This window comes from Papaver somniferum, chromosome 2 (genome assembly GCF_003573695.1).
Source record: "Papaver somniferum cultivar HN1 chromosome 2, ASM357369v1, whole genome shotgun sequence".
NCBI lineage: Eukaryota > Viridiplantae > Streptophyta > Magnoliopsida > Ranunculales > Papaveraceae > Papaver > Papaver somniferum.
Genome location: NC_039359.1, coordinates 26437801 through 26509889, shown reverse-complemented (window position 1 = coordinate 26509889; position 72089 = coordinate 26437801). Strand labels below are relative to the sequence as shown.

Genomic DNA, 72089 nt, shown 5'->3' with positions numbered 1-72089 from the left:
TGCAATGAATAACAATACCAATAAGCCTAGCGATTTCCCTTTCGATTCACAAAACAAGTTTATGAACTTACTTCCTTTAAACGAATGTAAAAAATTGTTTCCTAGGATGAAATCTTCACTCATACCCATACATAATCACAATAGCATTCATATGATCATGTCGATGTCTTATATACAAAGTTTAATGGTTAAGCAATGAACCTCGTATTATATTCCTTAATACTATGTCTAACTAGAGTTTCATACACAGCTTCGCGGTTATGTTTTCAATATGCACGACTTGAATGATATGTTAGCGAAAGAAACAATTCAAGTCAAATATTACTAAACTCAAGAGGAAGGATGATGTTGTCGTTGTAGCTCTATACTTCTTCACATTCTTCAAGTCTTCATGTAATACTTGTAAGTCTCATATCCTAACACTTTCAAGTTAACCTATACGAAGTTGACTCTAGTATATAATCAAGCGACTCTTTAAATGAGTTTTGATTCACTAAAATATGACAACCAAACTTGACATACCAACGCTTGGTTGGTTCAACCAAGCTATGCTCTAACAATTTCAATTGGTTCTTATATACTTCTATGTGATATATACAATTGAACAACTCTATGAGTAACACAATTAGATTCATTTGATTATCTTACATGATTGATTGATCATCATATTTGGTCTAGAAGTGTTAGATGAATGTGGTTAATACAAAAGTGTTCATATGGATAACTTCGGTTAACTATTGTTGTGCCAACTCAATATACACGTTTAGGTACAGTTACTCATATCTAAATGAAGGTATATTTCATTCGTGGGTAACAAGCTAAGACCATCTAACGGTAGATATATATTGCTTTTGTTTTAAGCAAACTTAGCTTGAATCTTAAATCATATTTTCATCTAACACTGAATATTGAATGCTTTGTTACTAAGATATCTTAGCTTTGATTGAAAGCAAACCTTGATTTCAAGACTATATAAGGGGGAAATCTAGCAATTGGAAAACCTAGTCCCCACACTTATGTGTGATACTAGTTGCGACTAGAGTCGATTCTCCTTTAACCTAGGTATTTTCTAAAACCATTATAGGTTAACGAATTGAAGGCTTCATTGGGATTCTGAAGCCAGACCCAACTATTTTCTCTGTAGTTGCATGTTCTGATCTTACTTGTTCTATCGTATTATGTACTATCTTCTCTAACAATTTGCTCGAGATTTATCTTCGATGGGTAAGATATAAAAAGTAATCACAAAGCTCTTCGTCTCATTCTTTGTGATTCCACAATAACTTCTTCTACTACCATATAATTAAGTTATTGTGAGGTGATTGATATTTCTAAGCTTTTCTTCGGGAACATAAGATTGGATTATCAATTGGTTCATGTTCAACTTGATTTATCAAAAGACGAAACAAAAACTTCATAGGTACTTCTGCGGGAGACAGATTTATCTATAAGAATAGACTTATCTGTGGGAGACAGATTTGTTTATAAGTCTTCGACTTTGGGTCGTAGCAACTCTTAGTTGTGGGTGAGATCAGCTAAAGGAATCAAGTGAGTAGATTCCTACTGGGATTCAGAGACGTAAGGCATGCGACTGTACCTTAATCGGTGTGAGACTTGGATAGGGCTCAACTAAATTCCAGTACTAAGTTATCTTGTAGTAGGGTAGTGTCTGTAGCGGCTTAATACAGTATGGTGTTCAAAACTGGACTAGGTCCCGGGATTTTTCTGCATTTGCGGTTTCCTCGTTAACAAAACTTCTGGTGTCTGTGTTATTTCTTTTCCGCATTATATTTGTTTAAATAATTGAAATATCACAGGTTGTGCGTAGTTCAATCAATTGGAAAATCCAACCTTTTGTTGTTCATATAGATTGATTGACACTTGGGCATTGGTCTTTGGTACCGTCCAAGTTATTTCTCATATCAATCAGGTTCACATATTTCTATCTGCTCGATTGTAGATTGTATTGAGAAATTGAGATATAACTCTTGGATATTTTCCCTTGATTGAGTCTGACTGTCGAATTGATTCTCTTGGAATTATATTAGAGTTAGTTCATACAGATTGCCGAATGAAATATTGGGTTTGGTTGTTAGACCCCCGCTTTTTCAATATATGCCTACTACATGTTCAGCCATGTAAATACATATTGGTAGTTAAGTATTTTAACAACATACATTTAGCTAACTATACATATCGGTTAGTTGTTATATACATTAGCCACGCTGTTTACTAATAACATATATGGGTCAATAGCTAAGCCCTTTAGCAATACTAATGACAAATACAACTCAGCAGTTAAGTATTGTAGTTCATATCAGTTTACCCATCATAATACACGTTAAAGGTTTTGTACTTTGAGTCACTAGGCCTTGTCAACTACAATAAAACACCACTAGTTATTTGTTTCTAACCACCTGAGTGTAACAAGTAGAAACCTATTTAAAAATGGAATGAGAATCTATTAATTACATGGCACAAACAAAATTAAGTAACCAGTTTTCACTTACGATGTTAAATTTGGTTTAGATTCTAAATTAGGGTCAAGATTGACTGCAGAGAAGCGAATTATCCACGTATCAATTAAAACCACTATCATATCAAATCAAATTGAAGGTATGTTACTCCAAAGGAAGTAAGATAACTTTTTAAAAAGGGACAGTTGAGAAGGGATGAATGAATATTTTAGAAACTCTTGTACATATCAAGTTGTCATCTGCAATTCTACTTCATACTCCGACTAATATACTGGTCAAGATGCAAACTTAACTTATATACACTACATAATTGTGGATACCATTATTTACATAGGTATCCAAATTCCCATTGGTAAAGGTCGGAGGCGACAAACCCAAGTTCATGTAAAAGAATACTTTGGATTGTATGTAACTTAGCCATTGTGTCCCTTTGTTTACACAAGATCATGTGAGGTATTTCACCATGGCCAAGGCCACAACACGTAGTCGTGCGACATTCACGGCCTTGGCAGCCAAGGCCAAGGTCAAAGCGCGTAGTCGCGCGACATTCACGGCCTTGGCAGCTTAGGCCAATGCCATAGTACGTAACCGTGCGATATTCACGGCCTTGGTATCTTAGGCCAAGGCCATGGCACGTAGCCGTGCATCACTATCGTCCTTGGAAGCTTAGGCCAAGGCCATAACACCTAGCCGTGCGTCATTATCGGCCTCGACAACTTCGGCCAAGCCCATGGAGTCATGCTATGCGCCATTCTCAGTTATCACGGCTTAGAACAAGGCTATGGCACTATGTCGCACGCCATTTTCGGCCATCATAGCTGAGGCCACAGCCATGTCAATACTTTGTGCACTATTTTCGGCCATAATAGTTTATGCCACAACAAGGCATGATTGCACCCTAAACATATGGCGTATCAATGGCTACGATTTAGCCTAATCAAGATGAGATATACGATTCATCAAAAAATCTAAGAAATATCAAAAATACATCACTTGGGGGATTCTTTATGGGGTATTGGTTTGGTGGTCTACATCAACATGCAGCGTGGCAACACCCCATGTGAGAAGTTAAACTAGTCTGGCAGTTATACCGATAGGAGAGATAGTGGGCGTAACATAAAAGGGTTTCCAGAAACTTCCCTAAAATTATCTCACACTAACCCATCATCTCCATCTCTCCATAACTCACGACTTCCACTACTTACGAGATTGGCATTGTGTATCTTAAACTTCTATAAATAGGCTACTTAGCCTATTCAGAAAACAGAACAAGCTTTCATACCTAAAAGCTCCGTATTCTTCATAGTTTTCAATACCCAATACATATAATTCAATACCATTTCCAATTTCTCAAACGTTTCTGCTTCCCTCCCCTAAGATCAACCAATTTTGCTCTCCATCGTGATCGAAGCAGGACGGAACGACTGCTATCGTGGTTTAGGCCTGTCCTGTTCGATTTTGATTTTCGAACCTAAACAGAAAGTACCACAGCGGTGCATTTGTTTTACCCGGAAGTAATTTTTAGGTACTAACAATTGGCGACCACATTGGGAGATCAACCTCTCGGTCACGAAATCAGATTCTTCAACCATCTGAAAATAAGTTCTTCAACATTTTGAAAACATGGTAAAGCTTAGATCCGGTGCAAGGTTTGATCCCAGTTCCAGCAACATCAATGGTCCAGATCCTAAAAAATGTCTCTCGGAATATCTTCCCGGAAAATTACACTACTTCTCCTACCGGTGGCGCGGAAAGTGCTACCAACAATGAAGGAAGAAATTGAGAAACGCCCCCGAGCATAGGCGACTTGATGCAGAAACAAGAAAACCTGGCAAAGACGCAGGAACACATGGCGACTACTCAAACAGAAATACTTACCTGCCTCAGAACTTTAGCAACGCAGTTAACTCTGGAGCAGCGTCAAATTCAGATAGAAAAGGCCCAGAATGCCCCTGGATCTTCCATAGGAATCGACAATTTAAGGGAAGAGCTGCGAGAAGATGGTATTCGCACTATTGCACCGAAAAACAATCAACAACTAAATTTCATCACTAGACAAGATTTTGAGAAACTCATGCAGAACCGTGGAAGGGAGGAGTCTTCATTATTTTACCACCACCAACCACCTTATATAATGAGGATGTTCAGAAGGCACCTACACCAAGAAGATATGTATCCCCTACCTTTTCTCTTTATGATGGCATAGGTAACACCCGTGAACACATCTTCCGATTTCTAGAAGCTATAGGAATGCATGAATACCACCAGGTATTGCGACTCAAAGAATTTTCCAAAGTCACTCACTGGAAGGGCGTATACTTGGTACACAATCTCGCCCCAAATAGTATATCGAGCTGGTCCGAGTTGGTGAGTGTTTTCTATCGAAAGTATTTCTTTGTTTCCGAGAAAATTACGTTCTCGGATCTGGGAAGGATGTTTCAGCACAACAACGAGCATACCAACGATTATGTAAAGAGGTACAGAATCCAATCCCTCGACTGCCATGACCTAAACATAATAGAGCAGCAACTAGTGGAATCGTGCATCAACAGTATGATCCATGTGTATCGCTCCTTACTCGAAAACTTACGTTTCCAAACTTTCTCGGAATTGCATGAAGCGGACAAGCGATCAGCCACCACCGCGCGACAATGCTTGAAAAAACAAGGCCAGTTAAGGACGAAAGCCGTGACACCAGAGGGAATAGGTGTTTAATCAACAAACAATACACAGTTCAATCCTCTATCGTCGCTGTCACCAACAAGGAACCGAAGAGAAAAGCCGCACCCGAGAAAGCTCCTCGATAAAAACATGCCATGTATGCCCTAGCACCTGCCCAGAATCCGACGCCACCAGCACAGGATCCTCAAATTAAAGGTTGCACGACAACAACCACCAACAAAATAGAATTCAGTGTTTCCTGACTTCCCCTGCTCAATAGAAGAGGTTATTGAATTACTAGAAGTCTGAATACAAGATGGATCTATCAAACTACCTCCCGTGGGTCTCCCATCCACTAATAAAGACATGGTAGATCCAAATTATTGCCGCTTCCACAGGTTTTTCAATCACCTTACTCGCGAATGTAATGGCTGAAGCGTATCTTTAAGGAATAGATATAATTAGGAGAATTGCACTTGGGGACTGAAGGCATTCATATAGATCCACTCCCTGTCATAAATTTGACTCTTTCTGAGGAATCCGTTGACCAAACGGTTCAGAGTCTAATAGAACGTATGTGCGAAGTCCTTTATCTTTCAAAGGGCCAGAGTAGGGATATCTTCACATCTCTCAATAGAGTTATCTCTGGTAAGCGCCTGCTTTTTGCCGAAATGGTCACTATTCCATACAAGCATGCTCCCAAGGTCGAGATTCAGAGTGACAAGAAACCAAATTGGGGACTCCTTACAAAAGCTCACATCAGGCAAATCGAATTCAAAGAAGCACTTATCGATGCCATATCGGATGTCAACATCATAACTGTCAAAGCTTTTCGGGCTGTTGGAATTTCCAGACACGAAGCTGTACGTGCGCCTACCATGATTCAAGATCCAAAAGGGAGATCTATAAATGCTTATGGTCGTGTCACCCTTAAGGTGAATATAGGGAATGTCGAGACAAATGCTACGTTTCAAATCATCAAGGAAAGTATGGGTTACGATATGGTCCTTGGACGTCCATGGATCCATACCAGTAAAACCAAGTTCGACATACCCCTGCCACAGAAGCCACAACTGAAAGACTCGTTTGGAAATGATGGCCGACCAAAGGACCCTATTGACTACTCATCTCTAGAGAATGGTGAACCCTATTCGGTAATAATGCTTGAGAAAAAGATGAAGTTATGCACCCTTGGCTCGCTGCTATAGGTAACCCCTACTCCAAAAATATCGTCGGAAGCATCCACCTCGCAACTTGTCAAGACTTGGGGACTTGACCCGGCTATCATTCCCATGTTGAAAAGACGAGGGTACCCAAATACACCACAATCTTTAAATTATCCACCTATAAATCCTCTTACTGAAAGTGATTGTCTATGGACAAAGTCGAGACAATACTACAAATCGGTATTCACACTTTGTGTGATCGTCTATGGATACGAGATCGAGACAATACAACAATCAAAGTGTGATTTCTTGAATAATAGGTTTGGACTTAACCAAACTTTATAGGATCACTATCAATTAATACGGAGTTAACGTTTGTGTATTTTACTTTTAATTATAATTGCGGAAATAGAAAAGTAAAAGACACAGCAAGATTTTGTTAACGAGGAAACCGCAAATGTAGAAAAACCCCGGGACCAAGTCCAGAATTGAATACTCTCAGAATTAAGCCGCTATACAAAATATAAACCAACTTCGTATAGTTAAGACAAAGCAACTAACCCTAGTTCACTTAGTTTCTTCAGTATCCCTGCGCTTCCGACATTCAATAAGTGCACGCACTGGAACAATTCCTTTGGATCATATTTCTCGGGATAGACGGCTCCACCAGAACAACAAAAAGATAAAGTTAAATTTCCTGGCTCTTAGGATAGTTTGCTAGAAATGCAAATTGAGGTATTTATAGACCAAGGATGTTTGGACACCAAGGAATTCCCAAAACTGAATATTCTCAAGATATGCAATAAATGCCCAAATCAGTTTTCATAATTCCTGGAAATGCTTTGTCCAATATTTTCCAAAATCTCTCAATAGAAAATCTCCAATTAATAAATGCACATTACTAATTTTTATTCTCTAGAGATATGCATTTAATTGCTGGTAATTAAACCATATAAAACTAACGACCTTATTTAAAAAATTCTTAATTAATTTCGGACCGGGATCTCCTTGAGTAATTAAGTTATATCTTTGAAAAATGAAAGATAAGAGTTACTTTTCGTGTTCAAAGTATGTTGACATCTTTTATAAATCCTATTTCATATTTACAATCTTGGAATCGATTATACCACACTTCCAAACAAGTTTAGAATTGGTTCATCTATGTTCCAAGACTACTTGATGAAATATCAAATCACAATTATGGGTTCAATCGGTTCTACCAATCACTAGGATCGGTTCTACCTTAGTATGGATTACTTGTGATCGAACACACAAGTTACCATATACTCATGGTATTACTTGTGATCGGTCACGAGTTACCAGGATCGATTACACCAATTACCATGACCGCTTACACCAATTACAAGGATCGATTACACAACTCTTTTGTGAACGGTCACACCAATTACTAGGATTGGTCACACCAATTACAAATATCGATCATACCATCTCAGATGATTACTTAGGATCGGTTACACTAATTAATAAAAACCAGTCACACCAAATCACAAGTCAGGCACCGTGATTAGTTATACCAAGATACACAACAAGTTATGATCGGTTCCACTAACTCACACATACTGGTAATCCAAAGATATACAATGAATAACAATACCAATAAGTCTAGCGATTTCCCTTTCGATTCATAAAACAAGTTCGTGAATGTACTTCCTTTAAACAAATGTAAACATTGTTTCCTAGGATGAAATCTTCACCTTTACCCATACACATAATCACAATAGCATTCATACGATTATGTCGATGTCATATATACGAAGTTCAAAAGATAAGCGTTATATTTCGTATCTTAATTCCTTAACACTATGATCATGTGATCATGTCTCACTACTAGAGTATAATCATTCACAGCTTCGCAGTTATTTTTGTCAATATAGAACAACTTGAAAGATACGTTAGGAATGAAACAGTTCAAGTAAATATTACTAACCTCAAGAGGAAGGATGATGTCGTCGTTGTAGCTCGTTACTTCTTCACATTCTTCAGGTCTTCGAGTAATACTTTTTTTTTTTTTTTGCTAAATCACATTTTTATTGAAAAATAACAAGGCTAAAATTAATCCCAAAGTTATACAAACTAAAAAGTAGAAACTAAATCAATACAAACTTAAGAATTTAAGTAGAATTCAACATAAGTAATAATAAGCCACTCTTGGCAGCTCAATCCTCTTAAGAGAAGGGGGTCTTCCAATGTGAATATTTCTTTCTCCTGCTTTCAAGCCTACCCCATTGGTTTCTAATGTGATTGCTGAAAAGTTAACTTCCTTTATGCAGTGTAATAATTCCATTTTCTCAAACTTATCAATCACTTTTAACCATCTTACTTTGATGTACCAAGGTATATCACCACTTTTAAACATTTCAATAGCAGTATTTGAACTTGATTGGATAATTACCTTGGTACTTCCATTAAAAGTAGACCAATAGCACATAATATAGCAAATTCATCTGCAATGGAAGAAGGAGTTATACCAAGACCCCCTGTAAGAGTACCAATTACCTGACTTCTGCAATCTCTAGCACTAATCCCAACACCAGCTTTACCTGGATCTCCAAATGATACACCAGCACAACAATACAGAGTAAAATCTGTTTCAGGAGCTTGCCATTAGATTTCTTTGATGCAGTTGTATTTAATCTTTCTATCACCAATTTTGAAGAATGACCAAACTTGAAAACTCAAATTCTTGGTTCCATTGATTTCCTTTCATTCTGTAGCTTCCTTCTTGTACTACTTTATATATCCTACATTTGAACGCATTGTAATTTGGCTGAACTTCCTCAAACATCTCTTTGTTTCTTTGAAACCACAGATCTTTCATTGTAGCACAGGCAGGAGTCATCCAAATCTCTTTGATGATTGGGCTCTTATTTTTTGCAGCTACACTGATGTCTTCAAAAGATTTTGGATTTTTAAAACCAAAGATATATCCAAGCCAAGACCAAATCTCCATACTGAATTTGCACTGCCAAAGTGTATGAAACATATTATCACATTTCTCATGACAAATACAACATCTAGATACCATGTCATAGCCTATTTTCATCATTTCCTCATCATCCATATAGACACCTTGCTGTAGCTTCCAAATATTACTAGCTATACTAGGGTGTAAGAAAGATTTCCATATGTAGTCAGGCCATACCAGTTTTGGTTCTTTGTCTCTAACTCTCTCTACTGCAGCTGAAGTAACAAAATTACCACTTTTGTGCCCAGTCCATATTATCTGACCATCACCATTTCCAATTTCAGGAAAGCAAGATATGGGTAGTAATTCTTGTAACTCAGTATGAATGCACCAATGTCTCCCATTTAACAGACTTGCTACCCTCATATTCATATTATTTTGAACCAAATCAGAGAAATCAATCTGATTTACCAATGGTGAATCTCCAACCCATGTATCAAACCAAACTGATATATTGGCTCAATTACCTACAGTCCACCTTACATCTTCTTTTAAATAATTCCAAGCCCATTTAATCCCTTTCCAAATAGATGATCGTTTCCATAAAGTAATCCAAAGTCCATATTTATCCTTAAATTTTGCATTAAAGAACTGAGCCCACTCCTCTTTAGAATTAAGAATTTTTCACAACATTTTCATCAACAACACTTTGTTTATCACTTCAAGTCTGTGTATTCCTAAACCTCCTTCTTTAAAAGGAGTGTACACTCTCTTCCATGAGATACTTTTGAACTTCCTTTTTTCACCATCACCAGACCATAGAAAGTTCTTAATGATCTTTTCACAAAAAGAAGGTCATTTATACACAGCCATTGAATAAATATGAATGCTACACAACACTGACTTGACAAGAATAACTCTATCTTGAAATGAAAGCAATTTAATTTTCCAAGATGCAAGCTTTCTTTGAAGTTGTTCCACTATAGGCCACACCATTGCAGAAGTTACTCTTCCTGGAGCTAAGAAAACACCCAAATATTTATCTGGAAAATGAGATAACTCCATATTTACCACTTCACTTATTTGTTGTTTTCTTGCAATTGTAACTCCATCCACAAAACACTTTCTCTTGCTTTTGTTTATGACTTTCCCTGAACTGAGCTGGTAATCATCTAGCAAAGATAATAAATTTTTTAAGCTCTTCTTAGCACCATTGCAAAAGATAAATACATCATCTGCAAAGAAAAGGTGAGTTGGATGAACACCTTTTCTTATTACCATAGGAAGTATTCTACCCATTCCAACTAATTTTGATATATTTCTACTCAGCACATCCTCCATCAGCACAAAAAAAAATGGGAGATAATGGATCTCCTTGCCTCAAACCTCTCCCAACTGAGAAAAAACCACATGATCCTCCATTCACCATGACTGAAATTCTTGCAGACTGAAATAATGCCATTAACCATTCACACCATGAGGAAGAAAAACCATATTTCCTTAAAACTTTTATAAGAAATTCCCAACTGACAGAGTCATATGCCTGAGAAATATCCAACTTAAGCCCAACATTCCCACCTCTTCTTTTTATCTTCATTTCATTCACCAATTCAGATGCAAGCATAACTTGCTCTTGGATACTTCTTCCTTTTATGTATGCAGATTGTTGTGGAGATATCAGTTTCACCATAAGACTACTCATCCTTGTAGTAATAATTTTCGTAAAGATTTTGAATAATGCATTACTCAAACCTATTGGCCTGAACTGATTTTCATTCCTTGCACCTTGTACTTTTGGCAATAACACCAAGAAGCTAGAGTTCATACCTTTAGGAATGAATCTCCTTCTCCAACAAAATTGAATTTCAGCTACCAAATCATCTTGAATTATTTCCCAACAACTTCTATAAAATACTCCTGAGAAACCATCTGGACCTGGAGAATTTTCAGGATCCTTATCAAAAACTGTTTTTTTAATTTCCTCTATACTAGGAATTTCATCTAAGAACTTTTGGTCTTCTGCATCAATCAACTGAGGTACAACATCTAAAAGCTTTTCTTTAATATTAGCACCTTTCTCTTCAAACTTTTTTTGAAAGTGATTGACAAGATTGTCTGCAATCTGCTCTTGATCAGATATTACATTATCATTAGAATCCTCTAATTCACTTATCATATTTCTTGAAGATATTATTTTTAAATTAGTATGAAAGAAACTAGTATTTGTTGCTCCCTCTTTTATCCATTTAACTCTAGCTTTTTGTCTCATTAGAGTATTGAGCTGAACTTCTCTATTTGCATGGTCATTTTGAGGCAACTAACTCCTCCAATGCTACTGAATTAGATGGATTTGAGTCTGAAACTTGCATTGCTTCCTTGACTTTATTATCAGAGAGAGTGATCTGCTCTGAGACGAAGAAGTATTTTCTGTAGAAAGCATTAACCATGTTCACCCAGTGATTCCTGGTGCAATGTTGTTGTACCATGTGTATGCTCTTCCTGGTGCAATGTTGTTGTACCATGTGTATGCTCTTCCTGTCAGACACTTTGAGAATTCCTTCAAATGGACGACATGGTTGTGCTCATGTTCACCCAGTGATTCCAGAAACTGAGAAACATGTTCTCGAGCATTGCCCATTCCATCATAAAGAGTGAACGTTGGAGAGGTATAACCTTTTGGCAGAGGAATCCTTTGTGTAGCAGCAGAGTACGTAGGTTGGTGACGGTGGACAGATGATGTCCTGTATTTTCCTCGATATTCTAAAAAGTGCTTCAGGTCCTCTCGAGTGATGAAACTTGCAGGAACCTTTGCTGGTGGATCGTTTGCAGCTTTGCGGACTTCTTCATCATCTACAACATTGATTTGAGAGATTTCAGGATCAGCGGTTGAAGATGTTTTTTTAGCTTTTCATTTCTCGTGTTGAGGCTGAGTTTGTTCAGACGCAACCTTGTCCGTGAGAGTTTTGAGATAAGCACACAACTCTTTCTGCGTTGCAACCATCTCAGTCTGAACCTTCATGAGATCAACTATGGTAGGCTGATTTCCTATGGTTTCTTCAGGAGATTCGCTAGGAGGTGGATTGTTGATAGTGCCAATAGCTGATAAGAGCTTAAACTACATCATTTGAATACCAATTTCGTATACTTTTCTTTATTATTTCTCTCGTATTTTCGGGTATTACGCTTTGTTTTGTATTTTTTACGTATATTGGAGTCATGTGACGGAAAACAAGGAAATTACGAGCTCAATCCAGTGCTTTAGCAACCTTAGTTGCTGATTACTCTAAGCGCAACAAGGAACCAAGGCTTTGAAGGAGCTACACAACTTGGGCAACCAATTGTGTTCTAAAGAGGAGCACCAGGGATATACTGCTCAGGGAAGATCAATAAACAGCCAACTTATTCCAGTTGAAGACTGCTAAATACATCCAGACGTTAGCTAAGGGCCACCGATTTTTCTAACTGCCTACTCTACAAAAATAGGTCGAGATTTATTCTCGATTCAATTCAGTCCCAACTCATTTCAGCTCCACCAGCTCTGCACCAAGTCCCTGTCGTCGTTCGAGCCATGAGTCCGGCGGATGATTACAAGGGGTTAGTTAGAAACTAAGAAGAATACAGGTCTCACAGTACAAGTTTGTCATGCATTGGGTTTGTTCCAGTAACGAGAAAAGTGAGGAAGAATGAGAAGCTACTGCCATTGAAATTGATAATGAACAGGGGAGATCAGGACAGCGATTTCAAAGCTGATACGCAGAAGAAGACTTGGCTTAGTTGTAGTTTCGAGTTTGTAGAAGATTTGTGAAGCTTTTGGTGGGAAATCAGTAAAGAAGATGAAGTTTCACTGTCAGTAATTGATGTTGCTGCCATGGATTTTATTGAAGATTGAAGTGCAGTTCTTAGATTATGGATGTGTGTGATTGAATGTGTGATAGTCCATCTCGAATTGCAGGGAAGGAGATGCAATGGGTTAGATATCAACAGCAAAGGCATTTCCCTGGTTCACCCGTTTTTGGCACATAAAATGTTTGTTGAAAGGCCTGAACTATACAAATTCAAGTTCAGTGCAACTAGTTGACTGACGCAGCCTCCCTGTCGGCTAGACCATGGTTCTGGTGAGTGTTTGAGAAGGCTTAGAATATTGGGTTTACAGGGAACTCAAGTACATCGAGTTTTGAGCAAAGTTTGGCTGAGAAGTCAGGGTAGAAGTGAGTCTTGATCTTTGATTTTGAGAAAATGGCCAGGAAAAGAAGTTGTTAGCCATGATTCAGTGGCTGAGTACACGGGTTTGTTGGGCAGCGATTAGGACTCGATTATAAGACTACAGGTAGCTAGATTATAGGACTCGATTATAAGACAGGAAACTCAGGGATGTTGTTGTTGCCGTTTGATTGAAGCGAGAAAGGGTGAGGATTAAAGACAGAACTTGGAAGTTGCGAAGAAATAGAAGTTGGGTTCAATACGATTCATAATTGCAGGACTTAGAAGATATAAAAAGAAGACCTAAACCTACAGCACCGCATACCCCGTCCTTCACCACTGCCGCAACCCTAGTTTCAACGAGATTTGCTCGCTGAACAACTACCACCACCAACCATCATTCATATCCACCTGCATCCATCATTCATATCCACCTACATCCACCACCTGCGTATCCATCATTACCATCTGCGTACCACCACCAGCTCATACATATACAGCAGCTACAGTTCACCTTCCATCCACCTTTGCAGCCATCTACAGACTATCACCACTACCACCACTACATCACCTGCAGTCTACTAATACCATACCAGCAAGTTCATCCAGTACCAAGCTTTGAGCAGCAATACAGCCACCATCGGAGCACTGCATAGGCCTAAGTTCGAGACCAACACCAGCAGCAATAACAACTCCATAGTCACCACCAGGCTATCATTCACTCCACCTGCTGCTGCGTTGGTTTGCTAGATTGGTTTGCTTGTTTAGTATTATAGTTTGTTGTTTCTATGCCATGAAGTCCAGTAGCTAATTGCATTTGATTAGAGATGATTTCAACGTCCGAACATGAATCCAAATTGATATTTAAACTGCCTATTTCTTGCAATTTGTTTTTTTTATTGCTTATTCTCTACCGAGCCAATAACGTTTATGAATTTATTTCCCAATCGTTTAAGTTGCAAATTTAATGGTTGCTTGATAATTCTATTGCTAGTTAAGACTTCTTTGACCCGTAATTGTCTAGAGACTCTTAATACAAGTAGTAATATGTGGTTATTGACGATGAGATTTTGTTAAGTAATCATATGTATTGAATGACACTAGTAGATGAATCGAGCTTATGTATTTGTCACTAGGAATAACCTATCTCACAGAACTTAATGCATTTGTTTAAGTCACACCTAGAGAGCGTATTTCTACGAAACTTTGCAAGTAGAATCCGGTAGTCGAGCGCTTCCGTGTCCGGTGAATTCATGAGATCGCATAGTATTTGAGCATACTAAATATTCCAGGGTTATTAGTAATAAGGTACCTTGCAGAAACATAGTTATATTGATAAGATTCACGTTTAGTGACTGAGAAAGAATCCTTGATCATTCTCATCCTCATTGTTTGCATTTATTTATTTTGCATTATTTTCATTCAGAAATTTGAATCGAAAACTTTAGAATCAACTCTCCCTTAGGAACGAACCTGCTTTTCCGTATACTACTAGTTAGTTTAAAGAGAAGTAAAGAATTTATTTTTGCAAGTTCGACACCTCGTCAAAATTGGCGCCGCTGCCGGGGAGCAGTCGGTAGTTTGAGTTGTTATTTAATTTTCTGTTTTTGTATATGGTTTTTATTTTTTAGCTTTTACTAATTTATCATTTTAGAATCTTATTTTTCAGGTACAACAATTCTTCTTGCGTGTGCACAATTGGGAACAAGAGGTAAGTCTCTAAACGAGTTGTGCGCATAATTTTTCAAGATGAATCTTTTTGGGAACAACATATATGGTTCACAAGACCATGCATATTATGGTAATAATTCTGATTTTCAGTCTGACTCTTACAATAGCTTCTAACCATATGTGGGATATAATCAAAATCAATCTTTTGGCTATCGTGACTATTCTACAAGACCTTGTGATTATTCTCATACATCGCAGCAAACTTTTGGTGGTTATGTAAGTGAAAAATTACAAGGATGGGGGGATAGTTATACTTCTCATACGTTCCAATCTAGTTTCTTGCAGATGCCTAATAAATTCATGGATTTGCAACATATATGGAACCAGATTAACTCAACTCCCAACGTGCCGAGTTTCGTACCAAGTGAAATCTATGATAGTGTATTTAGACCTGTTCCGGATCGTACTTATGATCCTTCACCCATTCAAAGGGAAGATACATGGTCTAGAGAACCTATTGTGAATAGTAGCGGAAAACGTGTTAACATAAAGAAACTCTTTAGACAATATGAGAAGTTGGAAGAAGAGGGAGTAACGGAAGAGACTCTTCAGGCAATTTCTAGGGCCATACATATGGAGGTTAACCGCCGTGTTGATAATGGAGAAGAGCCCCAAGAAGAAGATTCTGGGGATGATGAACCTTTGGAAAATGTTGATAATGATGGTGATACTAGCTCAACTCATGATCATAATGATCATTCTCCTATTTAAAAGGAAGAAGTTGAGTCTAGAAACACTACAATTATTGATGGTAAGACTAATGTTGTGTATGAGAGCGATGATGGTTATGACTTCTTTGTGCATCCTACCCCAAATTCAGAGATAGTGGATACTTTGAATGAGAAGTCAACTTGTGATGAAGAACGTAAGGATTACGATAATTTTCTTATGGAAGATTCTGATTTCTTTTCCAATGAGGAGGACTTGGTTATAGAAGAAACCAACGAATGTCTTAACAAGAGTTCGAGTGAGAATGATGATACTTGTAATGTGAGAAGGGAAGTTTCCAGCAGTGCCGAGGACCCCGAAATACAAGAGGTTTTACAAGGTTTGGCTAACCCTTTACATGAATCTTTATCTAATGATGATCCTCCCAAACTTGAAGTAGTTTCTCATAGAGTTGTTAACCCGACTTTTAGGAAGATACCTCATTTGGGGCTGGAATTGTGTGCTTCAAAAATTTTATCGGAATTTCTTGCATCCAAGTATCCACCATATGTTTTTGAGTCTAACACCATGCAGATTTTCCGAGAGGAACAAATAGAAGTGCCTTCCACTTATGTTTTGTATACACTTTCGAGTGTAGAAAGAACTAAGTGTGGGGTGACTCTCATGGGATAATAGTTTTATTTTACGCACAATATGCTAATATTCTTGTGAAGCTATTTCTATATATGCAGATTGTTTTGTGGGTGGATCCTCAAATTTTCAGATTGTTGATATATGAGGAGTCTATTTTGATTGTTTCTCTTATGCGTCAATCAAGTGCACAATTCCAATTCTTACTTCCTTGTCTTTTTCAAGTATTCCTCTTATTCTTTTTGTAATGGTTTGAAACACTGAGGACAATGTTTGATTTAAGTGTGGGGGTAGGGTATAATATGAACAAAAAAATTGGCGTATACAAAACTCTAACTTTTAGAGATTTTTGAACAATTTAGAATAAACACTAGCCTTTCTAAGTAGATGGCATTTTTTTTCTTGACGATGAGGTATATATTGGCTGAATTGGGATTAGATGCCAACTAAATAGCTAGTTTAGTGTTCATCCTCTATTGTTTAGAAGTAGCTACGAGTTGGAGTATCATTTTCGTAGTTATGTAATTTGTATATAATTTTTAGAGTTTGATGCCTTTAGTTAAAAAAAAATATAGAAAAATAGAAAAAGAAAAAATTGTGAACTCCGTAATCTAGAAATTTGTGCCTTTAGGATGACAATACCAATTTTAGTGGATGGAACATCTTGGTTTTAGGAGTTGAGGAACCCATTAACTAAAAGGACATAGCTCGGGTGTTAGAAATAACATGATAGTTGTCACCATATCTCAGAATCATCACCATATCACCTTCTGTTTTTATTTTTGCGAACTTTTTGTTTCTCTAAGTGATTTGGAGAGACACTAACATCGAATTGTTATTACTGCTAGGATGAAATAGAGGATTGAGTTACTAAAAAAAAAAAAGATTAGACCAATTCGACCAATCGGTGTATGGATGAAAAAAAATAAAACAAAAAAGAAAAGAAAAAAATATAGATGGACACTTGAATAACAATATGTGTGTGTTCTCCCTGTCTCTGTCGCCTAAACAAGCGTGGAACGCAGGATCCACGGGAATTACCATGTAATCTGCTGACAAGACGCATGCGCTTGGATCCAAAAGATCTAATCATGTTATCAATTCGGAAAAAGAAAAAAAAAGGAAAAAAAAAGTTATCATTATTATTGTTCAATTAATAAATCGATCGCTGGTTCCCTTGTATTTGCCAGTCGAGTTGATCTAGAATTAGGATTATCGACCACTGGTTCCCTTGTATATGCCAGCTGAGTTGATATTACATTTCAGTCCAGTATCTCAATCCATTAGGATTCATAGGTTCATCTTGGCAGTGACCTTCAGACAGATATGGGAAACACCATTCACTTTAGTCAACATCGCAACCATCTATCTCTATATCCATCTTCTTAATCTATTCATATGTGATTGTGGTTAGTTAGATTTCGAGTATTGTGGTTTGTTCGACTTTCTAAGTAGAGCTTTATTTACTTATATATGAATTGGATTTGCATCAGGGTACCTCCTCCTGTAGTTATTTTGGATTCGTTCATAGATTCTACACAGGTAGTTAGAATTTGGAGTAAAAGGTTTTGTAGGTACACCTCTTGTAAACCTTCACGAGACTAAAACTCGTCCACTAGGGACACCTAGGGGTTTAAAGGCTTGTTATTTATGCTAAAAGTAACCGTAACCTCGACGACATGGAGTTGTTGTATTTTATTTTGTTTGCTCGAGGACTAGCAAAGATTAAGTGTGGGGGAATTTGATAGGAGCTTAAAATACATCATTTGAATACCAATTTCGTATACTTTTCTTTATTATTTTCTCTTGTATTTTCGGGTATTATGCTTTGTTTTGTTTTTTACGTATATTGGAGTCATGTGACGGAAAAAAAGGAAATTACGAGCTCAATCTAGTGCTTCAGCAACCTTAGTTGATGATTACTCGAAGTGCAGCAAGGAACCGAGGCTTTGAAGCAGCTACACACAACTTGGGCAACCAATTGTGTTCTAAAGAGGAGCACCAGGGATTTACTGCTCAGGGAAGATCAATAAACAACCAACTTATTCCAGTTGAAGACTGCTAAATACATCCAGCCGTTTGCTAAGGGCCACCTGTTTCTGTAACTGCCTACTCTACAGAAATAGGTCGAGATTTATTCTCGATTCAATTCAGTCCCAGCTCATTTAAGCTCCACCAGCTCTGCACCAAGTCCCTGTCGTCGTTCGAGCCATGAGTCCGGCGGATGATTACAAGGGGTTAGTTAGAAACTAAGAAGAACACAGGTCTCACAGTACAAGTTTGTCATGAATTGGGTTTGTTCCAGTAACGAGAAAAGTGAGAAAGAATGAGAAGCTACTGCCATTGAAATTGATAATGAACAGGGGAGATCAGGACAGCAATTTCGAAGCTGATACGCAGAAGAAGACTTGGCTTAGTTGTAGTTTCGAGTTTGTAGAAGATTTGTGAAGCTTTTGGTGGGAAATCAGTAAAGAAGATGAAGTTTCACTATCAGTAATTGATGTTGCTGCCATGGATTTTATTGAAGATTGAAGTGCAGTTCTTAGATTATGAATGTGTGTGATTGAATGTGTGATAGTCCATCTCGAATTGCAGGGAAGGAGATGCAATGGGTTAGATATCAACATCAAAGGCATTTCCCTGCTTCAACCGTTTTTGGCACATAAAATGTTTGTTGAAAGGCCTCAACTATACAAATTCAAGTTCAGTGCAACTAGTTGACTGACGCAGCCTTCCTGTCAGCTAGACCATGGTTCTGGTGAGTGTTTGAGAAGGCTTAGAATATTGGGTTTGTAGGGAACTCAAGTACACCGAGTTTTGAGCAAAGTTTGGCCGAGAAGTCTGGGTACAAGTGAGTCTTGATCTTTGATTTTGAGAAAGTGGCCAGGAAAAGCAGTTGTTAGCCGTGATTCAGTGGCTGAGTACATGGGTTTGTTGGGCAGCGATTAGGACTCGATTATAAGACTACATGTAGCTTGACTGGACGGCAAGACAAGAAACTCAAGGATGTTGTTGTTTCCGTTTGATTGAAGCGAGAAAGGGTGAGGATTAAAGACAGAACTTGGAAGTTGCGAAGAAATAGAAGTTGGGTTCAATCCGATTCGTAATTGCATCACTTAGAAGATATAAAAAGAATACCTAAACCTACAACATCGCATACCCCGTCCTTCACCACCGCCGCAACCCTAGTTTCAGCGAGATTTGCTCGCTGAACAACTACCACCACCAACCATCATTCATATCCACCTGCATCCATCATTCATATCCACCTGCATCCACCACCTGCATATCCATCATTACGATCTGCATACCACCACTAGCTCATACATATACAACAACTGTAGTTCACCTTCCATCCACCTTCGCAACCATCTACAGACTATCACCACTACCACCACTACATCACCTGCAGTCCACTAATACCATACCAGCAAGTTCATCCAGTACCAGGCTTTGAGCAGCAATAAAGCCGCCATCGGAGCGCTGCACAGGCCTGAGTTCGAGACCAACACCAGCAGCAATAACAACTCCACAGTCACCACCAGGCTGTCATTCACTCCACCTGCTGCTGTGTTGGTTTGCTAGATTGGTTTGCTTGTTTAGTATTATAGTTTGCTGTTTCTGTTCCATGAACTCCAGTAGCTAATTGCATTTGATTAGGGAGGATTTCAACGTCCGAACATGAATCCAAATTGATATTTAAACTATCTGTTTCTTGCAATCTGTTTTTTTATTGCTTATTCTCTACCGTGCCAATAATGTTTATGAAGTTATTTCCCAATCGTTTAAGTTGCAAATTGAATGGTTGGTTGATAATTCTATTGCTAGTTAAGACCACTTCGACCCGTAATTGTCTAGAGACTCTTAATACAAGTGTTGATGGTGGTTTTTAGCTTAGGGTTAATATTATAAAACCTTACATCTGATGTGACGTCACTCTGTAAGGAAACGGAGCCATGAGTGTTAACCTCTCCGCTGACATATTTATTGAGCCATTCAATATATTTACATGAAATTTATCTAGACTGGCGCATGTAGCAACCATCCAATGTTCTGTAAATAAGTTTCTTTGAATGCTTTTTATGCTATGTTCCCCAACTGAACCCTTAATGTTGATATGGCATGACAATTTGTGTTCACTCGCAGCAGAGTAGCACGTATCTCCAAATATCAAGGATAAGGTCTTTGCATAAAGTATTCAATCAGAAAGCATGCTGCTCCCTGGATATGAACTTAAAGAACTCTGTGTCAGCACATATAATTCAATCAATTACTTTTGCGCCTTGCGCAGTATACCAGACCTTGGTTGTCGAAAGTAAGCCTAGGCAAACTAGGTAATTAATCCGCCATGAATTAGTAAGTGCAAAACCTTGCCCGAAATCAGAAAACAGGGAGACGCAGCAGAAAAGGGAGGCGTGGCCATGCCTTAGGCCAGTTGGCGCCACTTTCCATTGGCCACGCCCCATCCTAAACCGGCCCTACTTCCCTCGACCAATCAGGTCGCCTTAAAACCGCCACGCTCACACCAGTTGCGACTGGGCCCATACCTGCCGGCCCCAGTTTTCATCGACCAATCAGGTCGCTCTAAAACCGCCACACTCACACCATAAGTGTAGCCACGCCCATGCTTGCCCGGCCCCTCTCCTTCCTACAGACCAATCAGGTCACTTTAAAATGCGCCACGAGCACTGGAGGTGTGGCCACGCCTTATGTTTGGTCGATCCCTTTTCTTGACCAATCAAGTCGCTCTAAACTCGTCACTATACATTAAAGGCCAAACGCACCCTGTCGTGCCACCATACTAATTGGCAAGCCAAACGCGCCCTGCCACAACAACATATTAATTGGCTTTCGAAAGGCCGCACCAACATGCCGAACGTGCCATGTTGCGCCAATAAGTTGAGCGGCACTCCAACATGCCACTCCGCCGCACCAACATGCCAAATATGCCACTTCGTGACAACATGCCATAACTAGCGCCCTACGTGCTAACCTACCTCCTGTTCGGGGCCAACGCCATGATAAGCTCAAATTAGGGTTTTCTAGTCAGAAGCACGACCCTACATTAACCAAAACCCTAATTTTCGCAACACAAATTATGCCAGTTCGCCCCACAACATGCCACGAGCCGTATGGGGCCCATCAAGCCCTTGGAATGGCTCCATGTCATAGCCACCCACGACAATCCTTACTCATGTGGTCGTTTCCACACTACGGCCTTGGCATAGTTATGGCACCATTTGCACAAAAAAGTGTCGCCATGCCGCGGCCGCATGCCACACGCACCAATTAGGGTTTCGACATGCCAAACCATAATTTGGGCAAAGTTGCTACGCCAACCAAGCCAAGTAATGTTTCTAAGAGCGTTGGGATTGATGTGGCAACAAGGCCAATGTTGCCACGCCACATGTGGGTCCAACACCGAGGTGCCAAAGTCTAGCGGCCATGGCTATGCCAGACGCTACTTCATGCCACTGACATGTGCTAACTATGCCAGCCACGCCGCCATACCGCAGTCATGCCGCACGTGCTAAATAGAGTTGCGATGCGCCAAACCCTAATTTGGCTAAAAGTTATCATGCTAACTGAGTCTAGTGACTCTCCTAAGGCCTCAAGATTAACTTAGAAACAAGGCCAATGTTGCCAGAAGCCATATTTGGGTCTAACACCAATATACCAAAACAGCTGCCACGGCTGCACCACTGGCATGCCGCTATGCCATGGCTCCGCCAGGCACCACTTTGCTATACATCGAGATGATCAATGGCCATCCTTCTTCATGAGATGCAATCTCAGCCATCCAAGTTCGCCACCGAACTGACAGACTTGTGGAAAGTTTCAGACGACCAGCTGCCTAAATCTAGTGGCCATGGCTACGCCAAACGCCACTTGCATCACCGTGCCACTGGCATGCACGAGTCATGCCAGCCATGCCACATTGCCACTGGCGTACACCATCGCGCCATTATCAGGCGCCAACGCAAGGTATCCATAATCAACGGCTACCCTCCTTCATGAGATGCGATCTCAGCCATCGAAGTTCACCACCAAACTAACAAACCTGTGGCAAGTTCTAGGCGACCAGCCAAAACAAGCCCAATAGCATTACATGCTATTTTCCTGCGGTAAGTCCCTTGACTTTGACATTCCACGCGTAGCAAAGTGCTACATATTTTCCACGAAAACACTCGAGACATCAAACATGTCACAAACTGGGGGATGCTCATCAGGGTATTGGTCTGGCGGTTTACAGCGTGCGGCGTGCAATATGCCCGTTACAAGAAAGTGTCATGAAGCAGGATAATTAGTGGTGGTAAAAAAATAACGGTGTAAACGAATTCACTTCCTTAATCATGGAAGCATAATGATTGACGGTTACACGTTACTCTTTTCTTCCACCACTCAATCGTTTCCACTTCCTACGAGATCAAGGTACGTTTCAATATGAAGTGTATAAATAGGCTTCACCTATTTTCACCAAACAACAAGTTTTTGGTCGGCAACAACACAGTATCTAGAAATCACCTGGTAGCTTTCCATTCTTCTAGCCAGTTCTACTTTCAGATACAAGTCATAAACAACCACACCTTCAGAATCAACTATTCTGGTCTCAACACTCTCTTCGCTTCCCTCCCTAAGACCAACCCTTCTCCTTCACTTTGTGACCGAAGCAAGCCTGGAACATCCATTTCTTGGTTTAGGCCAGGATTGTACAGATTGATCTCTCGAATCAAAAGTACTCTCGTGCAGAGCATTGTTTAGGGTTTAGATTCGTTTCTCATCCACACACCCAAAATTACCAAAATCAGCAGAAACGGTTTTCACCCACAAAGAATTGGAGACCACAGTGGGAGATTAATCTCTCGGTTGCAATACTAATTCCAAATTTCATTTTTCAATCCCGATCTCAAGATGGTAGAACTCAGGTCCGGATCAGCAACAAAACCCTGAAAACACTAGCGCTGAAATAACTCTCGGTATTAACATTCCTTCCAGTGGAATTAACATGCCACCTGTCAACACCAGCAACGCGGAAAATGTTCCTTCATGTGTTACACCTACAGTCACCAGAGCCAGAGCCGCTGCCGCCACCCTCAACGTTCCTTCAAGTGTGACACCTCCAACCGTCACCAGAGCCGCTGCTACTCAACCATCAGGATGAGAAACTGGGGGTGCCAGCAGAAGCCGATCCCATATTACTATTGCTGATTTGATGGAAAGACAGAAGATTCTCGCTAGAGGTCAGACGGACATGGCTTCGACTCAGAAAGAAGTGCGTATTTTCCTCAAGACACTGACGGAGCGGCTACCACAGGCATCACACCAACCAGAGCCAACAAGGAACACCTTCAATACTCCTGGCGCTGATAACTCAGCAGAGCGCACCTTTGTAGATGAAGAGAATCGTTAAGGAGCTCCAGCGGAGAGGAATCAAACATCCAATTTTGTCACACGAGAAGATTTGGAACGACTTCTTCGAAACCGAGACAAAAGTGATTCTGCGGACATACATCAACATCAACCCCCATATCCTCCTGAAGCATAAAGAATTCCTCTTCCGAGAGGATACTCTTCTCCTCAATTCTCCTTGTATGACGACATAGGTAATGCACGTGAACATGTCTCTCGATTTTTGGAATCCTTGGGCGAGCATGAATACAATCATGTTCTCCGTTTGAAGGAGTTTTCGAAGTCTCTTACCGGAAAATCACACATGGTTCAACAACATTGCACCAAAAAGCATATCCAACTGGGGTGACATGGTTAAGGCTTTCTACAAGAAGTACTTTTTTGTGTCTGAGAAAAATACTTTCTCGGATTTAGGAAGGATGTTTCAACGAAACAATGAGCATCCAAATGATTATGTCAAAAGATTCAGAATTCAAGCGCTGGATTGTCACGACCCAAATGTGACCGAACAACAATTAGTATATTCTTGCATCAATGGCATGGTTCCCATCTACCGTGCCTTACTGGAGAATCTGCGATTTCAAACATTCTTTGAACTTCATGAGGCTGCTAAACGGTCGGCCACAACAACACCAGCATTGTTGGAAAGAACCAGGCCAGCCAAGGTTGAAGACGCACGCGAAACTCAAGGAAATAGACGCCTCATTAACAAGCAATATAAGACTGGCCCCTCTGTGAGCGTGGTAAGTGAAAGAGGAAAAAGGAAAGCTCTAGCGACGGAACAGCAATCCAAGCGCACAATTCCAGCACATCAGGCGGCTCCACCACGAAATACCGCAGCTAAGGCTCTTGCGCAACATCCAGAAGCCGGAGAAAAGTCCTTAGATTTCCCGTTCCCAATCGAAGAAGTAATTGAACTCTTAGTAGCATGGATCCAGGATGATGCCATCAAGCTGCCTCCTATCAGGCGCCCACCAACTGGAGAGGAAACGACAAATCCTAAGTATTTCCGATACCATAGATTTGTCCATCACCCGACCAGACACTGCAATAGATTAAAGCGTATCTTCAAAGAAAAGGTGAAGGCAGTAGAACTTCAACTGGGCAATGAGGGAGTTCACAGAGATCATCTTCCATTCAGGAGTTGCATGCTCTCTGGGGACTCTGTTCACAAAACTGTGCAATCCATGATGCAACATGTATGCGAAATTCTCTATTTCTCCTAGGCGCAGCGTCAAGATATATTTGCAGCCCTTAATTGCGCTGTGTCGGGCAAGCGACTTTTTCCTATTGAAGAAACCGCGCTAGAATCCGAAGCTCTCTCAGGAAGCAGTATTGGAAGATGCGACTGGGGACTGCTGACCACGGTTTATATGAGGGGCGCCGAGCTTAATAGCACATTGATCGACGCGGCCTCTGACTTAAACATCGTTACCATCAAGACTCTGAGAGCTGTGAGAATTTCGAAGGAGGAAGCTACTCTTTCCCCAATTGTGGTCAAAAACTTGGAAGGAGAAGCAATAGACGCATATGGCTACATCAACCTTGAAATTAAGGTGGGAGATGCTCTAACACATGGCATATTCCACATTGTCAAAGAACTCTCAAATTACGACATGATTCTGGGGCGCTCATGGGTACATGGCAATAAAGCGAAATTAGGAGTATCCCCTCTGCCGGTGTCGATACCCGAAAGAATTTCCAACAAGCCATCCAACCCTGAAGATCACATGTTGCCGTGTCAACAACTTACCAAGGTAACTCAGTTACCTGGAGAAAGCCTGTCGACGTTCATCTGAAGATTCCGAGCACAAGTAAGTCGTATTGAATAACCCTTTCTGCACCCAGTCACTTCTCCTCTCGGTCAGGCATGGGGACTCGGTCCAGTTATCAACCCAGGCGTCATTAAGAGATGTGAATGGGATGATGGGCCTTTCAAATGCTTTGTCAAAAATTTAGAATCCGCCTCAGTCAAAGATAACGAGCTCAAAAATAAAGTGGTTACACAACGCCCAAACCCGTTTCAAATTGGAGATATGGTAATCAAGGAGACCGCGTTTAAAGTTGGAGATGTAAAAGTGAAGCTAACCGCTCAACCTGATACGCCTAAAGAAAGGGAAGACGAGCCATACCTGGTGGCAGATGTTATCTTGGGTGGTTACTGCAAACTCATCAATGCCTACAAATTGGAAGGCGTGACAATTCATTCACGATGGCCCAAGCCCTTCAATACCTAAAACGTTGTGCTACCTTTTCCTCCAGCGTTTTCCTTTTAAGTATTTCCTTCAGTAATTTCCCTTTTCCCTGCAATATTTGTAATCCCTCCAAAATGATTCCACTGCTTGCATTCATAATCAGGGTTTCGATTTTAATTAACAAAATAAGTTTTCCTAAATCATCTCAAGGGAAAAGTATCCAGCAAACCCACAAAGTCATTACCCATCAATTAAAAACCAGAAAAAATCAAACCTTACAAGAAATATCTTATTCGAAAAAAAATATTGAAGAAGTGAATGTACAAGGAAGAAGATCATCGAGTGGCGACACAAACACCTTCCTTCAAGAACATCTGGCTTTAACTTTTGCCCGACGAGGATTCTCTACTTCTCACGATGTGCTTCCTAGCTTGTGACGGCTCACACTTCTACATACCCAGGCGGCATGTCATAGGCGTCCTGTGTAATTTGCGAGGGAAAATCCAATAAAAGGTTGGTCAAAATCCTTAATCATTGCTACTGTTTTTCCCTATTTTGAGTTACTGTTGCCCACGACATGCGAGGCGTTCCCATGGAAGTAGCTAAACGGAGAGAATGTTACACGCCTACTAGCATTGTTGCTGCGTCATTTATGTAATTTGGCTTCCCATACGCTGAATCGCCTTGGAAGGGTGGAAGAACTTATTTTTCGCGAAAGGGGTTTTAGGTCTCTTCCGGGAGATTTTATTCATTCAATCAAAGATGTGAAATTATTAAAGCAGCATAAATGAAAGAATATTACTTGGTGAAATATGGCTTCAGTCGCACGAACAAAAAGAAAAACTGAAGTATCAAAAACATCTACAAGCTACGAAAAGATTGTTTTCTCTACGGAAGGAAACCGCAAAATTTGGAAACCAGTTGTCAATGACGAACACCTTGGTCAATGACGCCTCCATCAGAGATTTTTCAAGCACTTGCCCCAGCACGTTCTCCGACAACAAACATTCCATCCAGAAGCTATCTCAGCAGCAACTTCAACATCCCATCCAGAAGTTGTTTCATCTTCAACATTCCATCCAGAAGCCGTTTCAGCAGCAGCTTCAACATTCCATCCAGAAGCCGTTTCAGCAACAACTTTAATATCCCATTCGAAATCCGTTTAGACAACATTTCTAGTATATGTCCCCACATCTTCTCCAACGGCTCCAACATATGCTTCCACCGTCTTCCCATCTACCTTGACAATATCCTCAGCGGTCGCTCCAACTTCCCCAACAGCAGTTACGGCGCCCACTCCGGAAGTTGCCTCAGTCTCGCAAGCCGTGTCAACATCTTCCTCCAGAACTTTTCCAACAACCTCTTGAGGATGCTCCAGTTCATTCACGTCAGAATCAAGGATTACGATACCATTATGGACAAGATAATCAAACTGGCTCTCGCCCAGAAGTTTCTCAGGCTCAGTCCTTCGTCGTTTCAACCGAGAAGCGAATCGCTTAGCTCTGATATTGGGATGTGGAGAAGCTTCGTCAAGTTGATATTTCCCGACTTTCTGGGATGCTTCTTCATGTCTCCACTTATCCTACATGTCCATCAAAGCCATGAAAGCCTGAGCACGCACCCGCACGATGCGTAGATGGGTGAGAGACATGCCTTGAATAATCCGTCCAGCTGCATGGAACAAAGGGTTGATTTGGTTTAATATCTCCTCATGTGAAGAAAACTTGGGTTCGTCGACTTCAAAAAATTTATCCGAAGAGTCAGAGGTATGATCATCACCGAAAGATCTCATTGTGCACTACAAAAAAAAATTATTTTTACATTATGTCTGCATCGGCAATCTACATGATGAAGAACACAAAATGGAGAACTATGAGAAAAGACGCGAGACGATACCTGTGAAGAGGACGGATGCAATTCTATGATGATCTATATGAAAGAAAGGATAATTGGCTCACCTGGACTGCTGATGGAAAGAGGCTTTCCGCTACAGAGATAAAGCCAAAGATAGGAAAATAAAAGGGTGGACAACGCCTTTTTATATGCATTGTATTTTGAAATTTGAGTAGAAGAAGGTTTCTTTTTTCGGGTCGTGCACAGGAGGCAACCTGACCCGCAATGCCATCCAGGCACTCTCCCTGCCATTCCGTGACCTAGACAAAGGAGCGCCTTCTTCACCGCTCAAAGCAGCGTAATCTCCGCGCGCTCCACCAGACAAGCAGCGCCATATCCGCCCACTCCACAGCCTAGCAAGCAGCGCCATGACTCCATCACTCCGAGATCAAAGCCGTGTTATCTCCGTTCATCCTGTGACTTAGCCGGCTTCATCCTCAATGTTTGGTAGCCAAAGTTCCAAGTGTTGTTCCCACCATTCCGCGGACTGAAGCCAGTTTCCATCGCTCCATGGACTGAAACCAGGCGCCATTCAACTTTCCATAGACAGCAGGGCCACTGACCTAGCCAGCCGAAGCGGTTCCATCTTAGCCGTTCAAAACAGCACCATCCACCGTTCCACAAATCAGGAGCCAGCCGTGCCATCACTGCTTCTCCGCGGATCTAGCCAGCAACACCATTCCATGGATGTAGCCAAGAAAGCAGCGTCATCCATCATTCAAAGCCAACAACACCATCTACCTTTCCTAACCGGCCAGCGCCCGTTCCGCAGACCAAGTTGCAGTGCCATCTTTGCCGGTCAGTAGCCAAAGTTGCAGTACTGATACCAACACCCCATGGCCAGGCAGAATTTATGAAAAGCCGCCAATGCAAGGATCACGGATTCCTCATGCCTTCCGCCAAAGGTTAGTCGAACTTCCTTGGTAATCTCTTCACATCTTGCCCTTTCGATTTTACTCTTGTTTGTCACCATCTCATTCTTACCCCGCAACAATGCCACTGTTACGCGCTAAGCAGGGGACTTAATGATGATGGTGGTTTTTAGCTTAGGGTTAAAATTGTAAAACCTTACATCTGATGTGACGTCACTCCGTAAGGAAACAGATCCATGAGTGTTAACCTCTCCGCTGACTATTTATTGAGTCATTCAATATATTTACATGAAATTTATCCAGACTGGCGCATGTAGCAACCATCCAATGTTCTGTAAATTTCGGCGCCTTGCCTATATTCACTTAATATAAGTTTCTTTGAATGCTTTCTATGCTATGTTCCCCAACTGAACCCTTAATGTTGATATGGCATGAAAATTTGTGTTCACTCGCAGCAGAGTAGCACGAATTTACAAATATCAAGGATATGGTCTTTGCATAAGGTATTCAATCAGAAAGCATGTTGCTCTCTGGCTATGAACTTAAGAACTCTGTCTCAACACATAGAATTCAATCAATTACTTTTGCGCCTTGAGCAGTATACCAGACCTTGCTTGTTGAAAGTAAGCCTAGGAAAACTAGGTAATTAATCCACCATGTATTAGTAGGTGAAAAACCTTGCCCGGAATCAGAAAACAGGGAGCCGCAGCAGCAAAGCGAGGCGTGGCCATGCCTTAGGCCAGCTGGCGCCACTTTCCATTGGCCACGCTACATCCTAAAACGGCCCTACTTCCCTCGACCAATCAGGTCATCTTAAAACTTCCACGCTCACACCAGTTGCGGCTGGGCCCATACCTGTCGGCCCCAGTTTCCATCGACCAATCAGGTCGCTCTAAAACCGCCACACTCACACCAGAAGTATATCCACGCCCATTCTTGGCCGGACCCTTTCCTTTCTACCGACCAATCAGGTCACTTTAAAATGTGCCACGAGCACTAGAGGTGTGGCCGCGCCTTATGTTTGGACGACCCCTTTTCTTGACCAATCAAGTCGCTCTAAACTTGTCACCATACATTAAAGGCCAAGCGCACCCTGTTGCGCCACCAAACTAATTGGCAAGCCAAACGCGCCCTGCCACAACAACATATTAATTGGCTTTCCAAAAGCCGCACCAACATGCCGAACGTGCCATGTTGCGCCAATAAGTTGAGCGGCACGCCAACATGCCACTCAGCCGCACTAACATTCCAAACATGCCACTTCGTGGCAACATGCCATAAATAGCGCCCTACGTGCTAACCTACCTCCTGTTCGGGGCCAACGCCATGATAAGCTCAAATTAGGGTTTTGTAGTCAGAAGCACGACCCTACATTAACCAAAACCCTAATTTTCGCAACATAAATTATGCCACTTCGGCCCCACAACATGCCACGAGCCGTGTGGGTCCCAGGAATCCCTAGGAATGGCGCCATATCATAGCCACCCACGACAATCCTTACTCATGTGGTCGTTTCCACACTACGGCCTTGCCATAGTTCCTTTGGCATAGTTATGTATTAGAGCATAGCTCGGTCGACCTCACATGCGTTGCTATCTCAAGCATGTTTGTCAATGTTAGTGATCAAAACTATAAGTCTTGATTTCTAGCCTACATAGCTAAGTCTCGGACTAGGATAGAAAAGTGTAGTTGAGCTCAAGGACTTCATGGCGATTCATCATACAAAGACGAAGATCTACTCAAGGAACCGTGGAACTACATCAACAAAAAGGTATGTGGATACTTGAACTTATCTATCGCTCAAAAGTATATCTCTTCTATCTCCTACTTCTTATGAGACAAAACTCATATGCTATATAGACTGGATCATACACATTTGATATTTCGAGCCGAGTATATCTCGCCTATCTTTATCGCGAAATCATGTGTTGGTAAAGCGTTTTGCTTTGATCAAGTTTATCTTCACCTAGTGACGAAAGTCATGAAAAGTTTCAATTAATTTGAGAATTGCTCTGACGCGAAACGGTCTGTGAATAACGGCTATATAACGTCCTCTGAGAATGTCTCAATGATTGGAATGAGAGTTTAGATTACGTAACCATGTATTCCTTAATCCGAAGTTTTCGAACTTTGTTGATTGAGAGAAACCGGAGGAATTGGCTTTGCCAAGTCCGTGAACTGACGGAAGTTCTTGTACCGAGAATTTCTGCTGGGATTTTTCAAAAACTCGTTTGGATGTAAGTCCGCGAACATAGTCCGCGAACTGCCGAAAGTCTATTTGCCGAGATTTTCTGCTGAGTTTGGAAAACTCCACCGGTTGTCTTAAGTCCGCGAACTTGTTTGTTAGCTTAAGAGGTTATGATCTAAAGATGTTCTCTGAACATGAAACTTAAATTACTAAGGAATGCTTTATGCAAACCGTGGCTATAAAGTTCATGAGTCGATTCAATCGAATCGAATCATCTTTGTTTCAATTGTATCTTGTGTAGTTACATAAGATCTCATAGCAATTGAACAACTCTTTAACTAGTTCATTTGAGTCAATTGAACTAGTTATGGTGAAGAAGAACAAGGTTAATATGAAATGCTCATATGGTTAACCTTTAGGGTTACTATGTTGAACCAACATACACGTACACGTTTGGGCATGGTTTTAACAAACCCAGTAAACGTCTACCCAAGTGTGTGTGACAAGGTAAGTTTTCGATCTAACGGTTGAGAAATATTAGCTTGAATCTAAATTAGGTTTTCATCTAACAGTGAATATGGATTGCTTTGTAACTAAGGCAAAACCCTGATTTGAAGACTATATTGGGTGGTGTTGTTAGACCCCCGCTTTTTCACTATGGCACCGTTTGCACAAAAAAGTGTCTCCATGCCGCGGCCGCATGCCACACATATCAATTAGGGTTTCGACATGCCAAACCCTAATTTGGGCAAAGTTGCTACGCCAACCAAGCCAAGTAACGTTTCCCAGAGCGTTGGGATTGATGTGGCAATAGGGCCAATGTTTCCACGCCACATGTAGGCCCAACACCGAGGTTCCAAAGTCTATCATCCATGGCTATGCCAGACGCTATTTCGTGCCACTGACATGTGCGAACTATGCCAACCATGCCGCCATGCCCCAGTCATGACGCACGTGCTAAATAAAGTTTCGATGCGCCAAACCCTAATTTGGCTAAAAGTTGCCATGCTAACTGAGTTCAGTGACTCTCCTAAGGCCTCAAGATTAACTTAGCAACAAGGCCAATGTTGCCAAAAGCCATATTTGGGTCTAACACAAATATGCCAAAACAGCTGCGACGGCTGCGCCACTGACATGCCGCTATACCATGGATCCGCCAGGCGCTACTACGCCAATGGCGCCACCTTGCTGTACAACGAGATGCGGCCATAATCAATGGTCATCCTTCCTCATGAGATGCAATCTCAGCCATCCAAGTTCGCCACCGAACTGACAGACTTGTTGCAAGTTTCAGACGACCAGCTGCCTAAATATAGTGGCCATGGCTACACCAGGTGCCACTTGCATCACCTTTCCACTGGCATGCACGAGCCATGCCAGCCATGCCATATTGCCACTGGCGTACACCAAAACACCATCGCGCCATTATCAGGCGCCAACGCAAGGTATCCATAATCAACAACTACCCTCCTTCATGAGATGAGATCTCAACCATCGAAGTTCACCACCAAACTAACAAACCTGTGGCAAGTTCTAGGCGACCAGCCAAAACAAGCCCAATAGCATTACATGCTATTTTCCTGCGGTAAGTCCCTTGACTTTGACATTCCACGCGTGACAAAGTGCTACATATTTTCCACGAAAACACTCGAGACATCAAACATGTCACAAACTGGGGGATGCTCATCAGGGTATTGGTCTGGCGGTTTACAGCGTGCGGCGTGCAATATGCCCGTTACAAGAAAGTGTCATGAAGCAGGATAATTAGTGGTGGTAAAAAAATAACGGTGTAAACGAATTCACTTCCTTAATCATGGAAGCATAATGACTGACGGTTACACGTTACTCTTTTCTTCCACCACTCAATCGTTTCCACTTCCTACGAGACCAGGGTACGTTTCAATATGAAGTGTATAAATAGGCTTCACCTATTTTCACCAAACAACAAGTTTTTGGTCGGCAACAACACAGTATCTAGAAATCACCTGGTAGCTTTCCATTCTTCTAGCCAGTTCTACTTTCAGATACAAGTCATAAACAACCACACCTTCAGAATCAACTATTCTGGTCTCAACACTCTCTTCGCTTCCCTCCCTAAGACCAACCCTTCTCCTTCACTTTGTGACCGAAGCAAGCCTGGAACGACCATTTCTTGGTTTAGGACAGGATTGTACAGATTGATCTCTCGAATCAAAAGTACTCCCGTGCAGTGCATTGTTTAGGGTTTAGATTCGTTTCTCATCCACACACCCAAAATTACCAAAATCAGCAGAAACGGTTTTCACTCACAAACAACAAGTAGTAATATGTGGTTATTGATGACGGGATTTTGTTAATTAATCATATGCATTGAATGACACTAGTAGATGAATCTAGCTTATGTGTTTGTCACTAGGAATAGCCTATCTCACGGAACTTAATGCATTTGTTTAAGTCACACCTAGAGAGCGTACTTCTAGGAAACTTTGCAAGTAGAATCTGGTAGTCGAGCGCTTCCGTGTCCGGTGAATTCATGAGATTGCATAGTATTTGAGCATACTAAATATTCGAGGGTTATTAGTAATAAGGTACCTTGCAGAAATATAGATATATTGATAAGATTCACGTTTTGTGACTGAGAAAGAATCCTTGATCATTCTCATCCTCACTGTTTGCATTTATTTATTTTGCATTATTTTCATTCAGAACTTTGAATTGACAACTTTAGACTCAACTCTCCCTTAGGAACGAACCTGCTTGTCCGTATACTACTAGTTAGTTTAAATAGAAGTAAGGAATTGCGAGTTCGACACCTCGTCAATAGCATTACTTACAACATTGACATGACTGATCACTGGAGCACCAGCACTCGGAAGAGTAGTAGTAACATGTGGCATGACATTGCTGGCCGGAGGAGTTATATTGGCGGTACCACTAGAGCCTGCAATGTTGAGAGGAGTAATACTTGTGGTGGCAGTACTACTAGAACTTGCGATGTTAGAGTCGGGTGTTAAACCCGGATTGGTAACTGAACCAGACCTAAAACCGACCATCTTTGTGAGAATTGAGATTGCAACCGAGAGATTAATCTCCCAATGTAGTCGCCAATCTGTATATGGGGCAAAACGAGTTGTTGGTTTTTAAGGAATTGAGGAGACGACCGTGCGGAGGAAACTCCTTGAACCGAGCGATCTGTCTAACCTCACACAGATGCACTGCAATATGGAGTGCTTTGAATTCGAGAGATCAATCTGTAGGACTCCGGCCTAAACCAAGACAATGGCCATTCCAGAGTCAATTCGGTCACAAGAGAGGATGGGTCGATCTGTAGGAGGGAAGCTGAGAAATGTGTGAGATCAATGGTGATCGAAACTGTAGGTGTGTTGTGTATTTTGTGTAAAGAAATAAGATAAGTTCTGATTGATTGAATTTGCTCTGTTCAGAGTAATTGTTCAGACGATAAGTTTTTGTTCCCCGAAAAATTGTCTGTTCGAGGAAAGAGTGTCTTGTCGACGAAAGAATGTCTTGTTTTTCAATCATGATTCAAAAACTTATTCATATTTCTATAATTGTAAACACCTTGATCCCATGAAGTGTGACAGTTGCTGGAGTCAAAGAGTGGGGAAGTTAAAATCGTGTTAAAACCAGTTGCTCATTGTGCGGAGACTTGGTTGATTTTCTATCCACTACTTTGATAACTCCTCTAACTGATTGCACGACTTGCTCACATTCTCATCGTGTGTATGAACATACGTGTCGTAGACCGCCAGACCAAAACCCTAGTTAATATCCTCCCATGTAACACGATTGATGTCTCGTGATTTTAGTTAGTCAGTTGCTGACTTGATGAGACGATGAGTCTTTGTATTGCTGAGTTGAACAAATGTTCTGGGACTCATGAATTGAACGTGTCTGTTGAGACAGAGGTATAATTATCGAATAAATGTTGATAGTTGAGGTGAACAAATATTGTTCACTTGATGAATTGTTGAAATTGATAGTTGAACCAATATTCCTTAGTCTGAGCAAATATTGCTCATTTGAGTGATTGTTGCTCGTTTGATGAATTATTGGTAACAAGACCAAATAAAATATTAATTTAAAATACTGGCAACAGAACCGCGTATTAAAATGTTGATCACGGGATCAACGTAAAATTATTAGTGTTTGAATCTGCTCAGAATTATGTTTTGCAGAGCTTTGGATTCGAAACCCTAATTTTGATCAATTGCTGATCAATTGATGATTTATTGAAAATCAACCATAGAGTGAAGGAGGGACCGGCTACATGGGATGATGCATCGACCATGTAGCGCCCAGATGAACGAGTGAGATAATACCAAAGTCTCTTGAAGACCAGTTGGTGAAAAGATGATTAAATGCTGGTTTAATCATTCATTAAAATAATGTTCGTCTGAACCTTAGGTGATAAAACCTAATAAATTATAAAGAGATGAAGGACCTACCAAGGGGTCATGAAAACGGCCCTGGTTGGTCATGGGACCGACTGACGATCGTTTTATGAAATTCCAAATTGCTTGGAAGAGTTTGAACCTAATGTGAACAAATTAGGTCAAATGATGAAAAGTGTGAGACCGGCCTCTTACAAACCAAAGGGCCAACCTTGGTCGGTCAAGGTAATATGATCATGTCACCAAAGTGTTTGTGCCTCAGTCCTGAGAATTTTGATATTTTCTGGCGTGCATTTGAGCATTTATTGAGAAAATATGAAGAAATCAAGGTTTTGGCTCAAACTGAGGAAACTTCATAAGATGAAGGAAATAATAATAATAAAATAAGGAATCATTAAGTGTGGGACCGGTTATGTCCAAGGCATGGACGGCCGGCAAATAAGCCCGGATCATGGAACTTTTTCCTAATTTTATATTATTTTCATGATTTTAGGGAAATATCATGAAATCAAGGAGTTTGTTGAAAATAAGAAGTTTCCATGAGATGAAGGAAATAATAATAATAATAATAATAATAAAATAAGGGGCATGTGAGACCGGCTATGGCTAGGACCGGCCCGTACGTTGAATATTTATGAAGAACGTAGAATATTTTCTAAGGATTCAGTTAATGAATCTAATGATTTAGATATAATTAATTGATGGCTCTATACTAGCACGATCATCAAGGAGCATTAATTATTCAAAAATTGAGCGATATGAGCTTGTTGAAGCGTCATATTTCTTTTATATAGTCAAGGAAAACATTGTTACATCCTAAAGACATTATTGCTCTATACTAGAAGGCAAGCTGTCTAGGAGCCGTCCGATCGTTAAGATTCTATATGCATGTCTTTTATATAGTCAGGGAAAACATTGTTACATCCTGAAGACGTTATGCTATATACTAGCAGGCGAGCTGTCTAGGAGCCGTCCAATCGTTTGATTCTATATAAAAGTGATTACTGAAATGCTCGGTATTCATGAGATATGTCGTTTCCTCAGTTGAGAGACTACATATTCACGTATGCTCTGAGAGACAATAAACTCAGTCAGAGACTCTTGCGGCATGAGTTTTTATGCTTCAATGAGAGACATGAGACTCAATACTCATCTGATTGTTGGATCACGAATATGTACAATTATGGTTTTACGATTTTAGCCTTTGTCGAAAATCCACCATCTACACCAGGCATACTGCTTCAACACATTCTTCCTCTTAGTGTTGAGAAGTTCAAATAAACACAAAATCGGTTTTCATAATTCCTGGAAATGCACTGTCCAAATATTGACCGAAATCCCAATAGAAAAATCTATAATCAGTAAATGCACATTATTAATTATTATTTTCTAAAGATATGCATTTAATTGCTGGAGATTAAATATCATATAAAAACTAAGAAACCTTAATTAAAAAGATTCTCAATTTATTTCGATCTTGGGATTTTCCTTTAGCTATTAAGGAATATCTTTGAACAATTAATGATAAGAGTTACTGCACCTGTTCAAAGTATGTCGACATCTTTTACTTTGCAAGTCCTTTTTCATACTTACAATCTTGGAAACGATTTGCCACACTTCCAAACAAGTTTAAAATTGGTTCATCTGAATTCCAAGAACTATGTGATTGATTATCCTATCAAATCACCAATTATGGGTTTCATGGTTCTACCAAAACAAGTTCGGTTCTACCTCCATGTGAGTACTGTGCATAGTCACGCTAGTTACCAAAATTCGGTTGACTAGGTACTAGGATCGGTTCCCCACAACTTATGGTAACTACCTGTATTCGGTTGCACATGTCTGTAGGATCAGTTCCCCCAAAACTACAAACTTGTTTCACATGTTCATAGGATCGGTTTCCCCATCTACTAAAAACGTGTTGCACCTCTTACAAGGATCGATTCCCTCATGTAAACGTGTCGCAGCTCTTACTAGGATCGGTTCCCCAATGACTAGATAAAAGTTGTTATTTACAAGGCATTGATCATACCATCTTGAGTGATTACTTAAGATCGGTTTGACTAATAAAAGTCATACCAATACATAAGTCAGGCCTTGTGAATAGTTTTACCAAGATACATAAACAAGTTTATGAGCGGTTATACTAAACACACATATTGGTAATTCAAAATAGATTTGCAATGAATAACAATACCAATAAGCCTAGCGATTTCCCTTTCGATTCACAAAACAAGTTTATGAACTTACTTCCTTTAAACGAATGTAAAACATTGTTTCCTAGGATGAAATCTTCAATCATACCCATACATAATCACAATAGCATTCATATGATCATGTCGATGTCTTATATACAAAGTTTAATGGTTAAGCAATGAACCTCGTATTATATTCCTTAATACTATGTCTAACTAGAGTTTCATACACAGCTTCGCGGTTATGTTTTCAATATGCACGACTTGAATGATATGTTAGCGAAAGAAACAATTCAAGTCAAATATTACTAACCTCAAGAGGAAGGATGATGTTGTCGTTGTAGCTCTATACTTCTTCACATTCTTCAAGTCTTCATGTAATACTTGTAAGTCTCATATCCTAACACTTTCAAGCTAACCTATACGAAGTTGACTCTAGTATATAATCAAGCGACTCTTTAAATGAGTTTTGATTCACTAAAATATGACAACCAAACTTGACATACCAACGCTTGGTTGGTTCAACCAAGCTATGCTCTAACAATTTCAATTGGTTCTTATATACTTCTATGTGATATATACAATTGAACAACTCTATGAGTAACACAATTAATTCATTTGATTATCTTACATGATTGATTGATCATCATATTTGGTCTAGAAGTGTTAGATGAATGTGGTTAATACAAAAGTGTTCATATGGCTAACTTCGGTTAACTATTCTTGTGCCAACTCAATATACACGTTTAGGTACAGTTACTCATATCTAAATGAAGGTATATTTCATTCGTGTGTAACAAGCTAAGACCATCTAACGGTGGATATATATTGCTTTTGTTTTAAGCAAACTTAGCTTGAATCTTAAATCAGATTTTCATCTAACACTGAATATTGAATGCTTTGTTACTAAGATATCTTAGCTTTGATTGAAAGCAAACCTTGATTTCAAGACTACATAAGGGGGAACTCTAGCAATTGGAAAACCTAGTCCCCACACTTATGTGTGATACTAGTTGCGAATAGAGTCGATTCTCCTTTAACCTAAGTATTTCCTAAAACCATTATAGGTTAACGAATTGAAGGCTTCATTGGGATTCTGAAGCCAGACCCAACTATTTTCTCTATAGTTGCATGTTCTGATCTTACTTGTTCTATCGTATTTTGTACTATCTTCTCTAACAATTTGCTCGAGATTTATCTTCGATGGGTAAGATATAAAAAGTAATCACAAAGCTCTTCGTCTCATTCTTTGTGATTCCACAATAACTTCTTCTACTACCATATAATTAAGTTATTGTGAGGTGATTAATATTTCTAATATGTTCTTCGGGAACATAAGATTGGATTATCAATTGGTTCATGTTCAACTTGATTTATCAAAAGACGAAACAAAAACTTCATAGGTACTTCTGTGGGAGACAGATTTATCTATAAGAATAGACTTATCTGTGGGAGACAGATTTGTTTATAAGTCTTCGACTTTGGGTCGTAGCAACTCTTAGTTGTGGGTGAGATCAGCTAAAGGAATCAAGTGAGTAGATTCCTACTGGGATTCAGAGACGTAAGGCATGCGACTGTACCTTAATCGGTGTGAGACTTGGATAGGGCTCAACTACATTCCATTACGAAGTTATCTTGTAGTAGGGTAGTGTCTGTAGCGGCTTAATACAGTATGGTGTTCAAAACTGGACTAGGTCCCGGGATTTTTCTGCATTTGCGGTTTCCTCGTTAACAAAACTTCTGGTGTCTGTGTTATTTCTTTTCTGCATTATATTTGTTTAAATAATTGAAATATCACAGGTTGTGCGTAGTTCAATCAATTGGAAAATCCAACCTTTTGTTGTTCATATAGATTGATTGACACTTGGGCATTGGTCTTTGGTACCGTCCAAGTTATTTCTCATATCAATCAGGTTCACATATTTCTATCTGCTCGATTGTAGATTGTATTGAGAAATTGAGATATAACTCTTGGATATTTTCCCTTGATTGAGTCTGAATGTCGAATTGATTCTCTTGGAATTATATTGGAGTTAGTTCATACAGATTTCCGAACGAAATATTGGATGTGGTTGTTAGACCCCCGCTTTTTCAATATATACCTACTACATGTTCAGCCATGTAAATACATATTGGTAGTTAAGTATTTTAACAACATACATGTAGCTAACTATACATATCGGTTAGTTGTTATGTACATTAGCCACGCTGTTTACTAATAACATATATTGGTCAATAGCTAAGCCCTTTAGCAATACTAATGACAAATACAACTCAGCAGTTAAGTATTGTAGTTCATATCAGTTTACCCATCATAATACACGTTAAAGGTTTTGTACTTTGAGTCACTAGACCTTGTCAACTACAATAAAACACCACTAGTTATTTGTTTCTAACCACCTGAGTGTAACAAGTAGAAACCTATTTACAAATGGAATGAGAATCTATTAATTACATGGCGCAAACAAAATTAAGTAACCAGTTTTCACTTACCATGTTAAATTTGGTTTAGATTCTAAATTAGGGTCAAGATTGACTGCAGAGAAGCGAATTATCCACGTATCAATTAAAACCACTATCATATCAAATCAAATTGAAGGTAATTGTTACTCCAAAGGAAGTAAGATAACTTTTTAAAAAGGGACAGTTGAGAAGGGATGAATGAATATTTTAGAAACTCTTATGCATATCAAGTTGTCATCTGCAATTCTACTTCATACTCCGACTAATATACTGGTCAAGATGCAAACTTAACTTATATACACTACATAATTGTGGATACCATTATTTACATAGGTATCCAAATTCCCATTGGTAAAGGTCGGAGGCGACAAACCCAAGTTCATGTAAAAGAATACTTTGGATTGTATGTAACTTAGCCATTGTGTCCCTATGTTTACACAAGATCATGTGAGGTATTTCACCATGGCCAAGGCCACAACACGAAGTCGTGCGACATTCACGGCCTTGGCAGCCAAGGCCAAGGTCAAAGCGCGTAGTCGCGCGACATTCACGGCCTTGGCAGCTTAGGCCAATGCCATAGTACGTAACCGTGCGATATTCACGGCCTTGGTATCTTAGGACAAGGCCATGGCACGTAGCCGTGCATCACTATCGTCCTTGGAAGCTTAGGCCAAGGCCATAACACCTAGACTGCGTCATTATCGGCCTCGACAACTTCGGCCAATCCCATGGAGTCATGCTATGCGCCATTCTCAGTTATCACGGCTTATAACAAGGCTATGGCACTATGTCGCACGCCATTTTCGGCCATCATAGCTGAGGCCACAGCCATGGCAATACTTTGTGCACTATTTTCGGCCATAATAGTTTATGCCACAACAAAGCATGATTGCACCCTAAACATATGGCATATCAATGGCTATGATTTAGCCTAATCAAGATGATATATACGATTCATCAAAAAATCTAAGAAATATCAAAAATACATAACTTGGGGGATTATTTATGGGGTATTGGTTTGGTGGTCTACATCAACATGCGGCGTGGCAACACCCCATGTGAGAAGTTAAAGTAGTGTGGAAGTTACACCGATAGGAGAGATAGTGGGCGTAACATAAAAGGGTTTCCAGAAACTTCCCTAAAATTATCTCACACTAACCCATCATCTCCATCTCTCCATAACTCACGACTCCCACTACTTACGAGATTGGCATTGTGTATCTTAAACTTCTATAAATAGGCTACTTAGCCTATTCAGAAAACAGAACAAGCTTTCATACCTAAAAGCTCCGTGTTCTTCATATTTTTCAATACCAAATACATACAATTCAATACCATTTCCAATTTCTCAAACGTTTCTGCTTCCCTCCCCTAATTGATCTCCATCGTGATCGAAGCAGGACGGAACGACTGCTATCGTGGTTTAGGCCTGTCCTGTTCGATTTTGATTTTCGAACCTAAACAGAAAGTACCACAGCGGTGCATTTGTTTTACCCGGAAGTAATTTTTAGGTACTAACAATTGGCGACCACATTGGGAGATCAACCTCTCGGTCACGAAATCAGATTCTTCAACCATCTGAAAATAAGTTCTTCAACATTTTGAAAACATGGTAAAGCTTAGATCCGGTGCACGGGTTGATCCCAGTTCCAGCAACATCAATGGTCCAGATCCTGAAAAATGTCTCTCGGAATATCTTCCCGGAAAATTACACTACTTCTCCTACCGGTGGCGCGGAAAGTACTACCAACAATGAAGGAAGAAATTGAGAAACGCCCCCGAGCATAGGCGACTTGATGCAGAAACAAGAAAACCTGGCAAAGACGCAGGAACACATGGCGACTACTCAAACAGAAATACTTACCTGCCTCAGAACTTTAGCAACGCAGTTAACTCTGGAGCAGCGTCAAGTTCAGACAGAAAAGGCCCAGAATGCCCCTGGATCTTCCATAGGAATCGACAATTTAAGGGAACAGCCGCGAGAAGATGGTATTCGCACTATTGCACCGAAAAACAATCAACAACTAAATTTCATCACTAGAAAAGATTTTGAGAAACTCATGCAGAACCGTGGAAGGGAGGAGTCTTCATTATTTTACCACCACCAATCACCTTATATAATGAGGATGTTCAGAAGGCACCTATACCAAGAAGATATGTATCCCCTACCTTTTCTCTTTATGATGGCATAGGTAACACCCGTGAACACATCTCCCGATTTCTAGAAGCTATAGGAATGCATGAATACCACCAGGTATTGCGACTCAAAGAATTTTCCAAAGTCACTCACTGGAAGGGCGTATACTTGGTACACAATCTCGCGCCAAATAGTATATCTAGCTGGTCCGAGTTGGTGAGTGTTTTCTATCGAAAGTATTTCTTTGTTTCCGAGAAAATTATGTTCTCGGATCTGGGAAGGATGTTTCAGCACAACAACGAGCATACCAACGATTATGTAAAGAGGTACGGAATCCAATCCCTCGACTGACATGACCTAAACATAATAGAGCAGCAGCTAGTGGAATCGTTCATCAACAGTATGATCCATGTGTATCGCTCCTTACTCGAAAACTTACGTTTCCAAACTTTCTCGGAATTGCATGAAGAGGACAAGCGATTAGCCACCACCGCCGCGACAATGCTTGAAAAAACAAGGCCAGTTAAGGACGAAAGCCGTGACACCAGAGGGAATAGGTGTTTAATCAACAAACAATACACAGTTCAATCCTCTATCGTCGCTGTCACCAACAAGGAACCGAAGAGAAAAGCCGTACCCGAGCAAGCTCCTCGATAAAAACGTGCCATGTATGCCCTAGAACCTGCCCAGAATCCGACGCCACCAGCACAGGATCCTCAAATTAAAGGCTGCACGACAACAACCACCAGCAAAATCGAATCCAGTGTTTCCTGACTTCCCCTGCTCAATAGAAGAGGTTCTTGAATTACTAGAAGTCTGAATACAAGATGGATCTATCAAACTACCTCCCGTGGGTCTCCCACCCACTAATAAAGACATGGTAGATCCAAATTATTGCCGCTTCCACAGGTTTGTCAATCACCTTACTCGCGAATGTAATGGCTGAAGCGTATCTTTAAGGAATAGATATAATTAGGAGAATTGCACTTGGGGACTGAAGGCATTCATATAGATCCACTCCCTGTCAGAAATTTGACTCTTTCTGAGGAATCTGTTGACCAAACCGTTCAGAGTCTAATAGAACGTATGTGCGAAGTTATTTATCTTTCAAAGGGCCAGCGTAGGGATATCTTCACATCTCTCAATAGAGTTATCTCTGGTAAGCGCCTGCTTTTTGCCGAAATGGTCACTATTCCATATAAGCATGCTCCCAAGGTCGAGATTCAGAGTGACAAGAAACCAAACTGGGGACTCCTTACGAAAGCTCACATCAGGAAGATCGAATTCAAAGAAGCTCTTATCGATGCCATATCGGATGTCAACATCATAACTGTCAAAGCTTTTCGGGCTGTTGGAATTTCCAGACACGAAGCTGTACGTGCGCCTACCATGATTCAAGATCCAGAAGGGAGATCTATAAATGCTTATGGTCGTGTCACCCTTAAGGTGAATATAGGGAATGTCGAGACAAATGCTACGTTTCAAATCATCAAGGAAAGTATGGGTTACGATATGGTCCTTGTCCGTCCATGGATCCATACCAGTAAAACCAAGTTCGACATACCCCTTCCACAGAAGCCACAACTGAAAGACTCGTTTGGAAATGATGGCCGACCAAAGGAACCTACTGACTACTCATCTCTAGAGAATGGTGAACCCGATTCGGTAATAATGCTTGAGAAAAAGATGAAGTTGTGCACCCTTGGCTCGCTGCTATAGGTAACCCCTACTCCAAAAATATCGTCGGAAGGATCCACCTCGCAACTTGTCAAGACTTGGGGACTTGACCCGGATATCATTCCCATGTTGAAAAGACGAGGGTACCTAAATACACCACAATCTTTAAATTATCCACCTATAAATCCTCTTACTGAAAGTGATTGTCTATGGACAAAGTCGAGACAATACTACAAATCGGTATTCACACTTTGTGTGATCGTCTATGGATACGAGATCGAGACAATACAACAATCAAAGTGTGATTTCTTGATAATAGGTTTGGACTTAACCAAACTTTATAGGATCACTATCAATTAATACGGAGTTAACGTTTGTGTATTTTACTTTTAATTATAATAAACAATTATAATTGCGGAAATAGAAAAGTAAAATACACAACAAGATTTTGTTAACGAGGAAACCGCAAATGTAGAAAAACCCCGGGACCAAGTCCAGAATTGAATACTCTCAGAATTAAGCCGCTATACAAAATATAAACCAACTTCGTATAGTTGAGACAAAGAAACTAACCCTAGTTCACTTAGTTTCTTCAGTATCCCTGCGCTTCCGACATTCAATAAGTGCACGCATTGGAACAATTCCTTTGGATCATATTCCAAATAGTAAAGGAAAAACAAATCTGTTTGGTAACAACTCTCTTGATTCTTTTAGATGAAGATATCTCAAGTCATATGCAAAGGCTCTTCCGTTTAAACTAATAAACTCTTTTTCCTGGTTAGATCAGTCTATCCAACAACTACCGAAGTAGCAGATTTAAATTTGCAATCAATCAATATAGAATCCAACAAGGAACTATAAAGCGATGCCGATCTCACGCAACTAATCAATCGAATAAATATGATTCTAGTTGGATCCCAGCCGATCAAGGTTTGTGCTACACAAAGATATGAGAAACCAACAAGAAATCTTCTTTGTCTTCAAATCTTCTTTAATCTTAAATTAAACCTGCACAACACCACTTGAATCTCTTGTGATCAATCATGCAAAGAACAGAATCTATTAACAATGGATTATCATAAGATGTCTTTAGATCTACAAACAGTTCTAAAGATCTCGTCGACTCTTCGATCTAGTTTGAATGAATCTTATATCAGAAGAGAAGATTCTCAAGAATAAACAAACTAGGTTCAATCAAAGTTCAACAACCGATAATCAATCGAATCAATCGAAAACTAATAAACTGCAATTATCTAGTTTCCCACCAACGACACTCGTAGAGATTATTGATCCCACAGAAGTCTTTAAACGAGCGGTCGTAAGAGGTTTCGCCTAATTAGGGTGCTTTTCTCTCGGGATAGACGGCTCCACCAGAACAACAAAAAGATGAAGTTAAATTTCCTGGCTCTTAGGATAGTTTGCTAGAAATGCAAACTGAGGTATTTATAGACCAAGGATGTTTGGACACCAAGGAATTCCCAAAACTGAATATTCTCAAGATATGCAATAAATGCCCAAATCAGTTTTCATAATTCCTGGAAATGCTTTGTCCAATATTTTCCAAAATCTCTCAATAGAAAATCTCCAATTAGTAAATGCACATTACTAATTTTTATTCTCTAGAGATATGCATTTAATTGCTGGTAATTAAACCATATAAAACTAACGACCTTAATTAAAAAATTCTTAATTAATTTCGGACCGGGATCTCCTTGAGTAATTAAGTTATATCTTTGAACAATGAAAGATAAGAGTTACTTTTCGTGTTCAAAGTATGTTGACATCTTTTATAAATCCTCTTTCATATTTACAATCTTGGAATCGATTATACCACACTTCCAAACAAGTTTAGAATTGGTTCATCTATATTCCAAGACTACTTGATGAAATATCAAATCACAATTATGGGTTCAGTCGGTTCTACCAATCACTAGGATCGGTTATACCTTAGTATGGATTACTTGTGATCGAACAAACAAGTTACCATATACTCATGGTATTACTTGTGATCGGTCACGCCAGTTACCAGGATCGATTACACCAATTACCATGACCGCTTACACCAATTACAAGGATCGATTACACAACTCTTTTGTGAACGGTCACACCAATTACTAGGATTGGTCACACCAATTACAAATATCGATCATACCATCTCAGATGATTACTTAGGATCGGTTACACTAATTAATAAAAACCAGTCACACCAAATCACAAGTCAGGCACCGTGATTAGTTATACCAAGATACACAACAAGTTATGATCGGTTCCACTAACTCACACATACTGGTAATCCAAAGATATACAATGAATAACAATACCAATAAGTCTAGCGATTTCCCTTTCGATTCATAAAACAAGTTCATGAATGTACTTCCTTTAAACAAATGTAAACATTGTTTCCTAGGATGAAATATTCACCTTTACCCATACACATAATCACAATAGCATTCATACGATTATGTCGATGTCATATATACGAAGTTCAAAAGATAAGCGTTATATTTCGTATCTTAATTCCTTAACACTATGATCATGTGATCATGTCTCACTACTAGAGTATAATCGTTCACATCTTCGCAGTTATTTTTGTCAATATAGAACGACTTGAAAGATATGTTAGGAATGAAACAGTTCAAGTAAATATTACTAACCTCAAGAGGAAGGATGATGTCGTCGTTGTAGCTCGTTACTTCTTCACATTCTTCAGGTGTTCGAGTAATACTTTTTTTTTTTTTTGCTAAATCACATTTTTATTGAAAAATAACAAGGCTAAAATTAATCCCAAAGTTATACAAACTAAAAAGTAGAAACTAAATCAATACAAACTTAAGAATTTAAGTAGAATTCAACATAAGTAATAATAAGCCACTCTTGGCAGCTCAATCCTCTTAAGAGAAGGGGGTCTTCCAATGTGAATATTTCTTTCTCCTGCTTTCAAGCCTACCCCATTGGTTGCTAATGTGATTGCTGAAAAGTTAACTTCCTTTATGCAGTGTAATAATTCCATTTTCTCAAACTTATCAATCACTTTTAACCATCTTACTTTGATGTACCAAGGTATATCACCACTTTTAAACATTTCAATAGCAGTATTTGAACTTGATTGGATAATTACCTTGGTACTTCCATTAAAAGTAGCCCAATAGCACATAATATAGCAAATTCATCTGCAATGGAAGAAGGAGTTATACCAAGACCCCCTGTAAGAGTACCAATTACCTGACTTCTGCAATCTCTAGCAATAATCCCAACACCAGCTTTACCTGGATCTCCAAATGATACACCAGCACAACAATACAGAGTAAAATCTGTTTAAGGAGCTTGCCATTAGATTTCTTTGATGCAGTTGTATTTAATCTTTCTATCACCAATTTTGAAGAATGACCAAACTTGAAAACTCAAATTCTTGGTTCCATTGATTGCCTTTTATTCTGTAGCTTCCTTCTTGTACTGCTTTATATATCCTACATTTGAACGCATTGTAATTTGGTTGTACTTCCTCAAACAGCTGTTTGTTTCTTTGAAACCACAGATCTTTCATTGTAGCACAGGCAGCAGTCATCCAAATCTCTTTGATGATTGGGCTCTTATTTTTTGCAGCTACACTGATGTCTTCAAAAGATTTTGGATATTTAAAACCAAAGATAGATCCAAGCCAAGACCAAATCTCCAGACTGAATTTGCACTGCCAAAGTGTATGAAACATATTATCACATTGCTCATGACAGATACAACATCTAGATACCATGTCATAGCCTATTTTCATCATTTCCTCATCATCCATATAGACACCTTGCTGTAGCTTCCAAATATTACTAGCTATACTAGGGTGTAAGAAAGATTTCCATATGTAGTCAGGCCATACCAGTTTTGGTTCTTTGTCTCTAACTCTCTCCACTGCAGCTGAAGTAACAAAATTACCACTTTTGTGCCCAGTCCATATTATCTGATCATCACCATTTCCAATTTCAGGCAAGCAAGATATGGGTAGTAATTCTTGTAACTCAGTATGAATGCACCAATATCTCCCATTTAACAGACTTTCTACCCTCATATTCATATTATTTTGAACCAAATCAGAGAAATCAATCTGATTTACCAATGGTGAATCTCCAACCCATGTATCAAACCAAACTGATATATTGGCTCAATTACCTACAGTCCACCTTACATCTTCTTTTAAATAATTCCAAGCCCATTTAATCCCTTTCCAAATAGATGATTGTTTCCATAAAGTAATCCAAAGTCCATATTTATCCTTAAATTTTGCATTAAAGAACTGAGCCCACTCCTCTTTAAAATTAAGAATTTTCCACAACATTTTCATCAACAACACTTTGTTTATCACTTCAAGTCTGTGTATTCCTAAACCTCCTTCTTTAAAAGGAGTGCACACTCTCTTCCATGAGATAATTTTGAACTTCCTTTTTTCACCATCACCAGACCATAGAAAGTTCTTAATGATCTTTTCACAAATCTTTATAATAGAAGAAGGTCATTTATACACATCCATTGAATAAATATGAATGCTACACAACACTGACTTGACAAGAATAACTCTATCTTTAAATGAAAGCAATTTACCTTTCCAAGATGCAAGCTTTCTTTGAAGTTGTTCCACTATAGGCCACACCATTGCAGAAGTTACTCTTCCTGGAGCTAAGAAAACACCCAAATATTTATCTGGAAAATGAGATAACTCCATATGTACCACTTCACTTATTTGTTGTTTTCTTACAATTGTAACTCCATCCACAAAACACTTGCTCTTGCTTTTGTTTATGACTTGCCCTGAACTGAGCTGGTAATCATCTAGCAAAGATAATAAATTTTTTAAGCTCTTCTTAGCACCATTGCAAAAGATAAATACATCATCTGCAAAGAAAAGGTGAGTTGGATGAACACCTTTTCTTATTACCATAGGAAGTATTCTACCCATTCCAACTAATTTTGATATATTTCTACTCAGCACATCCTCCATCAGCACAAAAAGAATGGGAGATAATGGATCTCCTTGCCTCAAACCTTTCCCAACAGAGAAAAAACCACATGGTCCTCCATTCACCATGACTGAAATTCTTGCAGACTGAAATAATGCCATTAACCATTCACACCATGAGGAAGAAAAACCATATTTCCTTAAAACTTTTATAAGAAATTCCCAACTGACAGAGTCATATGCCTGAGAAATATCCAACTTAAGCCCAACATTCCCACCTCTTCTTTTTATCTTCATTTCATTCACCAATTCAGATGCAAGCATAACTTGCTCTTGGATACTTCTTCCTTTTATGTATGCAGATTGTTGTGGAGATATCAGTTTCACCATAAGACTACTCATCCTTGTAGTAATAATTTTTGTAAAGATTTTGAATAATGCATTACTCAAACCTATTGGCCTGAACTGATTTTCATTCCTTGCACCTTGTACTTTTGGCAATAACACCAAGAAGCTAGAGTTCATACCTTTAGGAATGAATCTCTTTCTCCAACAAAATTGAATTGCAGCTACCAAATCATCTTGAATTATTTCCCAACAACTTCTATAAAATACTCCTGAGAAACCATCTGGACCTGGAGAATTTTCAGGATCCATATCAAAAACTGTTTTTTTAATTTCCTTTATACTAGGAATTTCATCTAAGAAATTTTGGTCTTCTGCATCAATCAACTGAGGTACAACATCTAAAAGCTCTTCTTTAATATTAACACCTTTCTCTTCAAACTTTTTTTGAAAGTGATTGACAAGATTGTCTGCAATCTGCTCTTGATCAGATATTACATTATCATTAGAATCCTCTAATTCACTTATCATATTTCTTGAATATCTTATTTTTAAATTAGTATGAAAGAAACTAGTATTTGTTGCTCCCTCTTTTATCCATTTAACTCTAGCTTTTTGTCTCATTAGAGTATTGAGCTGAACTTCTCTATTTGCATGGTCATTTTGAGCTGCAACTAACTCCTCCAATGCTACTGAATTAGATGGATTTGAGTCTGAAACTTGCATTGCTTCCTTGACTTTATTTTTAACTTCTTTAAGTTTAACATGAACATTAACAAATACCTTCCAATTCCACTCATGAAGTATTCTTTTTAGCTCCTTCAATTTCTTCATAAATGTATAAGCAGGATCACTATTAACCTCAACAGACCAACTTTCCTTAACCACATTTAGAAAATCTGGATGATTTATCCATATTTTTTGAAATTTCTTGGGCAGATTTTGTGGCTTTGGAATGTTTGCACAACCTCCCAACAAAGGAGAGTGATCTGACACAATTCTAAGACCAACTTTATACCCCCAGTCTTCATACTTTTGCAACCATTGTTGATTAAACACCATCCTGTCTAAGGTACTTAAAATTCTTTTGTTACTTTGCTGACAATTGGACCAAGTGAACTGCAAACCTGTCCTTGGAGCTTGGAGTAACTCACACTTATTTAAACATTCACTGAATTCATACATTGAAGTTTTACTAGGATTTCTCCCTCCAACTTTTTCATCTAAAGTTAATATTGAATTAAAATCACCTAGAATTATCCAAGGATTATTCATTTCACTGATCATCTCCATTTCAGACCATAGAAATCTTCTTTGAACAGATTTCACATGAGCATGTACCCCAGAAACCAATACATCACCTATACTGACTGTAATCATCTGACTTGACATTGAAACAACAGTTGGCTGAGCTAGACTTGCATTCCAAAACAACCAAATATTACCTTTATTATTTGAAGTAGAATTATGAATAACCATTTTCTGCATACCTGGAAGATTGAGTTTACTACAAAAGGAAGTACTACAATAAACTTTTGGTTCTGCTATCCATAACAAAGAAGGGCTAAATTTATTTACCAGAGACCATAATTTGTCTTGAGCCCTTTTTCTTCTAAGGCACCTGATATTCCAATAAGTTATCTTCATTCTTTAGTTTGAGGGTTTTTGGTACCCCCTTTACTCTGAGGTTTCCTAAAATTATATTTGTTGTTAACTGGAGCAGGATTACTTCCATTTATTTGATTTGATGATGAAGATGAAGTCACTGTCACCATTTCTTTCTCAACCAAATTTACCCAAGAAGTAACTTCAACAACTTCATTCGTTACTTTGCCATTAGAACCATTAACAAAAGTAACATGACTATTTTACAAACTATTTTCTTCAGTTATCTTGAGTACTTTTGGAATATCTTCTATATTATTCCTGTTGTTATTGTTATCATTTTTAGAACTTTTTCCTGAAACTACATCAACAAATTTAACTATACTTTCCACCTCAGGGATTTCAGTACTTGAAGAATTTTTTGGATTTTCTTGATCAGCTATAATCTCTTCATCCACATTGATGTTGTCTTCTTGGTTAAGAATGTGAAATCTTCCACTGTTGATATTAACTGGTGCAGAAGTGCCACCAGTATGCACTGGTGTAACAATATTAGAAATAATAATATCTTCTTCAAGAATTTGCATGTTATTAACATCAGGAGAACTGCTCTGTCTCCTTTCAGTGTTAGAACAACTTCTCTCAACTTCAGACCTATCACAAATATCAAAAGGAATATGAGGTACCTTAGGTGTTTGCTGTTGAACATTAGTAGGTGTAGGAGACATATTATTCTGCATATTACTTGCTTGTTGATGCTTGCTTGTATCAATTCCGCATTCAACAATACTGTGACCAACAATCTTGCAAGTGTGACAGAATTTAGGGAATACTGGAATTGATATATTTTGAAGAAAACCTCCATATTTAGTGCCAATCCAAACCTTATTAGGAACAGTTTTTGCAAAATCAATTTCAACTAAGACATTTGCATAATAACCTACCTCACATCTTGCAGTAGCTTCATCTAGTTTAATTGGTATACCAATTTCTTTGCAGATCTTAAAGAGAATCTTCTCACTCCAAAACTCAAGACCTAAACATGGCAGTCTCACCCATACGATTGCTTTTGAAGTTCTTTGACTTTCAGGTCTGAAATTAGATATCCACTTTCTTACTTGTAAAATTTGATTCAGAACTTCCCATTTCCCTTCCTTAATGTATTGACGATCAACTTCATTATCCAATTTTATTGTGAAGAAACCCCTCCCTAATGGAATTAGTTTACAGTCTCCATGTAATTTCCATTGTCGACGAAGAAGGATAGCAGCATCAACAAATTTAGTTTGTTGTAAATTTAATCTAACAATTAATGAAAACCTCCAAGGATCTAAACTTTCTTCAAATAAATCATCAGGTAACTCTTTGGAAGGAATTACCTGAGATTTTTCGTTTTTATTAAAACCTAACATATTTGATTTAAAACCTTCAAATAAAGTGGATTTAGGATAAGAATCCATAAAACCACTTGATTTAATTATTAATCATTACCAGATTCAACTTATGTAAAAGAAATTTCAAGTATGATTCACCTGAATAAATGATTTGAGCACTGAAACTGAGAATTGACGAAGAAAATTTTCCACTGAGTTATCGCCCGAGTTGCCTCTTCGAGTGATACTTGGATGTCTCATAATCTTAGACTTTCTAGTCTAACATATATGAAGTTGTCTCTAGTACATAATCAAACGACTCTTAGATGAGTTTTGATTCACTAAAATATGACAACCAAACTTGACATACCCATGCTTGGTGGGTTCAACCGAGCTATGCTCTAACAATCTCCCCATTTGTCAATTTTAGTGGCAAAACTCTTAATACATATGGATAAACAAATTAAAAGAATTCATTAAACATACGCTTGATTCCAAGTTTCAACAGCACAAACCTGCATATATTTAATTAATAAATGTCGTTGTTGACATTTTAATAACAAAGCTTATAGTCCCCCTAAAGGTAAGATAGGTAGATTTTCAATCCGAACATATTTGTTATTCCTCTTTTGTAGTCCAAATAACTACAATAGCAATATGATATGTTTCTCCCCCTTAGTCATTTCTTTACTCTTTATTTAGATATAACGTTTAAGCATAATTGTCCTTTCCTTAGTGATTACAAATCACTTTTTTACTCCATATATTTCTCCCCATTTTTGTCACAAAATGACAAAGGTTCGAGCAAATAAAGGTCAAACTGAAAGGCTCTTACAAATCTAAAAGACATGTACAACCTATAAGAGTTAAGCACAAAGGTTTCACATACCAATTTTGATAACCAATATCAAAACCGAAACTACAAGTAATTTGTTTCTAATATGTTATCAAGGAAACAATTTCCCGAAGCAATTTTCTCTAATAGTTTAACAGATTGACTAAGAAACTTAGTTCCCTTGCTAAACTGATTGTACACATACAATCGCTTATTTCGATAAGACCAAAATAAAGATCATAATTAACTTTATTTTTCTCATCAGGTTCTAATTATTCAGACAATAACTTAGACCTTTCACTTTAGACAAGACAAGTGCTAGGTTAGTTAACTAGTGTTTCTTGTCAAGGCATTCGATTAGACTTGAATAACTGAATTCTTAAATTTGATAAGTCTAACTAAGATCATTATTAACTTAGTTTCTCTTATTCGGAATCGAATTGGACTAAAAAAATGATCCCAATCCATAAACAATACATACAAACAAAATAAAAATTGACTTGCACAATTATTTCTCTTAACCGGAAGCAATTGGAACAAACATAGACATTATAGTACCGCAATTGCACCGAAATTTCGTTAAGAAAAAACACTTGATACCAAAAAGATATCAAACAATAAGCCAAATAAATTGACACAGTTTTTCTTAACCAGAAACAATTGAATCACACACACACATCCATACACACAGAACGTAATACATATCAATTGTATCGAAATTTTATTAAGCAAAAGCAAAATATATGCAATATAAGTAGGCTTTTCTTAAACAGGAAAACGATTAACTAAAAAATTTGTTACCTCAGATTCCGCATCCTCTTCTCCCCAGAAAGATATATCACTAAGAACAAGTTCAAGTTAGAACTCTTCCCCAGTATGTTGTCATCCTCTCATAAGAATAAAAGAACAACAACAAAGAGCAACCTTTTCCAGAGAAAGGTTGAATCGGTTTTAACTAATGTGTGTCAATAGCAAAAGTTGAAAACCCGAAATACATATGTTTATGCTGAACACAACTCATGTAAACACAAATTGATTCAACACATTGTGACTTTTATATATGAGTCTCAATCAGAACACCTTATGATCCTTTGATAAAGCCTACCAACATGGGCTAGAACTTAATCCCGCTAAATCAAAAAGTCACACAAACCATAAGGGTTCACATCATATGAGATTGAATATTAAGATTATGAAAACCGTAATCAGACATCCCATAAATACATAACAATAATACAGACATTCAAGCACAGGCTATGTAATCTGAAATTATTATAAGAAAAATTATAAAATAATAATTTTATTCATAAATAATTGATATTTTTATTCAAAAATGGACCTTATACAATAATCGAAATAAATCAAAAACTGATGTGTGTTTTTCCTTTTTTTTTTTTTTTGAAGGAGATTTAATAGGTAAAGCACTCCTTGTCATCAAGTACCTTTTGACAGTCTTTTTCTATTTCCGATTCTTCCTTACCTTCACCCTTCCAAAACTCTGATTCAATGTTTAGAATACCTTTAAGAGTTTCGGGATCTTTTCGAGCAGCAAAGGCCAACTGTTTCTGAAAACAGTCAATTTGTCTACCAAGAGTTTTAAGATGAACCAAAAGATACTTGTTGTTAGAATTTTGTGAAATTATTTTAAGTGTTTTATTTCTGGTTTGATCTCCAATCATTTGACATATAGTCTTTTTAGAGACAACATTAGTGCTTCTCATGTCATCAAAGTCATCTCCCACGATAAATTCACAGATTTTGGTAATTATACCTGGAAAACCGAGATGTCTCTTGATTTATGGATATGAAATAGAATCTGATATCTTGATCATTTGGCTGACAATGATTCCACAGAGATCAATTTGAGAATCTTCTTTCAACAGAAAGCAGACGAATTCTGCAAAATCCTTATCCCAAACTGACTTATCTCTTGTACTTGCAAATAGAGTTGCTATAGCAAGTTAACCGAATACCTTTAGATGAAAAGGTATATCTTTTGTTGGTAAGCTACCATTTTCCTAGTCAATCGTTTTTCCAATGAGACGTTGATAGGTGTCTAAACCACCCAATTTCGATAACGATTTCTCATGCTTTTCTTATTAGTTTTCTTGTAAATTTGTATGTTACATTTGCTTTTATTTCTCTTTAGGTATAATTGCTGGAATTTGATTAAAAGAAGAGAAAGGCGTCGAAATGGGACGTATTGGCTCCCGCGGTTAAAGCTCATGTCAACTGAACCACGAGCCAAGTGGACTGCAGGTGTTAGTGAAGACCAATTCATAGGCTTAGTACGTGAGTGGATTTCACCACCAAGGCATTGCACATGTGCAGTTGAAGGAGGAGAAAAATTAGGTCTTATTACAAGCAGAGAGGAGATCGAGTCCTTCACCAGTTCAAGCCAGGAGACCTAACATTTCTTCTCGCTTCTTGCCAGAGATTGATATGGGGGTGTTCAGCAGAGATCAACAGATTCACCGAGCCAGCAAAGAGAATGAGAAATGGGCAGTGTTTGGGTCAAATTCTAGAGCTAAAAGTCAGTCGACTGAGCTGGTAAAGTTGCAGATTCTGTTGGGTATTTGGATCAACTAGTGGCTCAAGTATGTGTAGTAATTATAGCTCAGGTTGCAGGCTGAATTGGGTTCGAATCGGATGAGGATTTGGTAAAGTTCTCGAGCAAGAAAACAACAAAGAACTGAAGCTGTTGATGTCCGCCTTGTGGGAATGTGTGGAAGGGGTTAGGTGATGGTGAATCGATGGCTCTGGTGGTGATTGTTCAAATGGGTTAAAACACATTACAGAAGTTTACAATCAGATGGAGTTATGTGTTGTATCCAAGTTTTGCAGGTAAAATAGAGAGTTCAGAAGATGTTTGTTTGACTGAAAACAACACCACCAGGTAATGGCACATAAATTGTTTGAGTAAAGGCCTGAATCACCACCTTCTTGTCAACTTAAAGCCTGTGTACAAGGGTCTTGCTGGAGTATGCTGTTGTAATGGTATTTGTGGGACTTTATGATGGGTTTTTAGAGATAATTGAAGTATGGGTCTGTGGAGTTTTGACAGAAAGGATACATGACATGCTATAAGTTGAGAGAACAAGAAAACTGGCTGTGTTGTGGTGGCTTTGAGCTCGAGTTTGGAGCTGAACTGAGCTCAATTTCATCTGAAATATGATGCTGCTGTGGTTGAATTTGGTGGATTATTTTACAGGGATACTGGTGGGTATTGTCGAAGGGAGTTAGGTCATTATAGCAGCCGGTAAGAATAGAGCTGGCAGTACAAGATGACTGGATTTCAGGGGAGTTGAGGCTGTTTACACAAGGAAGGACGTGATGCTGTTGATGCCGCGGTTGAATAATGGACGGTGCTGTTGTGAAATGCTGGGAACTGTTGCCAGGGAGCTGTGATCGAGATTGAAGAGTTCCGACTCAATTTAGAAGCTGAAGACACGCATGGAACAACAAACAAGGTGCTGTAAGAATCTGTGTTAGGTCCTGTCTCAATGTTGCAGAGACTAAGCCAAGTTTTGGAAAACAAAAACAGGACCAGTTGTACCTGCTTGAATGCATCACCTTGTAGTTGGTTTGCTGTGAGTTTGAAGTTTGTATGCAAGGCGTGTTTGGTAGTATCTGGGGCGTGAGTTAGAAGTTACCAGGAGAGGAAACTTGGGTAGAAATTGGATAGAGATTGAGCCCGTTGTAACAGCTTGAGAACATGTCCAGTTGTCGATTTTTTTGGTTACTGAAGGACTGAGATTTGGAGGCCTGTAGGGTTTGGGTATGTTGAGAAGTGTGGGTGTTTATCTTAGTTGCAATTTGTAGATGGGGAAAAACGATTTGCTGGTTTTTACGGAATTGAGGAGACGTCCGTGTGGAGACTCCTTGAACCGAGCGAAATGTTGAACCTCACACAGATGTACTGCAAGAAGGGAGTGCTTTAAGTTTGAGAGATTAATCTGTAGGACTCCGGCCTAAACCAAGAACAATGGCCGTTCCAGAGTCAATTCGGTCACAAGAGAGGATGAGTTGATCTGTAGGAGGGAAGCTGAGAAATGTGTGGGATCAACTGTGATCTAAGATTGTAGGTGTGTTGTGAATTCAGCGCAGGAAAGTTCTGAATGATTGAATTTTTGTCTATTGAGAGTGATTTGCTCAATAGACTGGGAGTTTCCTTGGTCCCGCGACACCTTTTCCTAATTTTATTATTTCCTTGGCGTGCGGAAACACCATGAGACTGGGAGTTTCCTTGAAACGAAGGAGATTTGCTCAAATGAGAGAATTTTTATGAGATCAAGGAAAAATAATAAAATATAAAATTGGGCGTGGGACTGGTCACGGCGTGACTGGACGGATGGTATGCCCAATCCCCTGGCGCCTTTGCTAATATTTTATTATTATTTTTTTCTTCTTATTTTGCATAGGTTCATCGTTCCTTCGTGTTCTGAAATGCTCGTTTGTGCATTCAGATGCTGGTCTGTGCATTATTGCTAAGTACACTTGCACCATTTTAGTCAGGGCTTATTCGATGCTCAGATGCCCGTACACTAAATATTAATCACTAACCCTTGGAATTCTGCTGAGAAGAACCACGAATTCAAGTGACGAAATATAACGAAGAATCGTAGAATATTGTTGGATATTCAGACGATTAGAGATAATTAATTGATTACTCTATACTAGCAGGCATGCTGTCTAGGAGCATTCATTATCTCAGAGTTGAGAAATATGAGCTTGTTGGAGTGTCATATTTCTCCTATATAGTCAGGGAAAACCTGGTTGCATCCTGAAGACGTTGTTGTTCTATACTAGCAGACATGCTGTCTAGGAACCGCCCAATCTTTCGATTCTATACAGAAATAAGTACTGAATATGCTCAGTATTCATGAAATGTGTCGTGGCCTCATCTAGGAGACTACACATCTACATATACTCTGAGAGACAGCCTTCTCAGTCAGAGATTTATGGCATGAGCTTTCATGCTTTAATGAGAGACATGAGTCTCACTACTCATCCGATTGTTGGATCCAGAGTATGTATAATTATGGTTTTACGATTTTACCCTTGTCAAAAATCCACCATCTACATTAAGTCCCCTTCTTAGTGAGGGACATTCATGTTCCTCAGTCAGCATTGAATGGTGATTTTCTAGGTACAGACAAAATAAGTAATTGAACTTATAAGATTAGATGTTACCGGATTTAAACTGAACGAACAAACCATGGTTTGAGCGCAAACCCCAGTGGCCTAATAGAGCGTCATCCATCGAGCATAAATTGGTGTAGAACCGCTGATTTGATGGTGGAACCTTGGTTGGTCTAGGATTCACGGGCCGGGCCCGAAAAGGAAATCCTTATGGGATTAGGTTTTGAAAATAAAATTTGATATAAAAGGAATTACTCCCTTTTTTTATTTCTCCCATAACCGACCACCATATTCATCTCCTCTTCATCTTCACGCCCAAGCCTCAGGAGGAGCAGCAAAAATTCGCCGGAGTTGCCGTCACCGTCCGGCCAACTTCTGGCCGGCACCGACCAGGTAAATTTTTTTTTTCTTTTTTTTGATGATTTCATGAGTTGTTGATGCTTTGATCATGTTAAAATTCTATACATGTAATGTGAGTTTTGTAGAAAAACCCTTATTTTATTAAACGTATGTTCGTTCGATCATTAGTTCAAGAGACTAGCAACAATCCCTAACTTGGGAGAGATTTTTCTTTTGAAATAAACCTGTGTCTAGTGATAAAATTTTGTTTATGAGCTTTCATGGAAATCAAAACTTTATCTTAAAAGATGTGAACTTTTCACAAAACTGAAAGAAACCTTCGTTTCAAAGAAAAACGACCATACGAAGGAAACGAGATTCTTTTTTTTTTTCATTTCATGATACCATGACATATTATGTGAAATATAATGCAATAAGTTTTACCTACGTGAGTTTGTTCACATTAGATAAAAATTTGAAAATTTACGTGAGTAATTCACGTTAATTATTGTTTTATAAAATCAAAACATGGGTTTTGAGTAACCCTCCAAATTAGACAACTTATTTATGATGAAATATTGTCTTGGTGTAAATTTCATAGCTCAGTTTTGGATGTTTATACTATGAAAATTGTGTCTATGATTTTATGAAAAATCAGCTTCGAAAATTAATAAAGCTTCGTTCGTTATTGTAGGTTTCAAGGAACGAACTAATTTTGGAGCGTTAACTCTTGCGGCACAATCACTATTTTTAGTGGAATTATAAAGATGTAAGAGTTAAGAATTATCATTTTTGTAGATGGATTTATTAGCATGTCGATAATTTTGTGCTCCTGGTTCCAGAAAATGACAACTTCCAGCAGCAGCAATTATGACTGTAGCTATCCCTCCAGCTCTTCAGATGAGGATTCCAAATCTTCTGCAGCAAAATCGAAAACTAAGACAACTCATGATGAGGGGGCAAAGCCTAGCTTACCACTGAACAACCGGAGAGTCACTTATGCTGAGCTTATGAACGAAAAGTCGAGACTGATGAAGCAGAGGATCACAAGCGTAGGAAGGATCGAATCCAGCGCAAAATACTAGCGGCAGAGGAGAGACGCCGATTCGTCGATGGGGTACCTTCTGACTCTGATGCTGATGCTTCCGAAGAGGAAACCACGTGGGTGTTACCAGAGCGCAAGATCAAGTCTGACCGGCGTACCAGGGAGCTCCAAAATACTATGAAACGAGTTGAAGTTGAACTTGAAGCTGAAGCAGAAGAATACTCGGACTCGGACGATCCTCATACCCATACAGACTTCATCAATGGTCCTGATAGTGATTCCGACGAAGAGGAGGATTCCGAGAAGGACAGTGATGATGAATCTGACAGCTCGGATGCATCTGACGAGTAGCTTTACTCCTGATACTTTTTAAACATTTGAATGTTTTCTTAGACTTCGTAGTAGACATCTTGTTTGAAAAACTTCACCTAAGTATTGAGATTTTCCTTTTGAATGATAAATCCTTTTATTAATGTTGGTTCTTCTCGATTGAATCAAATAAAATGAGCCAATCCTCATACGCCGAACCCATTGTGTTCTCCCTTTACTTGCTTTACGGTTTCCATCTGTGAAAACATTCGGACACGTCGCAGAAGACATATAACACACAAGTCCGTGTGGCCTTCTGACCATGTATAGCTTTGGTCAGTCCCCAGTGCATTATTTCCTCCGCATCTCCAGTATTGATCTTGTTTGGGGCTTAGGGTTTCACTAAAACTCGTAATCGAATTGACTATCTACAAAAGATAAGTACCAACCGTGCCTTGTATATATCTCCAAGATTTAGGGTTTAACACTTACGCAAATATTTCTTCCATTCCTGAGTTAGTTTCATAGAAGAAATTTCGATTGCCATACCTTCCATCATTATGTTTAGCGGTAGTACTTCTTCTCGAAACAAACTTCATTCGAAGCATAAAATAGAAGCGTCTATCTCGGTAAGTTGTATATCTTCTTCTTCTCTATTTGATCAAGGTTATTGATCATAGGAAGATGATTTTTTGCAGGATAATCAAAAGAATCCTTCTTCTCACAATTCGAGGCCCAAGCAGACTGTTAGAGCCCCTGCCCGGTATAGGTCGGCTCATGCTGAGGCTGGATCATCTGTAAGCAATCTTATAACTCTTGAAGCTTTACCATGCTCAATTTTGATAAAATTAAACACTTCTTCATTTCGTCGCATGAGGATGTTCGTGTCGTTGTTAATGCTAGAAGGATAAGGAATGGAAAGTCCGTGACCGTGGTTGGGGTTGAAGATAGCAGCAACCGGGTCTGTGAAGACTCTGCAGAATCCGTGGAGGCTGAATATAGGGTTCATGCTCATGAATATCCAACAACTGGACTCTTGTTTGAAGCTCCTTTGATCAATACTTTCCCGGACAATGAGGTGGTCAGTGGATTCGTCATTCCCAAGTGTCACACGCCTCTTTACACCAAAATCTGGAAAAGATACGGGCATATTGCTACGACCGAAGTGTGGAAAGGTTTTCTACCAACCCTCCTGACTACAGTTGCAGGGCTGTTACCGATCATTGAGGAGATGAACCAGATGCGCCTGCGAGATGTCAAGAATCAGGAACTGCACAGGTGGGATGAGATGATTTCGAACTGTGAGACATTGCGGTTCAATGTAGGCTGGCTTCGTCATCGGCTCGAGATGATCAAGATTCATAAGGAGGCGGAGGCTGCTGATGCAATTTCTGTGACCACTGCTTTACTGGAGGAGGAGAAGATGCTCGCTTTGGAGTTGGAAAGGGTCGAGAAGGCGGTCCAGGATTTAAAGACGAAAACCAAAAATTTCCAAAAGAAACTTGACAAGGTTTCTTATACAGATTATCCATTGATGGACGGTTTTCTCTGAGTGAGCATTCGGGAGAGTTGAAGTGTAGGTTTTTTGATAAGGTAGGATAATATGACAGAGGAATTTTGTTCAATTGATGGATGTTTGATGAACAAATGAGCATCTTGCATTCTTTTTGAAGGAAATAAATTACATTTGAGATGTGTTTGAATAATGGTAAAAGATTAATTATTTGCTGTTGATCAAGCATAATAGGCCTTGAGCCATTTGCCGTTGATAATATTTCCTTCTTTTCCTCCATTGACTGCTAAGATTTTATAGTATCCGCTAGAAACTGCTTTGGTGATAACATACGGCCCTTCCCATTTAGGAGAGAACTTAGGAGCAGACATGTCTTGTTGAATGTATTTTGTCGTCTTTAATACCAAATCTCCTACTTTGAAAGTTCGGGGCCTTACCATTTTGTTGTAAGATCTAGATATTCTCTGTTTGTAAGCCTCCACATACTTTTCTAGTTTAGCTCTCCTCGATTCGAGCATGTCCAGTTTAGCAACTCTTGATTTGGACACTTCAGCTTCATCCCATCGTATTCCACTGGCCGATGCAATCCTTGTTGAAGGAATTTTTATCTCAGCTGGGAGTATAGCATCAACCCCATAGACGAGCGAGTACGGTGATGTTCCAATCGAGCTCCTTGGTGCAGTCCCATAAGCCCGCAAATCCATGGGTAATTGCTCATGCCATGATCGTGGGTTTTCATGAATCGTTCGACTGATAATCTGGATCAAAGTCTTGTTGGTAATCTCTGCTTGACCATTTCCTTGGGGATAGTATGGTGTGGAGAAAATCTGTTTGATCCCGTACTCCTTGAGCAATTTCTCCACATCCTTGTTGGCGAAAGGAGTCCCGTTATCCGTGATGATATGTTTGGGAACACCGAATCTACATATAATGTGTTCTTTGATGAAAGCTGCAATAGTTACTCCCGTAGTACCTCTGAGCGGGATTGCTTCGACCCACTTAGTGAAATACTCAGTAGCTGTGATGATGTATTCATGATGTTTTAAAGATGCTGGGTTGATCTTTCCGATGATATCAAGTCCCCAGCTATAGAAAGGCCATGGACTATTCACAGAGTGTAATGGGAGACAAGAAATATGAATAAGGTTACCGTGGATCTGACATTGATGACACTTCTGAACGTACGCAGCTGCATCATCTTCCATAGTCGGCCAATAATACTTCTCGTGAATTTGAAGAAACAATTTCTTTTCCCCCCCGGTGTTCTCCTTCATGGGTTTCTTTCAGGGATGTCATAATTTCATCTCCGTCCAGGCATCTCAACAAGTCTCCTCCAAATCTTTTGTGGTACAGGATCCCGTCAAGAAAGACAAATCTTTTAGCTTTTTGAGTGAGTTTGATTGCATCTTTCTTTTCTGGTGGTGATTTATTGTCTCGAAGGTATTCAATGTAAGGATGCCTCCAGTCCCCGGTGTGATGAAGTGTCAGGGCCTCTAAATGATGAGGAGGCGTCTGACAATTAGGACAAGATCCCTGCAAAGTTCTTGACTGTGCTTCCATGGAGGGCCAGTAATACCCGAGTCTTTGAAGTATTCTGTAAAGTGTTACCACCAGCGTCTGTCCACATACTTCTTGATGCACACTTTCGAGCTTTTCCTTTGCTTCTTCAACGCCAAGGCACCATGATAGAGAGGCATCAGGGTTGCGATGGTATAAGGCCTCGTGGATCAAGAAGAAGTTCTTTAGCTCTTGAAGGCTGATTGTTCCTTCTGTAACGGAACTGCTCGGTTCATGAATAATAGGTGCTCTCCAGTCGTTTTCTTGAGAATCTTCAGTTTGACTAAGCCATGTGGATGATACAGCTCGTCTTTGCACTATTATAGCTTTCTCCGACCCTTCGAATTGCAACTTGGAGGCGAGGTTTTCCAAGCAATCAACATCTCTATTGTTGGTCCGGCCAGTATGGGTGATAGTCGCATTAGCGAAATGAGTTAGGATTCGCTGCGCCTCAGCCCTGAATGGAGCAAGCGTTATCTCCTTGAGAGAGTATATCACATTCATTTGATTGACTAGCAGTTTTGAATCTCCTCTGATCTCCAGATGCATCGCTCCTGCCTGTTTAGCTAAGGATAATCCTAGCAAGAAGGCTTCATATTCTGCTGAATTATTTGTACAGTGGAAGTCCAACTTAAATGAATGTGAGAATACTTCACCAGATGGAGAGACCAAGACTATGCCCGCTCCCCCAGTATCGTTGCTAGGAGTAGCAGATCCATCAAAGTACATCAGCCACGTTTCTTCCTTGACGACTGAAATTTCTGGAAATTCACCTGGTACATCGTCCTGTAATGTCGTGGAATCTTCTCCTGGAAAGGCAGCCAGTAAATCTGCTACCGCTTGACCTTTGATCGCTTTGGGAGAAACGAACACTATGTCGAACTCTGACATCTGAAGCATCCATTTTGCAGGTCTTCCAATCAAAGCAGGTTTTAAGAGTAAAAACTTTTTGGGATCAGCCTTGGAGACAAGCACGACTCTGTTGGACAACAAATAATGTCTGAACCTCTGCATTGCATGAGATAATGCCAGGCATGCTCTTTCAGCTTTCGGGTATCTGAGTTGAGCATCCTTCATGGTTCAGATATAATAGTAGATCAGATGTTCAACGCCTTATTCATCTTCTTGAGCTAGAAGTGCCCCGATAGAAACATCACTGGAAGCCGTGTATAATATCAATGGTCTTCCTTGTACTGGATATCTCATGACTGCGGGTGATAAAAGTATCTGTTGTATCTTCTGGAACGCCTCCTGCTGAACAGCTGTCTAGGTGAAACTTGCTCCCTTCTTCAGCAGAGGAGTGAACGAAGCAATAAGTTGAGCCAATCCCGGTATGAAGCGTCTGATGTAATTTACCTTGCCCATGAAACTCTGTAGTTCCTTCAAAGTGCGTGGAGGACGCATAGCAGTAATGGATTTTGCTTTGTCTGGATCAACTTTGATCCCTTCGGCAGTGACCAAGAATCCTAGAAACTTCCCAGAAGAAACTCCGAAAGCGCATTTCAGGGGATTCATTTTCAACTTGTATTCTCTGCATCTTCCAAAAACTTGCCTCATAACTTCTAGATACGATGCTCGGGCTTTCGATTTCACCACAACGTCGTCGACATAGTCTTCTACTTGCTTATGCATCACATCATGAAATATTGTTTTCATGGATCGTTGGTAGGTAGCACCTGTATTCTTAAATCCAAAGGGCATCACAGTGTAGAGAAAATTCCCAATGAGAGTGCGAAACGCGGTCTTGGCAGCATCATGTTCAAACATCTTTATATGGTTGTATCCACTGTAACCATCCATGAATGAGAACATATCGTGGCCGCTGGTTGAATCGACAAGCATATCAATGTTGGGTAAAGGAAAATCATCCTTTGGACAACATTTATTCAGGTTCCTAAAATCTACACAGCATCTGATTTGACCATTCTTCTTCTTAACTGGAACAACGTTAGCCAGCATGTTGGATGTTGAATAGGCTTGATACATCCTGCTACTAGCAATTTCTGAATTTCGACCTTGATTTGTTCCTCGACCTCATGCCTGAACTGTCTAGGTGGTTGTTTGACAGCCTTGGAGCCGTGAGTGATATGCAAACGGTGAGTGACCAGTTTTTCGTCCAGACCAGGCATTTCTTCATATGTCCAAGCAAATATATCCCGATACTCTTTCAGCAAATTTATCAGGCCTGTTCGTTCCTCCAGTGATAGTGCAGAACTGATTAAGATTGGTATCGGATCTTCTTCTATGTCGATGTTAACCGTTTCGAGATCATCAGTAGTAGAATTCGTGCCATCTTGCAACTGTTGCGGAGCATCTTGAACCTCATCATCAGGTGATTGCTCGATCTGACATGATTCATTAGTGCGGGGAGATTCTTGACCAATCTCCCCTATTAATTGCTAATCTTTGCGCCGCCGATAAATGACCCTCCCTTTTGCATCATGGGTGATCATAAAATTGGATCTTGGGGTCGTGACCTGGTCCTTACGGCGTTTGACCGGTGTAGCAGGTGATTTGACTGGTTCTGATTCTGAAGGTAGTGATGATGCGTTAGCAGCTGCTTCAATAGTCTTCCAACTTGGAAGTGGAGTGTTGTAGATCTTCTTAGGAGGTTCAGGAATGCTTCTCTGGGTTTAATAAATTCATCATCATAGGCCAGAGCGTAAGGATATGATGAAGCGGCTATGCGAACGATCTTGTTGTTGAGTAAAGCCTTCATACATTGATGGTAGGTTGAGGGAACCACCTTATTTTCATGGAGCCATGGTCGCCCGAGTATCATGTGATAGTCAGGTTCTTGCTCGATCACATGAAACTTGACTTTTGATTGAATAGGCCCTACCCTCAAATATATATATGCATATCCATATGTATGACTCTGGCTTCCTTCAAATCCTGTCAGTAGAATGGGATGACGAACAATTTTACCTTGTGGGAATCTGGCCATCTTGAGAGTTTTCATAGTGAAAATGTTTGTGGAAGCGCCTGTATCAACAAGAATCCTCCTAAATTCATAGCCTTTGATAAAACCAGTCACGTACAAAGCTCGATTATGTCCTTCATCTGCCATGCGATCTTCTTCTCCAAAAGTGATGTTGTCGATTGAATGTTCGGTCGCCAGGGATATTTCTTCGACTGTTGGGGTTGGTGAAGTTATTTGCATGTCAGATGATATCTGGTTGAGTGCAGCAAACGTGTTTGTACGCTGCTCCCTGGAAAAATGTAAAAGTGCACACAAGTTTTCGATCAATTGTGCAACTTTCTGATCCACCGGCTTCTCATAAGTAGTGAAACTATTGGTTTGAGGGTTGGGTGACGAATCAGTCCCCAGTGTTGGGACTTCTGAAGTGGAGATGTCGCTTAACTCAGATGTCAGTTTGATGAGAAAATCGAGTATGTGGTTCATCGTATTCTTCATCAGATCCATGTTCCTAGTGTGAATTTCCAGGATCTGAGCCAATTTTGTCAGAGTCGGGGTTCCTCCGCCTTCCGTGCCGTCATATGTAACACTAGAAAGAGGAACATCGCCATTTGAAAGGTTCTGGATCATGTTTGAATCAGTTGACTTAGTCCTAAGACCAACCATCTTGTGGAGTTGTGAGATTGCAACCGAGAGATTAATCTCCCACTGTGGTCTCCAATCTGTAGATGGGGAAAAATGATTTGCTGGTTTTTACGAAATTGAGGAGACGTTCGTGTGGAGACACCTTGAACCGAGCGAAATGTTGAACCTCATACAGATGCACTGCAAGAAGGGAGTGCTTTAAGTTCGAGAGATCAATCTGTAGGACTCCGGCCTAAACCAAGAACAATGGCCGTTCCAGAGTCAATTCGGTCACAAGAGAGGATGAGTTGATCTGTAGGAGGGAAGCTGAGAAATGTGTGGGATCAACTGTGATCTAAGATTGTAGGTGTGTTGTGAATTCAGCGCAGGAAAGTTCTGAATGATTGAATTTTAGTCTATTGAGAGTGATTGCTCAGACGATGAGTTCGTGTAGACGAAAGATTGTCTTGTCGAGAAATTCTTATCCTTTTCAATCGTGATTCAGAGGTCTTTTATATTGCTAAATTGAAAACACCATGATCCCATGAAGTGTGACAGTTGCTGGAGTCAGAGAGTGGGGAAGTAGGAAATCATGTCAAAACCAGTTGCTCATCGTGCGGAGAGTTGGTTAATTTTCCACCCACTACTTTGCTGACTCTTCCAACTGATTGCACGACTTGCTCACATTCTCGTCGTGTGTTTAGACACACATGCCGTAGACCGCCAGACCAAAACCCTAGTTAATATCCCCCATGTGACACAATTGATGTCTCGTGATTGTGGAGTCAGTTCCTGACTTTATGGGACGATGCAAACCGTGTAGCTGAATTGTTGAATATTGATAGTTGAACCAATATTCTTTAATCTGAGAAAATATTGCTAGTTCGAGCAAATAATATTGCCGGTTTGAGCAAATATTGCTAGTCTGAGCAAATATTGCTCGATGAATTGTTGGTAGCAGGACCAAATAAAATACTAATTTAAGATACTGACTGCTGGGCCGAGTATAATAAATAAAAGTGTTGATCACGGGATCAACATAAAATTATCAGTATTTGAATCTGTTCAGAATTATGTTTTGCAGAACTCTGGATTCAAAACCCTAATTTTAATGAATTGATGATTTATTGAAAATCAACCGCAGAGCGAAGCAGGGACCAGCTACATGGGATGATGAGTCTACCATGTAACACCCAGATGCCCGAATGAGCAAAATACCAAAGTCTCTTAAAGACCAGTTGGTGAAAGAATGATTTTAAATGTTGGTTTAATCATTTATTAAAATGATGCTCGTGTGAGCGACAGGTAGTAAAACCTAGCCATGATAATATGAGGGACCGACCAAGAGGTCATGAGACCGTCGCTTGGTGGTCGTGGGACCAATTGATGGTCATTTGAGCAAACCCTCAATTGCTTGAAAAGAGTTTGGACCTAATACGGGAAATTGAGCAAATTATGTCAAAATAACTAAAACATGTGGGACCGGATATTTGCAAGCCTTAGGGCCACCCTTGGTCGGTCAAGGGGATGTTCCCTTGTCACCATGGTGTTCGTGGATCTGTCCTAAGAGTTTTGATATTTTCCGGTGCGCGTTTGAGCAACATTTTGAGAATATATGCAGAATCAAGGGTTTTGCAGAAACTATGGAAAATTCATGAGATGATGAAAAATAGTTAATAAAATAGGGGATTGCAAAGTGTGGAAACGGCCATGGCATGACCGTCCATCTAGCAAGCTCGGCCCCGCATCACTTTTCCCAATTTTATATAATTTTCTGTATTTTTTCTCTAATTTGAGGGAAATTCCATAAAACTGAAGAATTTAATGAAATTAAGGAATTTCCATGAGATTAGGAAAATAAAATAATTATAAAATAGGGAATGATGGAGTGTGGGACCGACAATGGCCAGCGCATGGCCGGCCGGCCAACGGGCACGGTCCCAGGGCACTCTTCCCAATTTTATGTAATTTTCATGATTTTAAGGAAATATCATAAAATCAAGTTTTGTTGAAACCAAGGTATTTTGTTGAAATCAGAGAGTTTTCATGGAATGAGGAAAACAAAACAAATAATAATAACAAAATAAGGGGCGTGTGAGACCGGCTAGGGCATGACCGGCCGGCTAGGTACCGGTCCCACGGTTTCCCTAATTTTATAATACTTTTCATGGGTTTAGGAAAAAATCATGAAATCATGGAGTTTTCATGGAATGAGGGAAATAATAAAATAATAAGGAACCATGAGGTGTGAGACCAACCACGGCTAGGGCATGGCTGGACGGCTAGTGGGCTTGGTCCCGCGACACCTTTTCCTAATTTTATTATTTCCTTGTCGTGCGGAAACACCATGAGACTGGGAGTTTCCTTGAAACGAAGGAGATTTGCTCAAATGAGAGAATTTTCATGAGATCAGGGAAAAATAATAAAATATGATAAAATATAAAATTGGGCGTGGGACTGGTCACAACGTGACTGGCCGGCTGGTGAGCCCAGTCCCCTGTTGCCTTTGCTAATATTTTATTATTATTTTTTTTCTTCCTATTTTGCATAGGTTCATCGTTCCTTCGTGTTCCGAAATGCTCGTTTGTGCATTCAGATGTTGGTCAGTGCATTATTGCTAAGTACACTTACACCATTTTAGTTAGGGCTTATTCGATGCTCAGATGCCCGTACATTGAATATTTATCACTAACCCGTGGAATTCTGCTGAGAAGAACCATGAATTGAAGTGACGAAATATAACGAAGAATCGTAGAATATTGCTGGATATTCATACGATTAGAGATAATTAGTTGATGACTCTATACTAGCAGGCATGCTGTCTAGGAGCATTAATTATCTGAGAGCTGAGCAATATGAACTTGCTGGAGTGTCATATTTCTCCTATATAGTCAGGGAAAACCTGGTTGCATCCTGAAGACGTTGTTGCTCTATACTAGCAGACATGCTGTCTAGGAGACGCCCAATCTTTCGATTTTATACAGAAATAATTACTGAAATTGCTCAGTATTCATGAAATGTGTCGTGGCCTCAGCTGGGAGACTACACATCTACATATACTCTGAGAGACATCCTTCTCAGTCAGAGATTTATGGCATGAGCTTTCATGCTTTAATGAGAGACATGAGTCTCACGACCATCCGATTGCCGGATCCGGAGTATGTATAATTATGGTTTTACGATTTTACCCTTGTCGAAAATCCGACATCTGCACAATTACAGGTGCATGAGAATATAAAAGAGTCGCAAGTTTCAGAAAATAGCTACCTTTCGTCACCAGTTATTACACCTGCAAAGTGCTTGATAGAAGTTCAGAAAGAGAGCTGCCTGAAGCTACCATCTTTTACACAGCAACAACTCTGGTTTGCTGCCCGGTTTATTCTCAACTTTTTTTTCTTTTAAACAATCTTTGAGCCATTGATTTTATTGTTAAGAACTTATGACTATGAGTAGCTAAGACTATCTTTTGATTAAGGGCGATTTCAAAGCCCGGAGTATGAACTTATAATCGATATCCAATAGCTTCTTCTTTTGCCATTATTTTCGTTATTGTTTGATTTCTACCATGCTAATATTGTTTATGAGTTATGTATTAATTGTTTAAGTTCGAAATTGAATGATTAATTCATACCTCTATTGCTAGTTTAAAATTTCTTCGACCCGTAATTGTCTAGAAACTATAAATGCAAGTAGCGATATATGGGTATTGATGATGGGACTTTATTAAGTACCCATATGTAGAAATTGACACTAGTAGGTGATTCATGCTCTGAGTTCATCACTATGAGAAACCTTATCTCACAAAACTTAGTGCACTTATTTAAATCATACCTAGTAAGTGTACCTCTAGGTAACTTGAATAAGTAGAAGTCGGTAGTCGAGCGCTTCCGTATCCGGTGAACTTAGGAGATATTAACGGAATAGTTGAGCGTACTAATTATTCTAGGGTTGTTAGTAACGAGATAATGCGAAGAACGTGGCTATATGTCAATTAGGTTTATATTCCGTGGTCTAGAATGAATCCTTGATCAATCTCATCTCATATTTGAATACAACATTACAATTTTCATATTTTCTACAACAAAATAATCTTGCTAAGAGTAATTCTATAACAACTTTTTGCTCAAATACCTCCCTTGGGACGAATCTGCTTTCATTATATTACTTGCTAGTGTAAAGAGAAGTAGAAAATATTATTTGCGAGTTAACACCTCGTCAAAATTGGCGTCGCTGCTGGGAGGAAGTGGCAAGTTTAGTTGTTATTTTGTTTTAATTCTTAGTTGTTACTTTTTCTTTTAGTTACAATTTCAGTTAACTAAATCACTCTTTTAGAAATCTTATTTCAGGTACTATTTTTTTGGTGAATGCGTGGACAGGACAAAGAGGAAGACAACACAATGGGAGCTCCACCACCTGCTCCAAGAACACTAAAGGAACCCACTTCTCCAAACCTTGACCATCAAGCTCTATGTATTCAGCTGGATGGAACCACTGAATTGAAGCCGCAATTGATTCACTTGTTGCCTAAATTCAGAGGTTTAGCGGGAGAAGATCCTAACCCTCACTTGCAATAATTTCACCATGTTGTGACTAGTTTGAAGCAAGTAACTGCAGATGGTGATACGGTTATGATGACATCCTTTCCGTTTTCACTTATAGACTCTGCAGAAGATTGGTTGTACTATTTACCTCCTGGAAGTATAACCACATGGAATGAGATGAAGAAGTTATTCCTTGAGAAGTATTTTCCAGCATCAAAATCAACAGTTATTCGCAAGGAGATTTGTGGTATTAGGAAAGTATCCGGAGAGACTCTATATGAGTATTGGGAGCGCTACAAGAAGCTTTTAGCTAGCTGTCCACACCACCAAATCAATGATCAACTTGTCATTCAATACTTCTACATGGGATTGCTTTCTAATGAGAGAAATTTGATTGATGCCGCAAGTGGTGGTGCACTCGCCAACAAGACCATTGTTGAAGCTACAAGTTTGTTAGAGAACATGGCTGCAAACACTCAACAATTCTACACTCGAGGTGAACCAATGGCAGTGATTATTCACATTTGGATATAGGATGGGTAGCATGGAGAGGATGATGCAACAAATAGCAGCGGTTGTAATACCATCATACACCGAAGAAGTTGAGCAAGCAAGTGATATGTACCAAAATCAGCAAAGGCCAAGATATGATCCGTATTCCAGCACATACAATCTGGGTTGGAGAGATCATCCAAATTTTAGCTACTCCAACAAGCAAGCCGCAGTTTCCAATCCTCCTTTCAATCAACAAGGTGGGTACCAATTCTTGCAAAGGCCGCAAAAAGAATCTCAAGGCATGAGTATAGATGACAAGCTGAATCTCATTCTCAACACAATGACGCAAGATAAGCAAAAGACGGAGATGGCCATGAAGGACATGCAAACAAAAATGGCTAGCTACTACCGTGAGCAAATTGGAAGCACAAGCAGCTGGAAAACTTCCTTTGCAACCATTGAATCCTAGGGAGACTGTCAATCCTATTGAGTTGTGAAGTGGGAAACAAGTAGAGAAACCAGCAACATCATCAGAGTCCTATGAACGTGATTTAGAGAAAGAAGTGGACGAAAAAGTCCCTAATAAGGCTGATTCGGTAACAAATTTTAACTCTAAACCTCTT

The 72089-nt window shown here is 39.4% G+C and overlaps 3 protein-coding genes across 3 annotated transcripts; 1 reads left to right on the top strand and 2 right to left on the bottom strand.

Moving 5' to 3' along the window:
- Window positions 1-51036: 51036 nt before the first annotated feature.
- On the bottom strand, window positions 51037-52233 carry LOC113350768. Its single transcript, XM_026594890.1, has one exon. The coding sequence runs from the start codon at window positions 52231-52233 to the stop codon at window positions 51037-51039; it is 1197 nt and encodes a 398-aa protein (XP_026450675.1).
- A 3190-nt stretch (window positions 52234-55423) lies between these two features.
- LOC113350767 (clumping factor B-like) lies at window positions 55424-59858 on the top strand. Its single transcript, XM_026594889.1, has 2 exons — window positions 55424-55553; window positions 59485-59858. Exons 1-2 carry the CDS (start codon window positions 55424-55426, stop codon window positions 59856-59858), a joined length of 504 nt encoding a protein of 167 aa, XP_026450674.1.
- Window positions 59859-61615: 1757 nt separating this feature from the next.
- Window positions 61616-64686, bottom strand: LOC113350766. The gene is made up of 5 exons (XM_026594888.1): window positions 64324-64686; window positions 63538-63957; window positions 62734-63444; window positions 61767-62087; window positions 61616-61666 (listed from the first exon to the last, which is right to left on the bottom strand). Exons 1-5 carry the CDS (start codon window positions 64684-64686, stop codon window positions 61616-61618), a joined length of 1866 nt encoding a protein of 621 aa, XP_026450673.1.
- Between the last annotated feature and the right edge of the window lie 7403 nt (window positions 64687-72089).

What these genes read in the sequence shown, in the direction of transcription:
- LOC113350767 (XM_026594889.1), top strand. Translation starts at nt 55,424, where the DNA reads ATGGGGGTGTTCAGCAGAGATCAACAGATTCACCGAGCCAGCAAAGAG. An exon ending in AAAGTTGCAGATTCTGTTGG is followed by an intron (nt 55,554 to 59,484) that starts GTATTTGGATCA and finishes ATGAACGAAAAG; the next exon opens with TCGAGACTGATGAAGCAGAG.
- LOC113350768 (XM_026594890.1), bottom strand. Translation starts at nt 52,233, where the DNA reads ATGGATTCTTATCCTAAATCCACTTTATTTGAAGGTTTTAAATCAAAT.
- LOC113350766 (XM_026594888.1), bottom strand. Translation starts at nt 64,686, where the DNA reads ATGGATGGTTACAGTGGATACAACCATATAAAGATGTTTGAACATGAT. An exon ending in TCACTGCCGAAGGGATCAAA is followed by an intron (nt 63,958 to 64,323) that starts GTTGATCCAGAC and finishes TGAACCATGAAG; the next exon opens with GATGCTCAACTCAGATACCC. An exon ending in CTAGATCTTACAACAAAATG is followed by an intron (nt 61,667 to 61,766) that starts GTAAGGCCCCGA and finishes CTAAATGGGAAG; the next exon opens with GGCCGTATGTTATCACCAAA.